General features: G+C 33.9%; 7 protein-coding genes across 12 annotated transcripts; 4 read left to right on the forward strand and 3 right to left on the reverse strand.

Annotated features, from left to right (window-relative positions):
* The first annotated feature begins 1285 nt into the window (after window positions 1-1285).
* On the forward strand, window positions 1286-3928 carry LOC111014923 (uncharacterized). 2 transcript variants are annotated; one of them, XM_022289795.2, is made up of 4 exons: window positions 1286-1441; window positions 2673-2790; window positions 2905-2970; window positions 3344-3928. In XM_022289795.2, the coding sequence occupies exons 1-4, from the start codon at window positions 1430-1432 to the stop codon at window positions 3667-3669; spliced, it is 522 nt and encodes a 173-aa protein (XP_022145487.1). In that variant the 5' UTR covers window positions 1286-1429; the 3' UTR covers window positions 3670-3928. The 2 variants fall into 2 exon arrangements, with proteins under 2 accessions (XP_022145487.1, XP_022145488.1); XM_022289796.2 differs by having other exon boundaries at window positions 3347-3928.
* Window positions 3929-6456: 2528 nt separating this feature from the next.
* LOC111014780 (uncharacterized) lies at window positions 6457-7233 on the forward strand. The gene has a single exon (XM_022289600.2). The coding sequence runs from the start codon at window positions 6492-6494 to the stop codon at window positions 6900-6902; it is 411 nt and encodes a 136-aa protein (XP_022145292.1). The 5' UTR covers window positions 6457-6491; the 3' UTR covers window positions 6903-7233.
* A 7216-nt stretch (window positions 7234-14449) lies between these two features.
* Window positions 14450-16534, forward strand: LOC111014892 (acyl-CoA-binding protein). The gene is made up of 4 exons (XM_022289757.2): window positions 14450-14608; window positions 15513-15630; window positions 15746-15808; window positions 16310-16534. Exons 1-4 carry the CDS (start codon window positions 14597-14599, stop codon window positions 16384-16386), a joined length of 270 nt encoding a protein of 89 aa, XP_022145449.1. The 5' UTR covers window positions 14450-14596; the 3' UTR covers window positions 16387-16534.
* A 522-nt stretch (window positions 16535-17056) lies between these two features.
* Window positions 17057-21582, reverse strand: DUR3 (urea-proton symporter DEGRADATION OF UREA 3 (DUR3)). Its single transcript, XM_022289732.2, has 9 exons — window positions 21214-21582; window positions 20643-20750; window positions 20442-20537; window positions 19437-19519; window positions 19109-19329; window positions 18685-18947; window positions 18342-18580; window positions 17622-18271; window positions 17057-17546 (listed from the first exon to the last, which is right to left on the reverse strand). Exons 1-9 carry the CDS (start codon window positions 21394-21396, stop codon window positions 17251-17253), a joined length of 2139 nt encoding a protein of 712 aa, XP_022145424.1. The 5' UTR covers window positions 21397-21582; the 3' UTR covers window positions 17057-17250.
* Window positions 21583-23160: 1578 nt separating this feature from the next.
* HGL1 (heteroglycan glucosidase 1) lies at window positions 23161-38377 on the forward strand. The gene is made up of 23 exons (XM_022289615.2): window positions 23161-23514; window positions 24014-24305; window positions 24971-25039; window positions 25114-25251; window positions 25343-25460; window positions 26620-26702; window positions 26869-26964; window positions 27324-27492; window positions 27565-27707; window positions 27802-27888; window positions 28104-28289; window positions 29205-29372; window positions 29600-29720; window positions 29811-29880; window positions 29999-30086; window positions 30172-30292; window positions 30591-30784; window positions 30868-30976; window positions 31964-32119; window positions 36465-36567; window positions 37372-37545; window positions 37713-37858; window positions 37995-38377. The coding sequence occupies exons 1-23, from the start codon at window positions 23357-23359 to the stop codon at window positions 38186-38188; spliced, it is 3183 nt and encodes a 1060-aa protein (XP_022145307.1). The 5' UTR covers window positions 23161-23356; the 3' UTR covers window positions 38189-38377.
* Window positions 38378-40843: 2466 nt separating this feature from the next.
* Window positions 40844-42601, reverse strand: KUF1 (KAR-UP F-box 1). Its single transcript, XM_088117232.1, has one exon. The coding sequence runs from the start codon at window positions 42364-42366 to the stop codon at window positions 41200-41202; it is 1167 nt and encodes a 388-aa protein (XP_087973358.1). The 5' UTR covers window positions 42367-42601; the 3' UTR covers window positions 40844-41199.
* Window positions 42602-48825: 6224 nt separating this feature from the next.
* Window positions 48826-50628, reverse strand: LOC111014858 (short-chain dehydrogenase TIC 32 A, chloroplastic). Of its 5 annotated transcripts, none has more exons than XM_088118907.1 (7): window positions 50381-50628; window positions 50043-50289; window positions 49863-49942; window positions 49673-49794; window positions 49504-49602; window positions 49331-49418; window positions 48826-49252 (listed from the first exon to the last, which is right to left on the reverse strand). In XM_088118907.1, exons 1-7 carry the CDS (start codon window positions 50502-50504, stop codon window positions 48978-48980), a joined length of 1035 nt encoding a protein of 344 aa, XP_087975033.1. In that variant the 5' UTR covers window positions 50505-50628; the 3' UTR covers window positions 48826-48977. The 5 variants fall into 5 exon arrangements, with proteins under 5 accessions (XP_087975033.1, XP_087975035.1, XP_022145404.1 ...); XM_022289712.2 differs by having other exon boundaries at window positions 48827-49252; window positions 49504-49588; window positions 49673-49769; XM_088118906.1 differs by having other exon boundaries at window positions 48827-49252; window positions 49504-49585; window positions 49673-49829.
* Window positions 50629-59515: the final 8887 nt, after the last annotated feature.

The raw sequence follows: 59515 nt of genomic DNA on the forward strand, positions 1-59515 counted from the left end.
AAATTGAGGTACTGAAGTATCATTTCTCAGCTTCCAGGTATGAGGAGTTATACCTTGATTCTCAATAATCTCTCTTCTCCTACTACGTGAAATGTTGTTTTATGTCGCCCACAATATGTAATTAAAATTTAAAGATACCGATAATTTCAAATGATTTTTGTTATTTGTTATCACATGAATAAAATGATTTGAGGTTATGTAATTTTAAATCATATTTTTACGTAAATAGTTTTCTTCAACAAAAAATTGATTTTTTTAGGATTTATTAGTATTTTAGCATGTGTTTGCACGTTGTATATAAAATTTTTCAATTTAAACAAATACATTCTTGTAATGATATATATATATATATATATATATATATATAATATATATATATATATATAATAAGCCATTACTAGTTTTTTTACGTGGGTGCGAGGGGTTGCTTTTTTCAAATAAAGTAAATTATTATATTTTTTTGTTATATTTTAACACTTTAATCATCAACAAAGGAAAACTAAAAACCTATATTAGTAAAATTTTTATTTTATTTTATTCCAACGAAAGTTAAAATAAAGAAATTCAGTTACATTCTTGATTAAAAAAAAAAATTCAGTTACATTCATTCAAATCTTTCTCATTCTAAAAAGATTAAAAAAAAAGGCTTATTACAAAAAAAAAATATATATATATATACCCATGAACTTCATTTGTTTTAAAAAATAACCCTATTATTTTAGGTTTTAACATTATCATTAACATTTTATAAGCATTTAAAAAATACCATAGGAATAAAGATTCGTAAAATATTTTGAACGCAAAAGTCTTATTTTTATCAAAAGAGTTTACTTCGTTGTCCATGCAATTTTTCATCATTCTCATTTTTATTCTAATTTTTTTAGTAGCTTTAGATTTTGCCACATCAACTATTGCTCCAAAATATTAAGAAATATTTGTTGATATTTTAAAAATATTTATAAAAGGTTAATGGTTGAGTATGGATATTTTTTAAATGATTGACAAACTTGAATTGATATAGTTTAAACAAAGATTCTAAATCGAAAACCATTTATTGAGCTCTTTTTATATTAAATTCGACTAGAACAAGATTTTATGGATGAAGTTTTCAGGGTGGAGACGACGTGACAGGTGGCAAGATCCTAAGATCAAACTTCGAAATTACAACGCTTAGGAGGAGTAGCCGAGTAGGGTACTACACGCTATATGGTTGACATAATAAATAAGTAATGGACCCTACGAACGGTCGCGGGACTATTTCGCGCCCGTAGCTAATCGCGAGTAATATGCCCACTCGGCGATCTTTTACCTTTTGGAAGATAATTACTCGGCGATTTCCCCTCTTCCACCCCCTATTTATATGCTCGATACCCGCCTTTCACAGCACAGGTAGCTTCGATTTCGAGCGTGGCAACAGAGCAGAGCGATTATGGGCTTGAAGGCATGTTCTCTCTCTCGTTCTTCTTCTCGAATCTTTAATTATAATATCTCGCTCTTTGGCCGTTCTCTTGTTCGATCGTTACTCGGATTCTGCGTTTATAGTCTGCAATTCGATGCTGAACGATAATGTTTTACGTTTTTCTTGGGGATGATCTTGACGTTGGATTCAGGAATTCCTCTAGATCGCTGCATATTTTGTTTACCGTCATAGTCACGCATCGTCTTGTCAGTATGTTAGATTTGGTTGGCCTTTTTGTGATGTTTTCTGTTTGATTTATCTCTTCGGATCTGTTTTTTGAGTCCATCTGAATTCTGATCATGTTCTACGGCCTGCTTCCTTCTCTCTCTGTTTTCTGTTCTTCGTTGTTTAAATTGCGTGGCGGTACTGTGACGACGGCCATAATCAGATCAGGTTGAAACTTAGATCGGAGGTGTGGTAATGGCATGGTCTTTGCCATCTACGCTCTTCATCATTTTTTTCCGGGAAAAAGTGAAATGTTATAGCAAAACTGGTGTTCCAACGAGAGTAATACTACTCAATCGCTTTCAGTAAATGGCGATTTAGATCAAGTATCGTGGAACACCGTATTAAAAGTAATTTCGCAGTTATTAGCTGGCGGACTCGATTTTTTTGGTTCTTTTTGCTGTTTCCAAATTAATTGCTTCAAGTTGCGCATGATCTATGGATTAGCTTTTATCGGGACTTTATATCCGAGGGAAATCGGTGCAGAGAATTTTAAGAGCATGATATTTTTGGGCTGTTCTTGTTGGAATTTCTCAAATAATCCATACAAATAGTTAATTTAATAAAACAACAGTAAATCAATGAGATAAGAATGGTCAGTAGTGCCTCCACTGCACTGAGTTATTTGGTTCTCTTAGGAATCTATGATTGCTCAAGATCAAATACTAAAGAACATACTCTTTTGATTTATAAAAACTGTTGTGGGAAACTAATTCACTGCACTAAGTTATTGGTTCTCTTAGGAATACCTGATTGCTTGTATGCTCGAGATCAAATACTAAATAACAGACTCTTTTGATTTATAAAAACTGTTGTGGGAAAAAAATTCTATGCTGCCCCTTTTATAAGGGAGTGGATTGAAATCTTAAAAGAGTAAAGTGAAATAACAAATAAAAGAATAAAAACAAAGTCCCTAAAATATCAAACAGTTCTATAGAACTAAAAGCATGTGTTCTGTGCCATAACTTGACGAGGCTGAGTTGTGCAGGAGGATTTTGAGGAGTATGCTGAGAAGGCAAAGACCTCGCCGGAGAATACAAGCAATGAAATCGAACGCGATGTCTATGGACTATACGAGCAAGCTACTGTAGGACCTGTGAACACCAGTAAGTTCTTTCTTTTGCTCGAATACAATTTCTAAAGAAAAACTGTGTATAGTTGGAATTATGATGTCAAATCCTCAAATTAAACCGTTTATTGCAATTATGACTGATTTGTAGGCCGACCTGCAATGTTCAACCAGAGAGACAAAATATTCAAATGGGATGCCTGGAAGCCTGTTGAAGGTAGTTTTTTTAGAATGTTTAAACATTAGCACAGAACATATTTCAACCTTCCCAATTTTCACAAAGATTAACATATGGCACAATTTAGTAAATATGGCAGAATTATATTAACATATTTCAACCTTGTTAGACATTGATAGTCTATAACTTGTAGACACTACTAGCGTGTCCTCCCTATAAACTTGTTATACTTGCAAAATCCTGTTTATTGATTATAATAGATACTATAGGAGTTGCAGAAACTTCCCTGAAATTAGATAGTTTGGTGGGAACGTTTTCAATGATTTTTCCTTGATAGATAAATTGAGGGCAGGCTCTTCCTTTCGCCTTTTCGCTTCCTTTCCATTTGAGAGTCTAAAACAGAGAAAAATAGCAGGGAAGAAATCGGCATTGGCGTTCCACCTGAAGAAGACATTGAGGAAATTCAATGCATTATTCCTCCTCAAGTTCATCCTCTCCCTCTGCCTCACCCGCCCCCAACCTCCCAGACGGCTGCAGTCATTCAGTCATAGCTATCGGCAACAGCCCTTCTTGGAAGATGAAGAAACTGTGAGAAGGCCTGAACATGCTTCCAGTTTAAGCAATGAAAATGTTGAAAATGATGTGGACGAGCGATCTGAGACTCCCGACGACCGCTCCAGTTGTCCAACGACGTTAGAAAGGCAAATTTCTTTGAACATGAGGTACTACTACAGATAGCAGCTCTGGAACAGATGATGAACAGGGATCGCAGATTCAGTGGAGTTTCTTTTTAGATTGAAATGAATCTCCTGTTGTTGGTGTAAATTTCATTAAGATTGATTTTTTGTTTTAGAGCTCTGTTTTTGCTTTTAGCAAACTGTCAGGGGTGTTTGGGGTTTAATTATTTTGGAGATACTGGATAAATATGTGGATAAATATGTCAATTACTGCTGTATGCTCGGTTTAAATGTGATGTTGTATAAAATGGATTTTTGTATATTGATTTTTTAGCTACAATTTTAGTGTACCTAGATTCCAATATATTTTTTTTCCAAATTTCAACTAAGGAAGGTTTATTCATATCAATTATAAATTTGAGATTTTTCGACAAGATAATTTTTGTTAATATTTCAAATGGGAAAATGCTTTTATTTAATATATTTTTGAAAGAAGAAAAACATAAATAAATCAAACAATTTAACTTTCTGGTTATATTTGATAAGTAATAACATGAGAACTTAATATGTATAACGAAAAACCTCAGACTCATGAGTGTCTTAACGTTACGAATTCAGCAGCATCACCAAGCATCTGCACGTTTTTTTTTTCTTTATGTTTATTTACAGCGTCTCAACGTTATGCCCTCGAGTCATCAACCTCTACAACGACTTGGGTTGTCGTGAGAGCTTCCAGTAGATTCTTGGTTATGGCAGTATTACAAATTATAAACTTCTATTCAATATCTTGGAAGTTCTCGCTCTAATCAAAGCATTAAAAGAGTTGGAGAGTAAAAATCACATACCAAATACAAGCTGAATCAGAACCAATAGTAACTAACATCGAAGACATGACAGAAATTGCAAACTTCATTAGAAAGATCAATATTTCGACCTAAGCTTCTCCCACACTGGAAGACAACATAACACCATCACTGACCACGTTGTGAGAACAACAGCAACCCGAAAAAATGATTTTAAATTCCGTGATTTGAAATTCGAGAAATGATTTTAAATTGTTTATCTTGTTTGGATCGAGAATGATTTGAAACGAATTAAATTAAATTTTTTTGTTTGGATATTCGCTGGAAATAAAAATAAAATAAAAATTTTATTGATTTGGGTTTTTAATTTAAATTTATTAATTAGAAATTAAATTATGACGAGGTTAAATAGGTGACTTACTTCGAAATTCTATGAAATCCTGCAAAATCCGACCAAATTTTCTCAAGTAAAAATAGGAGGTGAAATCTGAAAAATCATGTGGTACCAAACAGTGAAATTCATTTGAAATCGGTCACGATTTTGAATTCCTTCAAAATCCAAGGTAACAAACCGATCATAACTCAAGGTTTAATTAGCGAGAGTTAACTTTAATGCGTTAGTCAGATGTCTTTCACCATTTATTGTAAAAAAAAAAAGGTTAATATCTAACTACTATGATAATTAATCCAGCCCAAAATAACTTGAGATGATTAATGCATTAAAATTACAATACTAACATGAATGGTAAAAAATTACAATACTATGATAATTTAACGCGTTAGTAATTTAATTTAATGACGGTAAAAAAATTTCAAGTTACATAAATGATATGAATATTAAGGACTATATTATATATTTATATATATATATATTCCACAGTTGCCGTTGGCGCCGCTTAGTTTGTTCTTACTTACACAGCAAGTATTTGGATCTCTTCTAACGGAAGAAACACGTTTCTGTAAATAGAAAGCGCGGCTGTCACCTGCAATCGTCACAGCCCCGAAAGAATAGTTCATCTTAAATGTCACAGTGCCGTCATCCTAGCAAACGCTCAAGCATTTTGACCACCAGGAAACTGCAATGTAATTTGCTATGCAGGTTTCTCAACAGACAACAAGTGTGATTAAAAAATAGTTTCAATCCTATCTTTTTTGTTATTTTAATGTTTAGAATGTTTCGTAATTTAATTTTTGAATTATAAAATTATTATTATTTTGATGCCTATTTTAACCCTTAAAATTTCCGGTTGTGATAATTTTTGCGACCTAATTTTGCCCCCACAATAATTATTTTAATCAACTATTAATTATATGGGCACGTAATACACATATTTAAAATTACATTATCTATTATTATTACTTTAAAGTTCACAAATCATAATAGATAAATATTTTAAAACATTACAAGCTGAATAATCTTAAAAGTTTAAAAACTAAATAGGTTTTAAACCTAAAAATACTTATTTTTTATATATATTATAATAACATTAAATCGATAGTAAAATGATTAATTATTTTTTAAACAATATATTTTAATTATTTAAGTAGTTTTTATATTATTTCCATTTATTTATTTTTGATGCATGATGTAGAGTCCAACATCATTAAATATTGATTTAAAAATAAGAATTTAGAGTTTGAATGCCAGCATGAACTTAGTTTTAATTGATACTGTTTTTGATCAAAAATTATAATGTAAATGGAGTGAGTAAATACAGAAAGAATTAGCAAATTTTCTGAAATTAGATAGTTTGGTTAGAACATTTTCTGTCATTTTCCCCAGATAATTTAACCTATAGTTTTATTTTATTTGGAAACATTATGATTTAATCTAATTTTTATTTGTGACGAAAATACTTGTAAAAACAAAAAATAATAGGGGAATTTCTGCATGTCTTGTCTAAGAATTCTCCTACATCTTTTCCCTCCCTCAAAAACTCTCGACTCCATGTTCACATTTTGATTTAAGCATGACGTGTTCTAATTTGATTGGACAGAAATTTGGTGGATTTTTTAGTATAAATAGATGGAGCCTCGTCCATTCGCTCTTTGTAATTTTCGCCTCCAAACACAGAGAAAAATGGCAGAGAAGAAATCGCCATTGATGCCCCGATTGAAGAAGGCAGTGAGGAAAATCACTGCATTGCTCCGCCTCAACCTCAGCCTCTGCCTCGCTCGCCGGCGACCTTCCGGACGGCTGCGATCATTCAGTTTCAGCGATCGGACGGTAGGGCTGCGGAGTTTCTTGGAAGATGAAGAAATTGGGGAAAATTGTTCCATGAGAAGGCTTGAACGTGCTTCCAGTTTAAGATATGGAAATGCCGAAGATGATGTCGATAAGCGATCTCAGATTTTCATCGATAATTTCCTTCGTCGATTGAGGTTAGAGAGGCAAATTTCTTTGCAGTTGCGGTACTACAGAATAAACAGTTCTGGAACAGAGGACGAAGAGAGATCGCCGCCGCCGCCGCCGTGTTCGTCGATTCAGTGAACGAATTTCTTCTTAAATCGAAACGGATTCTCGTGTTGTTGAGTACAGCGATGGAGTGAGGATTTGTTCAGTTGAAGAGAAACCGGAGAATTCGGAAGAGACTGCAAATTTCTGTAAGTTTGATTTGTTGTATTTTGCCTGCTCGTGGGGCATGGAAGTTCTTCCCTATCATTCATCGCTCCAATCTTCCCTTTCTTTACCAAAGATCATAAGGCTGTTGTTTTCCAGCTCTGTTTTTGCTCTTAGCAAATTGTAACTGTGTACAATACACATTCAAATCTGAAAGTTAGGTCAAATTCGTAATGGATTAAATTGTTCTGTTTTATTTGGATCTGTTATTGTTAACAGTCTTAATTTCGCTTTCATCATGCCTATCATCTTTTTTCTGTAGCCCTATGTTTTTTTTCTTCTCTTGTTGATGAAATTTATTGTTTATTCCTTATTTTCAAATGGCAACCATTTGCATGAAGTATGAACTCGAAAAGAAAACTACTAAAATATAAATTGTCTGTCCATCCTTGATCTTTAACCTCGATCAAAACTCAAATCTTAATACTTAAATCTGTACCAAGATGAACAAGGTATCATTTCAGTCAAAACATTGAAGACCTTTTTTTTTTCCTAAATACAATTTTATTTTCAAATCTCTCTACTAACCTATGCAACTTCAACTTAATTGAACTCAAAATGGTTTAAACAAACTTATAATTGAACAGAACCAAACGATTTGAACGAATTTTTCGAACACCTGACCAGTTATCTATGGACCGGAGTTGGAGACGAAGGATTCGATGCCAAAATCGAAACTAAAAATTTCAGATCACCGATTCTGGACGCAGCGTGAAGTTGATCGTTCCGCCGGTAGCGCCGCTCCTTTTTCGTTGACCACCGCGCGTCGGAAAGTTGATTGAAACAGCGGTGGGCTCAGAGAGAAGAAGACCCACCAACTTGTGGGCTATGCCTTGGACTATAAAGCCCATCTCCATAATTTTTTATTTTTTTAATACTATTAAATTTGAAACTAATTTTCAAAATAATGCTACCTTTCAAACTATTTAAAAAATAATATTTCAAAAAATTATCTACCACTGGATAGTCTCTTAAGAGACAATCTAACATACATGTCGTAGCATTGTATAGCATGATCTCTTTTGACATGTTAAGAAATGATTCTGTCACGAATATTATAGGAAATGACATTTTCACCTCTTTATTCATTTATCAGTGCTGGTGGTATGCGGTAGTACCTCTTAAGCTATCCCTTGTTGTTGATCGGGGACCCTAACAGCACTGCACCTCTTAAAGGTACTCAAATGGTGGGAGAAGATTTTTTGAAGCATTCTTTTTTTAAATAGTTTGAAGGCAGCACTATTTTAAAAATTAGTTTCAATTCAACAATATTAAAAAAAATAAATCCATAACCATTTAAAATATACAGTTTTAATAAATAGCCCAATAACTTTCACTTTTGAAAAATATCAGAAAATCTCTTGTAACGTTTTTTTTTTTTTTTTTTTTATGAAATTACCCTTAACTGGAAACTATTTTATAATAGAATTTCAATTATGTAGATTGTAGCAGTATTGGATATTTAAGGATATCTAGTAAGCAATTAAAATTCATAGAACTTACTTTGATAATCTATCGGTTCAAACTTCTAGATTTTTGTATAAACAATCTAATTTCTCTTAGTATTAATTATTTTTTTGCGTGTTAAGTACTAGAATTTCGTAATCTCAATTAATTAATATTTTAATTATAACAAATATACCTAGTTTAATTATTTTTTATGTATTAGTACTAGTAATTTAAAGAATTAAATTATGAGCATAATTTCAAAATGTTCATTTTAATCATCATACTTTCAAACTTTAGTTCATTATATTCTATGTACATTTAAAATGTTTGTTTTGGTCGCTATAATTTGAAAAAGTGATCATTTTGGTCCCTTAATTTTACTTTTATTATCATTTTTCTTTTAGAATTTGAATACGATACTACATTCAATGTACTCCTTAAAATGTAATCATTAAATGTTTCATTATGTGTTAAAAGCTTACAAATATGGACTAATTAAAATAATTACATTTAAAAATAGAAGAATCAAAATGAACCATTTGAAAGTATAGAGACTTAAATGACCAAAGTTAAAAGGTATAGGGACAAAAATGAATTTTTTGAAAGTACTAATCAAGTTTGAAATTACAAGAACTAAAATAATATTTTAACCTAATTTTTATTAGCTTACACTTTTCAACGGTTCAGATCTAATCCATTTGAAATCGAGTGGTTGCGATTGATTATAGACAATTACTGGGTGTGATAAGTTTGGTATCTAAGGGTTGTGATTTGATAGAAAAATGATCAATGGTTGGTTTGAGGACACGGTGGCGATTACAGAAATTTCAGAAATAATTTAACCAAACATCTCCAACGGTTGGATTTTGCTCTCCAACGTTCTCCGCACGCATGCAACAATGTCAGCCGTCCGATCTCTCGGAGATGTCTTCCTCCACTGATGACGTGTCATAATTTGAATGGATGAAGTTGAATTTAAAATTAACAAAACGGAATAAATTAATATTAAGGATTCGATTTGTGTACAGTGTAGTATAAAAACGAGCGTCTTCGTTTCGCGCTTCAAAACGTTGGCTTCCGTTTTCATTTGATTTGAGAGTTCGAAACAGAGGAAAAATGGGAGAGAAGAAATTGGCAATGGCGTTCCGCCGGAAGTTGAAGAAGGCTTTGAGGAAACTCAAGGCGATGCTCCACTTCCACCTCATCCTCTGCTTCGCTCAGATCCAGAGCTCGTTATTGGAAGACGAGGGAATTATGGAGGATCCTTCCGTCTCCGTGACCGCGGTACCTGCTTCCACTTCAAGCTATGAATATGTTGATCCAGATGATGTCGATAATCGATCTCAAATCTTCATCGACGCTTTCCGCCGTCAATTGAGCTTGGAGAGGCAAATTTCTTTACAGTTGAGGTACTATTACAGAACTTATAGCTCTGGATCGGAGGATGATCGCATATCTCCTCCTCCGCCGCCGCCGCCGTCGATTCAGTGAACGGCCAAGCGGATCTACTGTAATTGTAAATGATGGTGAGAGGATTGTTCAGTTTAAGATTGATCTGTTGTTTTTGTGGTAACAGACTGTAAATTCCGTTGAGATTGATTTTTATTTTTCATCGCACCAAAAAAAGGAAAAAGAAAAAGAAAAAAAAGAGTGAGAGAGAGATTTGTTGTTTTTGAGCTCTGTTTTATCTGGATCTGTAGAATCGATTGAGTTGTTTCTGTTTTATCTGGATCTAAACTGCTGTTGGTAACAGTCTCTTAATTTCATTTTCATCATGCATGCCTAATGCTTTTTGAATTGGTAAATTTTATTTTTAATTCCTTTTTTTTTTTTTAAATGTCAAACATATGAATGTATGAACCTCAAAAATAAATTTGTCTGTAAACTATCTCGATATCCATCTTGAATCCTATCCTCGATCAGATTCCAGACTTCGATCAAAATTTTTAGGACTCTTTTTTAAACACAATTTTGTTATCAGATCTATCAGATTCCAGACTTGGATCAAAATTTTTAAGACTTTTTTTAAACACAATTTGTCTCAAGTCTCTATCAGATTCCAGACTTCGATCAAAATTGTTAAGACTTTTTTTAAATACAAGTTCTCAAATCTATATAACCTCAACTTAATGAACTGAAACTGGTTCAAACGAACTTATAATTGAACAGATCCCAACGCAACGATTTGAACGAATTTTCGAACACCTCTAGTAAAAAGTCAAAACCAGTTCAATACTGCAACGACAATGATAATGATAATTCAACAAAATTCGAAAAGATTTGACTAGCGAGAAAACGATTCAAAGGAGAAGAAAAGGAAGATGATGAAACTCGGATTCGATGCCAAAATTGAAATGAAAAAACTCAGATCACCGTTTCTTGAAGAGGAAGGAATTGCGAAGTTGATCGCTTCGTTTCGTTTCGCCGGTAGCGATTTAGCCATTTGCGTTGACCACGATCGTGTGTGACTCTGGCTATTTATAACCTTCACGGTGGGCCTTCAATAGCGCCAGTTAGTGGGCTTTATCCATGGGCCTTATGCTTCGACTATAAAGCCCATTTTCATAATCTACCTTTTTTTTTTTTAATTTAAGGATCAGTAGTAGATAGCCTATTTAAATATTATAATTACATAAAATGATTGGATGTAGAAAATTTTACACTTTTGTTATAAAATAGCCATGGTATCCATCAACAATTTACCTTTATATCCTTCTTTATTTACCTCTAAATATTAATAAATTTATGAAAATCAAAATGGTTTATTTGGTAGGTTAGATTTTAAATCTCTTATTTTATTTTATGCCCATTTAGACTTTCCAAAGATAAAAATACCCAAATAATCATACGGTTTATTTATTTACTCCTTAGGTTTCTCGTTATTCCGCCCGTTTCTTCTTCCATCGATTTCTCCTTTTTTCCCAAACATCATTCTTTCCGGTCGTTTTCTCCGTTTATTGTCCTGTAATAGTCTACAATAGGCTGTCGCGTAAAGCCATTCCGTTCTCGTTGTCGGTCGTTAACTTAGTTTATCCTGCAGCAAATCGTGCAGTTCGTAGAAGACCGGTTTCTCCATTGTCGTTGTTGGATGCCCGTCAAAGTGAAGGTTTGTTTAGTCTTCGATTTCGGTTACTCTATTAAAAAAGAATCTAGGATTTCATAAGGGTATATTTTCCATATCCATATATTGTCCATACCCAATATAAATAGTCCATTATTGAGAAAGATTCAAATATAATTTGAGTGGTGCGAAAATTAGGTGTGAATTCCTCTATATATATGCGGATATAACATATATCTAAAACTAGGTACCATTTTGGTAGTTATAAGAACTCAATAGTCGGATATATTTTATATTTAGCATATAGGTTTATCTTGTAATTATATTGGATTGGATTGCATTTGCTAGATTAATGTTAATAAGAGCAATTTATAATAATGAAGCATGTGTTAGGGTGTCTAAATTGATAGAATAGGTTAATGTTATATGCAGATATAATATATATCTACACTATGAAAGTTGATATGAGATTAAAACTTCAATAATTAAATATTATATCCGAATATATTTTATATCTATTATTAAATACCAAATTGCAAGATAAAAAAAAAACTAAAGGAATACTTCTATATTCTATCCAGATAACATCGAGCAGCAAAGAACTTATTCTCACCAAAAAAAAAAAAAAACTAAAAGGAATCCTTCTATATTCTACAATCACCAACCAAAGGAAAGCATGTGGATAACCTTCTTCTCACCAAAAAAAAATTAAAGTAGCAACCATATAGAATGTTTTGAGCCGCAGTAAACCGTGAAAAGAAGAAAAACGTGAGCAGAACAATATTTTTTTTAAAAGTGAGCAGATGCAAAACTTCGCTTTAGTATTATAAAACGTGGGAAAAATTGATGTTGGAAGATCGTGGGAAGAAATGAAAGGGACAGAAAATCATGGGTATATTTCCAACTATTTTGAATTTGAAATCATGGATAAATCTACCTCTTAATTAATTTAGAAATTGAAAGCATCATAATCTTTTTTAATTAATACAGTAGAATTAATACAGTAGAATGAGTGAATCAAGGGATCAAGTTAAAATTGATATAGGCCACAATAATTAAACAATTTAGGATTTAAATATTTTAGATTGCAACAAAAAAATTTAACAATAATAAATATAAAGGCAATAAACAACTATTATAAAAAAATCTTACAGTAAAGTATAAAATTAGAAAATTTTAGACATTAATGTAAATAAGTTTCTAAAACAGTCAGATATTATCTGTTTGATTTATATCTGAAATTTCCATTTCCTTACCCCTCATTTGTTTTTTTTTTGTTTGATTGATCAGACACCCTTCATTTGTTACATCATATTCAAAGATAAAACTAAAATGTCTCATTGTATTTTTAATATTGTTATATTATTACGCAAAAAGACATTATTATCTCTAATCAATATTATATATATATATATACACACACACACACACACAAAAATGGGGATATGGAATAAACGTAGCTTAGACAAACTTATCATTCATATTTTATTAAATATCATATGTGCCCTTTATTATTTGGCGTGGGTGCTTGCGGAAACTGAAACTCGTTAGTCTTTGTTTTGGATTTTTTTAACACTTGTATTGATACTATACATAATGAATAAATATATTTAATTCGTTTGTCTTTTAAAATTATATTTATTTTCACTTCATTTTAAAGTTTTGAATTTTCTTAATTTTTCTTTCAATCTTGTATGTGATTTTTTCTTTTGATTTTTGGTGTTTTTTTTTCAACATATTTATTGCATATTTAGCATAAATTATAATATAAATTACTTTATTATTATTTTCAACTTTTAAAGATTCAAACACATGACCTATTGGTTAGAGACAAACACTAATTACCACTGATCTAAGTTCACGCTGATTCTCAATTTTATTATCTTCGATATCTTATTATCCTATTTTTCTATTCACCAAAATCCATAAGAGTACAATTTTTTCTACAACATATCAATTAAAAAATATGTTGTCATAATTTTTTCCCTGCCATTTTTTAATTATTTTCCTTAATTTTCAATACATTTAATGTATATTTATCCTTAGTTTTAATTAAATTACTTTATTGATATTTTGTACTACATATAAGTTTCTATTTACTAAAAATTTAATATACAAATCATCCCTCAATCTTACTCTTTTTTATATATTATTGTGCTTACCTTTAATATACAATGTAATTAATCATACCTAAATCTTACTCTTTTTTATATATCATCGTACTTACCATTTTTTATTTACATTATCTCATATATTAGTTTATATACTTCGTATCTATTGGTTCTTTTAGTTATTGAGTAGTATCTAGCTTTGTTAGTTGTTTTATAGATTGTCAAAATTTTCTTACCCTTTTACTAACTTCATTTGTATGTACATTTTTTTAACAACAAACATTTGTAGATGGTCGGATCCTGTAAACTGTGTGATTTGTTTAAAAAGTATATCTTTTGTTTCAAAAGTTCCAATACTACTTTTACCATTAGAAAAAATATTATTTCAGCAAACATCAGTTAATATTTTGAACGAAAATCTAGAATATCCACGTAATTAATACGAAAGTTGATATATAAAAATATTAAGGCATATTTACTCCAAAGATATTTTATAAAATCGAAAATAACATTGAAATTTTTGAAAAGAAAATGAGTAGTTTTAAAATTATCTCTCACTATATTTTGTAATTGAACTGGAACATATTTTTGTAAGTTTCCAAGGTGGGGACCACATGACAGGTGGCGAGATCACAAGGTTGGATTTCAGAAATTCCAATGCTTAGAGATCATCGACATAATAAATAAATAATGGACCCCACGACACGAAGGGGTTGCGTGATTATTCCGCGCTTACTCGTAGCTAGTCGGGAGGATATGCCCACGCGGCGGGGCCCATTGCCCACTCGGCGATTTTTGGCCTTTCAGAAGATAATTACTCGGCGATTTTCCACCCTCTTCTCTCGCTCGAGTATTTATACGCTCCATACCCGTCGTTCTTCTTCTTCCCAGATAACACTTCGAAACTGTAAGAGCTTCGAGCGTAGCAACAGAGCAGAGCGATTATGGGTTTGAAGGTATGTTCTCTCTCTCATTCTTCTTCTCAAATCTCTAATTCTTTAGCTTACGAACTTCGAATCTCTCGCTCTCTGTCATTTTCTTGTTCGATCATTATTTGGATTCTTCGTTTATAGTCGGCGATTTGATGCTGAACGATACTGTTTTAGGTTTTTCTTTATGATGATCTTGACTTTGGATTCAGTAATTCCCCTAGATCGTTGCATATTTTCAGTTTAGCGTCATAGTCACGCATTGTCAGTATGTTAGATTTGGTTAGCCTTTTTGTGATGCTTTCTGTTTGATTTATCATTTCGGATCTGTTTTTTGAGTGGATCTGTGCAGTCCTCTCGAAAAACATCTGATCATTTCGAGATAGCTAGCCGTGAAAACCTATGGGGGCATGATTTTGCTCCTTGCAACTTATAAGGATAAATACTATACGGCTTCGTTCTCTTTGTGTTTCTTGTTCTTGGTTGTTTAATGTGCATGGCGGTTCTGTGACGGCGGCCTCAGTCAGGTCAGGTTGAAACTTGGAACTCAGATCGGAGGTGTGGTAATGGAATGGCATGGTCTTTGCCATCTCCGCCCTCTTCATGTAAATGACAAGTTAGATCAAGTGTTCAACGAGAGTAACACTACTCAATGACTTTAAGTAAATGGCGAGTTGGATCAAGTGTCATGAACACCGTATTAGAGTAATTCGCAGTTATTATCCTACTGACTCGATTTTTTTTCCTTCTTTTTGCTGTTTCCAAATTGATTGCTTGAAGTAGCGCATGATCTCTGGATTAGCTTACAACGGGACTTTAGATGCTAGGGAAATCAGTGCAGAGAATTTTAAGAACATGATATCCTTGTGCTGTTCTATGGAACTAAAAGCATGTAGTCTGTGTCACAACTTGACGAGGCTGAATTCTGCAGGAGGATTTTGAGGAGTATGCTGAGAAGGCAAAGACCTTGCCGGAGAATACAAGCAATGAAAACAAACTCATTCTCTATGGACTATACAAGCAAGCCACTGTTGGACCTGTTAACACCAGTAAGTTCTTGCTTCCGCTCGAATACAATTTCTAAAGAAAAAAACTGTGTATAGTTGGAATTATGATGTCAAATCCTCCAATTAAACCATTTATTGCAATTATGACTGATTGTAGGCCGGCCTGGATTGTTCAACCAAAGAGACAGAGCCAAATGGGATGCCTGGAAGGCCGTTGAAGGTAATTTTTAGAATGTTTAAACACTAGAACAGACATTTCTTGCTTGTTCTTCTATAGGGTGGTTGCACATGTAGCAATCTGCCTCAAAATAATTGGTAAAATATTAGTAAACATGACATAATTTTCAAAAAGACTCAACTCAACCACACATCTCAAATTTACTAGGCACTAATAAATGTCTATCACTCTACGAGGTGTCCGCCCTACAAAATTCCCTGTGCTGTATTTGTAAATATGACAAAACTATTTGCAACCCATTACAATTCTCGGTGTCCATTTTCTAGAGCACCTTTCACATCGGTGTTTCTACACTTTGGGAGCTTGGCATGTGATATTTTGAGTATAGGACATTAATGGATTCAGCTCTATGAAGTATGAAATGGATGTTTTTCTATTCTTGTGATGACATTTAAGATATGCTTTCTGCAGTGCAATTAATTCTATCGGATTAAAGATGTACCAGAATGACATTGATTGAAGAGAATTTAATATTTTTTGCAGCAAAATCCAAGGATGATGCTATGAACGACTATATCACCAAGGTGAAACAGTTGCAAGAGGCAGCTGCTAGTAGCTGATGAGCACATCTCGAATATCTGTATGGACAATCATGTTGAAATAATCTTTGTTTAAGTTTACTACTTTAATCATCGTATTTATCTATCTAAATTATGCCACAAGGAACTATGTGCAAGTACTATTAGTCTATTACTGTCACATTTTGCAGATTCCTCTCACGTTTTAACGAAATCCAGGTAGCTATCGTCCTGATAGAAAAATACTTATGTGCTTATCGATATAAATTTCTTAACCAGTAAGAGAGGAATGGAGGGTAAATATATATATATAATTTTTTTTTATTTTTCAAAAAATTAAAAAGCTAATTGGTGGTCAACTCAAAAATGGGTGTTGACGGATTAAGTACTTAAACATTGTTTGTGAGACAAAAGAACTAGTGAAATCAACTCGGTTTAAGTCTCATTTTTTACTTGGAAGTTCTATGATTTTATTTCAATCTTTTAACTCTATTTCATTTCATTTAAGTCCTTGAACTTTTAACATTTTATTTTCCTCATTGGTAGGTTCTAACTCTCAAAATGTCTATTTTAGCTATCGAACTTAAAAAAGTATTTGTCATTTTTAATAATGTTTCTAATAAATAGATAATGTACTTGAGGCTGAGTATGATTACTTTTTTGAAAAGTTAAAAGAACCAAAATCAATCAGGCAACAAAAAAAAAAAAAATCTTAAGAAGAATCTAGGTCGAATGTGATTTAAACCTTCTTGAAATGAGTCAGAAAAACCTTTGAAATTACAAGAGAGATTTTTTCGGATCATCATCTAAGGTCCCTAAATGACGGTTTAGTGACAAGGAAGGAAGGATGCAGAGACTGCCCAAAGATATCAAACTTTTCGAACAAATTTAGAGCTGTTTAGGTCCCTAAACATGATGAGCCTGTGTATCTGTATCTAACAAATCCTTTTTCCTAGCCTTCTCCTTCTCGAGCAAGTAAATTCTCTCTGCTTCAGGTAGAGCCAAGACTAAAGCATGCAACTTCAGGTTCATTTCTTCGACCTTCTCGACGAGTCGATCGTTTGTAAACATTCCAAGCAACACATTCTGTATGGTCTCCCAACTTTCTATCAATGGTAAGAAAATAATTACAGCAGAACCAATAGTTCCCCAAGCTATTGCTATTACTGCCCAAAGTGTGAAATATCCTTTACTAAACTCTCCTGCACAAAGAGGAGGAAGACAAGATCAAACACCAAAAGTATAACAAAAGTATGGACAAGGTAAAAGAAATTTACCTATTGGAAGAGACAGAAGAGGCCACAATATAACAATTACTACGGTAAATCCAACACCCCATTTCATTATCCAAACTTTTGCCCTGATCAATTTTTCCTCTTTGTATTCTTCGGATGGAAGTTCAGATTTGTCCTTTTCAACCATTGAAATCTCCCTAGTGCTCTCCCAGTCATAGTTTTGAGGCCACACCAGGCTAAATATGACGTGAATAGCGCCACCTGAGAGTATAGATACAAGATTTCCAGCAAGCATAGGTGCATTTCTACCCGTCGTATCCAAGTTAACGTTTCCATATTCGATCTTTGCGACCGAGACCCACGTAACGATTCCTAGAACACATCCAATGGTAGTTCCTAGAATTGCTCCGATCGAATTCGCTTTACTCCACAGGAGCATGAAAGCAATAGGAAGAACTGCTGAGCCAATCAGCACTCCCATGGCAAGGTACATCCATCCTAATGAAACTCCTGCCTTGTTTAGAAGTATGGCCAACAGTCCCATTAAACATCCAAACACTAGAATAACAGCTCTTGATACTCTCAGGATGCTTTTTCCGCTCGCGTCAGGGTTTACGTACGTTCGGTAGATATCGTACGTGCACAAGGATGATATGCTTATTAACTCGGATGAACCAGCAGAAGTTACAGCCCTGTTCATTAAGATTAAAGGAATCATATCCATCAATGTTAGTTCTAATTGAATATCTTCTTCTAACTTACATAAAAAGCATGATAAGGAGAAGAATAGATCCTCCTTTCCCCATCAACGCTATAGCCGTGGCAGGAGGCACGAGTCCCCGACTAGCCTCCTGTGCAGTAATCGGTAAATCAAGGGCGAGCGCTCCAAGACCGAGGGAAGTTGCTAAAGAGAATGGAACTGCAAACCAGACCAAGCCTCCCACCAAATATCCCTTGTGAGTTGATGAGGGTCTTGCAGCTATTGCACTCATCCAATATCCCTGAAATTTGCATCATATGGGAAACTTAGATCAAACAGAGAGCCATTTCCTAAGTCGGAATACATTCGAGATAATTAAACATTGTCGAACTTAAAGCTGCTCACATTGTCAACGAAAACAGTACCGAAGTTGCCTACGATATTAATAATCCCGAAAACGAGCCCTCCGGAACTCAACATTGTTGCATAAGAGCCTTTGTAGTTTCCAGCAACAGGGCCACAAGATTGGCCAATGTGGGAAATTGGTTCATGGCATATTCTGGATTTGCTTGCTACCTCCATCAAACGATTATACACAACACTGGGGCTCCCTAGCCGGCTGCTTGATGTATAAACTAGGAACACAAATATGACCAAAACCACATGAACTGCAGCCAAAACAACAGGCTGAGATTAATAGCTTTTTTAAAGTGTTTTTAGAGTTTTTAAACTCGTTTTTTACTATGGAACCGAATACCACGAAAACTTTGAAAAGTGCTTTTAACTGGTTAGAAGCACTTTTCAAGTTTTTCAGAAGTCCATAGAATACCTATCACAGAATGTATATAGCTGGCCAAGAAAGTGGCTTTTAATCCTCCAGCCAGTGTATAAACGATGACTCCGAGCGGTATCAGAAAGCTTGCAGCAAAAATGTTCACTCCGGTGAGCGCGTTAACCACGGCCGAACCGCCGAGGAGCAACATGGCTGTTACTATGATGTTGGTGAGGAAGCAGAAAACAAGGAAGACAATATGTGCAGCCGTTCCCCAACTGATAGATACCACAAAGAATTGTAGCTAAAATAAGAGGCATGGCCGCAGAAGCTGAATAAAAACTTGTAAAATAACATGGAAAGGAGATGGAGTTTCACAACTTACCGAGCCTTTACAATTTCACAAACGGTATGAGCATTTGGGGCCTTCCTTTTGATCTCTATAGCCATTATTCCAAATAGAAGAACCTGAATCATTTGTAAAGTAAGAAGCACGGATACGGATACGAGTCACGAATATGACACAACATGGATACATTCACACACGTAATTTTCTACAATTTTAGGACATGGACATAACAAATGCATGTTTATTAAAATATACAATTTTTTAAATATATATTGTTTTTATACCAGAATAAAATTGAAAGTCAATAAATTTATGCATTTTCATGCTTAGAAAAATGAGTTTGATGTGTTTTGCTTTCAAAATTTGTACTTTGTCCTATATTACTATTTATGTATATTTCTTATGTTTACAAGGGTTCAATGCCTCACAAGTTTCAGATCTATATTTACTTTGTACAATCAGTGTGTGACACACATTTATTGAACTAATATAAGTGTCGGAGTTCGACACAAATATGTTACCCAAATTGGAGTGTTCATGCTTCTTAGTCTGTAAATGTACTCGTTTCCTTTGTTATACATTGCACCATTAGTCCCTTTGAAACTTGAAGCTTGACTGGTAATTGTGTTTCCTTTTACAATTTTGATCATGGAAACTTAGAAATTGTTTTCTTGGAAGTGAAACCCAAAATGTAAAAATGGTTAAATCTTGACAGATATTTCTACCTAACCTCCCAACGTTAGAAAGTCTTAATTATGTCCACAAACTTTTGATTTTGATTCCATACACCATCCTTATTGTTATTTTTGTGACTTAAATGTTGAAATGACATACCAATTAGATTAACATATGATGGTTCAGTACGAAGTGACATGGAGAGTAAACCATCTAGATAAAATAGTTTAAATTGAACTTTTTGGCCAACAACCCTTATATAACATTTGAGTCATGATATTAACGATAGTGATAAAGTTCAAGGATGTAACTGAAATCTTGTTAAAGTTTAGAAATTAAATAGACATTCGGGAGAGGCGAACTTGCCTGAATGGTAGCCCCACTAGCATACCAGAATGGTCCACTAACTCCATACTCCCAAGCAACATTAGAACTCTGTAAGATGGTTGCAGCCCATGTCCACTTCACAACAAAAACACAAAAAAAAAAAAAAACCATTAATTCAGAAAACCCAACGGCTCTAAATTCAAATATGAAATCCAGAGAAAAAAAGAAATGGATATTTACCTGAGAGACTATGACACTGGCAATGAGGCCTGTCTTGACGCTCCTGCCCGCTGTGTTGAACCATTCAGACGTATGTCGACTCCCTATGTACTGATTCTCCAACCATACCTAAAGTTTAACCATCCATTAAAAAAAAAGGAGTAGATGTCATTTACAGCTGAATTATACTCATACTCACGTGGATAATGAAATATTATTTTAGTCTTGAATTGGATCTAACTACAAAGTTTGTATCTTAAAAATAGTATATTTATATTAAGATGTAGAACTGCGAGAGTTTTTTCGGAGAAGACTTGCTGGCCCTTGTCTGAAGCTCACAAAGGAAACGACTACTTTTCAGCTGATGTGTAACGGATCAAAGCAATTACTAGATGGATCAATACGTGATTGGTCAAGGTGACTAAGAGGACACAATACTTCCTCCATTTAGCTGAGAGCGAAGACTTAATCTTTATATGCTAAAATTTAGGAATTAAATTGTTGGAAATTTAAAACTAGGAAACTATATTGCATACTAAAATTCCAAGGACCGATCAGAGCTGAAAGGAGAAGACTCAGAGAGGAAGCTGACCAGAAAAGAAGTGAAGACGGCGAAAAAAGCACCAAAGCCAAGAATAACAGAGTATCCAACGCCCTGATCAAGAACAGCCCTGTCGTCGAAGAAGCTGCTCCGCCGCACGCAGCCGGCTGCCGCCGCGCTGTAGTATTCGCCGGCGAACTCGAACGGCGGGCACTTTGAGATCGGAGCAGCCATGGCTGATGAAACCACCGCAAAAGCTTCACAATCTCTGCTGCTGCTACACACCACAACTTTGAAGAACAAGAAGAAGAAGTGAGAAAAGTCTTTGGACAATGTATTATTGAGATTTTGAAATATCTTTCTTCGTTTATTCGGAAGTCCCTTTTTAAATGATCCAACTCAGAGCCGGCTCTTAGTTTAGTTTGAGATACGTGGTAATTATTACCGAGTCAGCGAGTCAAGTTTGATTTCACAATCTTAATGGCATATCTAATAAATCTTTAAAGTTTCAATTTTATTTGGATTGATAACTTATAGATCTCTATTAAATTCATAATTGAAATGTCATAAAATTTACCGATAAAACTTTGGTGTTTTTGGCTATAAGAAGTTAACCACTAATAAATACTTAAATTTTTACCAAAAAATTGTTAGATGCTTTGAAAGTTATTAGACACAACGTTGGAAGATTATGGACATTAAATTATTTTATAAAGTTTAGAAATTTATTTCAATTTTTCAAAGTTTAAAAGAGTAATTCATAATTTAGCTTAAACTAAATTTACACTACATCGACATAAATTTTTTTGACTCGAGCCATGATTGGATCTATCTCGAACTTCTGTGTGTTGTCATTTCTTCCCATTTCATAAGAGTTAAAATTTTTAGGTTTTGCGATAAAATTGATGCAGGATTCTGCAAGATGCAGCACAAAGTCAAACAAAAAAGGCACGAATCTTCCGCAAGTGGGGCGATGGGTATCTTTCCTTTGAATTTACAAGAAAAAAAGTTTTGTTTTTGATTCTTAACGAAGAATCTATTATTTTAGAACTTTTGGAGGCTATTTATTTAATAATATCAACAATGATTGGTTGGTAAGTCTTTTTCAACAGTTGACAACTCTTTTTTAAAAAAAAAAAAAATTAGAAAAGAAACCCTTCTTTTTTTCTTTTATGCATTTGATTTATGGAGGATTATGAATGAGATGACAAATCGATTTTTATCCAACGTAGAACCTTACTGTGGTATAGTACTAAAAAAACGTACACTTTAAAGTTAAGTTGGTACTTAAGTATGAGCTAATATCAAGCAGAACTTAGTTAAGTTGCATCAAGATTGCGTATACTTTTGTGAGGAATGAACTCCATGTTGGGAAAAAAAATAGCAAGAGCAATCCAACGTGATCTAACTAGTATTTTTTCCCTTTTCACAGTTATGAGCAAGTCATAGTTCTATCAATACAATATAGAAATTTAAGTAGTATTTAAACCTAATAAAAACCAAAAAAAGAAATTTTCTAGGCATGAAATTCTCGAGCTCTCTTGGACTCAAGATTTTAAATATTGATGTTAATGAAAATACCCGGGTCTCAATTTCATGAAAATATCGATAAAACGTCCGTGTCATAGAAATTTCTATAAAAGTGAGAGAAATTATAAATTCGTAAAAATATTTAAATTAACGGATAAATATTTTTTTTATTTTTAAATAAGTTAAAAATGATTAATATTAATACGAGGGATATATCACTGCTATTTTTTTTGTTTTCAATATTTTGTCGAATTTTTTTTCTTTTCACTGTAAAAAAATGACAGACATGTCCGGCCACGAATTGCACTTGGACCCGCTGCCACTCCAACACAATTCTAGAAGAAATTCCCGCCCCCACACCACATCCACCACTGATTCTCTTTCCTGATGTCTTGAAGTGAAAAAGAGAAATTAACCCATTTCATAGAACTACTGGAATTGAATTTGTTAATTAATCCTTATGAACGCAATGGTGAATCTCTGCCATTTCTCACTTCTTGGCCATTGCAGAAGCTGAAACAAACACAAGGGCAGCAGCAACATGTGACACTGAAAAGACGTAGATTCAGAGAAACTTCACTACTTATTTAATCTTCAAAAATTATGATGAGGGCTGTTCATACTTTTTGGAAAATAATATTAAAAGTTAAAGAGTTGGAAAACGATGGAAGAAGCATCAGTATCGAGTGGCCTAGTGGGTGGAGCATGGGGATATATTCCTCGCCTTAATCGGACTCCCAATTTTCTATCTAATTTTTCTGCTACAACAGTATCCGGTGTTCCTCCTCGGGATTTGAAGAAGCTTCATCTTCCTCTTCCCAGGTTTTTTTTTTCTTCTCTCTTTACTTTGGATTTCGATGGGTTTCTTTTTTCTATTCTGAGGATTTAATGGAGAAAAGGCTGTCTCAATTTGATTACATTTTTTGGGTACTTCGGAAACTTTTTGGATTGGAAGTTGCTATTTCAATGTAGTCTATTAGCTCTGAGGAAGGAGAAAGTTCTAACAGTCTGTGTGATTTCAGAAATAAGATTCTGCTATTTATAGACTCTGATCCTTGAAATTCAGTTTCTCATAGACATCCTTTTTTAGTTTTCTTTTTGTATGGTGTGGCAAATCTTGGTCTACAAAATTGAGCTGTTTCTTTCGATTTTTTAAGTTCTGTTAAAGATTCTGAATGTTATGCGGTTAACCATGAGCAAATTATTCTCAATTTTAATTACCATGGTGATATTGTGATTCCAAAGTGTGGGTACTTGATCAAGGAGGCTTAACTATCTGAATGTTTTTGTTCTTTTTTTTTTCCCTCTCTGTGGGATGCAGGAGAAAGAAGATCAATCAGAAGTTGATTTCTGGAAGTTTTACGTGTAAAATGGCGGACGGAAAAGAGAGAGGAATCACAACAGATACTATCTCAGGGAATATGATTTTTGAGCCTATTCTGGAGGATGGGGTTTTTCGATTTGATTGTTCTTCACATGATCGAGCTGCGGCTTACCCGAGTTTTTCTTTCTTAAGATCCGAGGACAGAGACACGCCAATTTCTAGCCAAAAGCTTCCTACATATGTTCCTGTTTTTGAGTGTCTTCTTGGCCAGCAGATTGTTAAACTGGAGGTCTGTTTTTGTATAAATATTATCATTTGTTCTTGGCTAAATTACAAAAAAAACCCTGAACTTTGCCCTATATTTGAAAAATACCCTTATCCTTTCAATAGTTTCAATACTTCATAAGCGTTTCAAAAATGGTAAACATCCGTTAATATTTTGAATGGAAAGTTGACATGACAGAATCTAGAACAAAGTGACAATTAACGCGGAAGCTTGCTAGGATTAAGTTTGAAAAGAGAAGAAATGTGGAAAGAACTGCCGTTTATAAAAGGGGGATAAGGGCAAAAATTGGGTAGACATTGGCGAAGCAACTCTCTTTACAAGGGGAGAAGATTTTTAGGGCAAAATTGAGATGTTAATTGTCACGTTGTTTCAGATTCTGGCACGTCGACTTCCGTTCAAAATAAATTAACGAATGTTTGCTCAAAAGATATTTTTGAAATGTTGAAAGGTCAAAGGGTAGTATTAAAACTTTTGAAATGACAGTGGTATCTTTGAAACAGAGGTTAATTTAGCCTCAAAAGTCCAGGGCGAAGTTCAGGGTATTTTTTGTAATTTAGCCTTTGTTTTTTGGTCTCTGGCAGTTATCGGAAAAGTCACTGTATCATTCTTATAGTGTTATGTTCATATCTTCTTCTAGTATACTAGTTTGACAAACTTGACTTCTACAGCTTCCTGCTGGCACCTCCTTTTATGGAACTGGGGAAGTTAGTGGACAGCTTGAGCGAACGGGGAAAAGGGTAAGTTAATAATTTGGTATGCTTGATATTAGTTGGTTAATGCTTCTTGATTTTAGCAGTTCCCTCCCTTGTAGATTTTCACTTGGAATACAGATGCATATGGTTATGGTGCTGGAACTACATCTTTGTACCAAGCACATCCATGGGTGCTAGCCATTCTTCCAAATGGGCAGGCACTAGGTGTCCTTGCTGACACATCCCTGCGTTGTGAGGTACTTCAACAATTCGTCCTTGAAGTTACGATCTTCAGATATCTCACCTGTGATTGCTATTATAACGGTTAAAAAATCTGTATTATTGCAGATTGATCTGAGGAAAGATTCAATAATACAATTTGTTGCCCCTTCGTCATATCCTGTCATTACGTTTGGTCCATTTTCATCACCAACTGCAGTTTTGAAGGCCTTCTCTAGTGCAGTTGGTAATTTTATATTCAATTTGAAGTTTTTTCTGTATTGTTGCCTTGCTAAAACTCATAATATTTCCATGTCTACTGAGATCCAACTCATGCTAAACCAAAATAGGATGTAAGAAATCGTTTACGAGTTGCACTCTCAATTTTTCTTTGATGCTTGATTTGTAGGGAGGAGTGATTTCATTAACTACAGGAATTAATCTGTTTTCTGTAACATTGTATTAGTCTAATTTTCTTTTCTTTTTTCCTTTTAGATTTTGTGGAATCATCTACTGTTACTAAATGACTACTCATTGATCTGATCTGATCACTTGATGAGAGCCTACTTTTCTTCAAAATGGAAACGTACTTTATGTTGAGTATGTGGGTAAAGGCATTTGGATTCAACCACATGGATTAAGTAACCCCTTGTAGTTGCAAAGTTCGTGATTATAAGTAATTGGAAGTGTTAAATTAAGCGTAACATAAAAATATAAACTCTTGCAATTTATGGTAATCTAACAAGTTCATACTTGTTGAGTCTGTACCATTTTTCTGCAAATGCTGCTAAGATGCACTACCCTTACTGTTTCTTATCTCTAAGAAACCAAGTTTTCATTGAGGAAAAATGAAAGAATATACAAGGGACATACAAAAATAAGTTCGCCAAAAGGGGACCAACAAATAAGAGGAGACCACAATCCAAAAAATGACACCTAACTGGTAATTGCAAAAAGCCTTAGAAACCGACACCCACGCATAAAGGTATTAAATCTAACTAGCTCCCAAAGTTTCCCCAAGACCTCTCCACTGCTAAAAATTCTACTATTTCCTATGTTTGTTCTACTAGCTCCCAAATCTAATCGACACCTTTGCTGTTAGAATCAATCATTGAGATGAGATCTGGATTCCATTTGTAGGACTCTTAGTCCCATGTCTGTTTCTAAGGTTAAAAAAAAAAATCTAAATAAAGCTAACGAGCTGATTCTCTTCCTTCTGACATCAAAAGAACCACCTAATTATCTTTAACTTTTGGTTAATGTAATTATTGCCCATAAATTTGATTGTGAAAATTGAGTCATCATTATCTATTACTGGGATTTTAAATTTTTAAGTGTGTGCGGGCATGTGTGTTTAAAAACCTGCTGCTTTTGCTTTAAGCTTTAACTGGTTATTTTCCCACTAGGAACTGTGTTTATGCCCCCAAAATGGGCCTTAGGCTACCACCAATGCCGTTGGAGCTATGATTCTGCTGATAGAGTACTTGAGGTAGTTAGTAATGCTGAATTTATCTTGCATTTTATATTCCTGATTATGCAAAATTCAATGTACTTACCATTTTTAGTTAGAATTTAGTCTATTCCAGGCCCTATAAGGAATAGTTCAATGGCTAATTGGCTTATTTTTCTAATTTATAAGCAAACTACTTTTGTAGGTTTCGAGAACATTCCGAGAGAAAGATATACCCTGTGATGTTATATGGATGGATATAGACTACATGGACGGTTTCCGTTGTTTCACTTTCGACCCCGTATGTCAGTCTCTAACTGATCTCCATCAAAGGCCACTCTCTTTTAGTCATCTTGAATGAGATCATATGTGTAAATGGTTCTTCACATGCATATCTCTCCCTTTTTGGGGTTTTAACTTAGCTATCATATCTTTCCTATACATTCTAATTGGGAAGCTTTTACGTATTTCTTTGGCATCGTTTTGTGCTTTTGTATTTCATTGATTCAATGAAATCATCTCTTATCCAAAAAATGAAAAAAAAAGACTTAATTATAACATCTTTAGTACTTATTATGTTCTAGTAAAATAAATAGTTTGAATCAAGGACATAAAATATTGCAGTGACATGGAGAATAAATAATAGTGATACTATCTCAGGAACGTTTTGCTGATCCAAAAACTTTGGTGAATGAGCTTCACCAAATTGGTTTTAAAGCTATTTGGATGCTTGATCCTGGAATCAAACATGAAAAGGGTTATTTTGTCTATGACAGTGGTTCTGAAAAAGATATCTGGGTCCAAAAAGCTGATGGAGATCATTACGTAGGTAAGTGTCATCTTGTTATTGGCACTTAAATTGTGGTATTTGGATGGTAAAACCAATTCTTAATTGTCTTAGGTGAGGTCTGGCCTGGGCCTTGCGTTTTTCCTGACTTTACACAAGCTAAAGCTCGATCTTGGTGGGCAAATTTAGTCAAGGATTTTGTTTCTAATGGTGTCGATGGTATATGGAATGACATGAATGAACCAGCTATTTTCAAGGTAATTTTACATGTATATTCTTTTTTTTTCCCTCCCAAATCAGTGCTTGCATTTTTGTTAGTAATTGCCAGTTAACCTTATCACTTTTCTTCAGGCTGTCACAAAAACGATGCCCGAGAGCAACATTCACAGAGGTGACGAAGAATTCGGTGGTTGCCAGAATCATTCTTACTATCACAATGTATAGTCCCTAGCATAACCTTGAACCAATATTTTCCATAGCATAACCTTGAACCAATATTTTCCATACACACTTCAAAACTATTTTCTCGTAAATATTTTGGCCAGAATATACCCAAAGCATTCCTAAATGTGGTTTGAAAACTCTGCTTCACGATGTACAACATGCCATCTAATGTTTATTTAGCCATAAATAACACTGGTTGCCTACTTCAGGTGTATGGAATGTTGATGGCTAAGTCAACATATGAAGGCATGAAATTGGCTAAGAGTGATAGGCGTCCTTTTGTTCTCACTAGGGCTGGTTTTATTGGTAGCCAAAGATATGCTGCCACATGGACAGGTGATAACCTTTCAAGCTGGGATCATCTTCACATGAGTATCTCCATGGTACTTCAGTTGGTAAGTAGCAATTGGAGTAGTATTTTGAATTGAGCCTACGATACAACACGTTGTACTTCATTATTAAATATTCATATTGGTTATATTCACTTAGAAGTGGATGTGAAAATATGTCAACCAAGAAGATGATATCCTAGATTATCAATCAATTTGTAGAATAAAACACTGTTACAAGTAGTTAGTATTTTTATCATCTATGCAAATTTTCCTCTTCTATTTGCATATGTCATAATAGTTTTTGCTAAAATAAGACCCTTTTTTTTTTCCTTTACTTCTTTTCCAATGGTTGCAATCTACCTAACCTTAGTTAATTGAGTAGCCAAAAGTAGTTTGCGTTGGTGGAAGAATCAGCTGGCATGGATGCATGTGACCATATTTTTGATAGGAATGCTTTTGGGTAATTAGGGATATTAATAGAATAATAAGGGTAAACCATCATCAGTGGCTCATTGGTTCAAATGGGCTATTTTTAATTGAGAGGGAATGAGTTCAAACCTCATGACGGTCACCTAACTTAGGAACTAGTAATTCCTATGTGTTTTCCGACACCAAATGTTGTAGGGTTAGAAGGAATTTGTTATAAATAAAGTGAGGGGAAAGGGATGAAGGTAGAATTGTTTAGTGAGGTTTAGGCTTGAGTAAGAATACTCAGTAGAGGAGGGGTCCTCCTAACTCGAATTACTTGATACTTATCCTTTTGTTTTTCTTTCCTTATCAATATATTTCTCTGGTTCCTATTTTCATTACGTGTTTCTAAGATAAAAGGGTTGATTATGGGTTTGATAGGAGAGAAATGGCTGACATGGTGTTCAAAGCATATCCAATAGGATTGAATATAATTTAACTACCTACATAATTTAATAGGTATTATTCATAATCTCATTTCCTTCACTAGCCTCACTCCCTGTTCTTCAGGGACTCAGTGGTCAGCCACTATCTGGACCTGATATTGGTGGCTTTGCTGGAAATGCAACACCTAAGCTTTTTGGAAGGTGGATGGGAATTGGTGCTCTGTTTCCTTTCTGCCGTGGGCATTCTGAAACCAGCACTGCTGACCATGAACCATGGTCATTTGGAGAAGAGGTTTGTAATATTTATGAGAAAGATCATTTTTGTCCAGAAGATTGGGTGTGTAATTACTTGGACCTCACTCCATAAAATGACTAAGTGTGATGAATACCTTTATTTTCATGGGTTATAGGTTGTAATATTGCTAATTGTTTAATTAGCTGGTAGGTTTCAATTTTTATATTATCGACTCTTTCTGATATACTCAAATGATTTGAATGTTAACTTTGATCCTTTGTTAGTGTGAAGAAGTCTGCCGCCTAGCATTGAAGAGACGCTACCGCCTATTACCACATATATACACTCTTTTCTATATGGCTCATACGACTGGTGTTCCTGTTGCAACTCCTGTTTTTTTCGCTGGTGGATTCTCATACTTATCTTTTTTTTATATGTTTTCTTGATCATCCTAGTTCTTTTTTTTTTTTTTACTTTGATTTTAACATTTTGCAGATTCAAGAGATCCCAAATTGAGGAAAATTGAAAATTCTTTTCTTCTCGGTTCAATTTTAATCTATTCAAGGTTCTTGTTTCTTTTATTAAATATTGGCTTCTGGGTAATTTTTGGACATCAATGGTTAAGTAGGGGGTTGGTGGAGTATCAATCCAATTATTTTGTGCTAACACTAGTTCTTGAACAGCACTTTGCCCAATCAAGGGATGCACAATTTAAATTTTACATTGCCCAAGGGAGTTTGGTTGAGATTTGATTTTGATGACTCGCATCCGGTAAGTTCTGCTTGCTGATCTAATTGCTTTGTTTCTATCTTTCTTTCCTTATCTTTTTGCATGTGTTTTGATTGGGCCATTTCAGGATCTACCAGCCTTATTTTTGCAAGGTGGATCAATTGTTCCTCTAGGTCCTCCTCATCAGCATACTGGAGAGGCAAATCCATCTGATGACATTTCTCTTCTCGTGGCTTTGGATGAAAATGGTGATGTTATTGTTCTTTGTCTGACGCGCAAATAGTTATATTCTTATCTGTGTAATGAGTTCCATTTTTCTTCACTTGAAAAGTGTAGACTGATTTAGTAATGAGGACCATTTATTACTTGAAGCCCACTCTAGGATAGTCTTCATTCTATGCCAGACTAAAAATATGAAAGTTTTTGTTTATAATTTAGAGAAATTGTAGAATATCTCTGGATTTGGGTGCTTTTACAAGGCAGAATCAGCATATCTTGGCATCTCTTTTCTGATGGAAGTTTAATAATTTTCAATCTTATTTACAGGAAAGGCTAAGGGTGTCCTATTTGAAGATGATGGTGATGGATACGGTTTCAGCTTAGGTGCATACCTATTGACACATTATGTTGCAGAACTAGAATCTTCGGTTGTTACTGTTCAAGTTTCGAGAACTGAAGGATCATGGACAAGGCCAAAACGGCATCTACATGTTCAAATATTACTTGGTGGAGGGGCCAAGGTATATTGTTTTTGTTAGTGGACATTAATTGAGGTCCCCTGGGCTCTATGTAAGATTCATATTCTAATTCTCTATACCTCCAGATTGAGGCTTGGGGCATAGATGGTGATGTTTTGCAAGTGACTTTACCCTCTGAACAACAAGTGGCTGACCTGGTAGCCATCAGCGAGAAGGAATATCATCATCGATTAGGTAGTAGTGCTGCTCCTGTCTTGTTCTCTTCTGGCTTATGTTTCAACATATAGTTTTTATATGGGAAAGAAAATTTCATAAATGAATGTGATATACAAAATGGAGAAAATGCCCCAAACACGACCAAGGAGTTACAAAACTTATCCAATTGGCCATGATGCAAGGAAAATCATAATTACAAAAGAATTAGACAGAACCCTTCAAAAGGAAGGGACAAGAACCACGAAATGCCAAATTTCTTGCCAAGGTCTATCTGAATCTTGAAAAAAAATTGGGCCAGACAAATTTCTCCTCCATCTTGATGTTTTACTTTTAACAGATCAATAGGCCTATATATGGGATCTAGCCATGTTCTACTATAGATTTGTTGTTTATTTTTTCACTTATATTCTTTAGTTTTGCCGACATATTATTAAACCACCATGAATAGGTCCAATGGTCAAAAGACTAATTATACACTCAGATAGTTTTAAGGTCATTGTTCCAACTACGTTTACCCCCTCCCTAGAATATATAATTTTGAATTTTTTGAAATTTTTTGATGCTGAATGTTGTAAGATCGAGTAGTTGTCCTATTGGATTAGCCAAAGTGCACAAGAGCTAGATTGAACACCTCAATTATCAAGGGAAAAATGGTCAACGATTTTACATGTACTATAAATTATGAGACATTTTCTCCTATATTCCTATTTCTGTGTTTAGGCTCAATACACTTAGTCTAAGCTTTAAAATTTGTTCTCGGACCTTTTCCTAGTGTCTTAACATTTATTTGGTTCTCTAACTGCAGCTTGCATTGCACTGAGAAAAGCTGTCTTCTTAATGTTAATTAATTCAAAAGAGTTTAAATTTTTAGGATCGTAGGATGTAGACAGTTCTTGTTGGGCAATGTTTCGGCTAACATAGTTGACAGTTAACAATTAATGCATTCTTGAGTTTCATTTATCTCCATTCTTACTTATGATTTATTATTCAATGACTGTCGTGTAGAAATTGCTAAGACTTTGCCAGATGTCGAAGATGTTCCTGAACACAAGGGAGTGGCACTTTCAAAGATTCCTGTTGAACTGAAAGGTGCCCATTGGTCTGTTAAAGTCATTCCCTGGATTGGGGGGAGAATAGTTTCCATGACACACCTTCCTTCAGGTAATAACTTTATCATTGTTCTAATATTTTTTTAAGTAATTCAGACAACGTAATCGATATTACTTTTCTTTTAATGTAATGGGGCATGTTATAGGTCTCAGATGACCTATCTCAGCAAATTCCACTAGTAAAACAGCCAAAAAAGTTCCCTAGCTCTTTGAGAGGCCAGGATCTCTCTTCCTCGGAACAAATTCTAAGTCCAGAAAATACCAAAATAATAGAATGCCTGTGCAGGGGCTCTTCCCTCACGTACTAATTCACACACCGACTGTGCCATAGCTCTATATTCTGATTCAGCACTCGATCGAATTCTTGATCTGCAGAACCAGTCGAGCATCATCCTGTAACCAAGCTTTCTTGCTCTCATCCTTAGGCGGATCCTCAGTTATGTGATCGTCCATATCAATACTTCGCAAAAAAAGACGAAAATTGATTTTCCATGAAGAATAGTTTGATCCATTCAACTTGTGTTCTGTGATTTTTTGATATCATTGGGATCACCTCAGAAGTTACGATTGATTTCTTCTCAGCCATAACAAACAAGCGAACTTATTTGAACAAAACGACAGAACCAAATCAAACCACTTGAACCAAACAAAACAGGCGGCGGTCGGCGGCGGCGGCGGTCGGCGGTGGTGGTGTTGGATAGCAATGAACAAAAAACCCTAAGGCACAAAACCCTAATGGGCACAAAACCCTAATGGCGCAAAACCCTAATGGGCGCAAAACCCTAATGGGCATCAAAACCCTAATGGGCACAAAACCCTAAGGAGCCAATGATTTCGAAAGAATTGAATGAAGGATGGAGAATGCTAGGTTAGTCGAAATATGGTTTTCGGTTCAAGGATGCAAAGGGGGACCAGTACAAAAAATGCACTCCCACTACCTGTCACACTTTGTCCCTTGTCATCCTTTGTCCTTCGTGTATAAATAAATTGTTGGCAAACTAAGTCTTAAGAATGAATAAACCACCACTCAACCCAAAAGCTTAAGCTGATGGGTTGGGTAAATTTAATTCATTTATATGGATTCTAACACTCCCCCTCACTTGTGGGCTTGGAAAACATCAAGACCCAACAAGTGGAAATAATAATAAATGGGGAAGAAACGATAATGTAGGGGTTCGAACATAGGACCTCCCGCTCTGATACCATCTTAAGAATGAATAAACCACCGCTCAACCCAAAAGCTTAAGCTGATGGGTTGGGTAAATTTAGTTCATTTATATGGATTCTAACACTAAGGAATGATGCTCTCGAAGTAAGGAACTAGAACCTGTTCTTTGAAGTCTCACCATAGTAATTGGTGAAGATAATAATTTTAGGCTGATAGCCATATTATTCACTTCACTTTCATTGTGGTTTCATTCTCTTCTAAAAAATTTATGTTCCATGTCCAATTGACATATCTCAAATTGGACTCGTTCTCTCAATTATAGGAGCATCTAGCTAATAACCTTACTCCTGATGATTCTCGGCAAGGTGCAGTCAGGATTTTCTGTTCTGTCTAAGACTCTATCATTCAGAATTTAAATTCTCTGCTTCTTTTCCATTATCTTTTTGTTTTCAGCCATTATGATACTGCAAGTACTTTTCTTTTCTAGGGAGTAAGGTAGAGAGAGAGATATTTTCTGAAGTAACATATGGAGGAAGGGTAATTCAGGGTAGGTATAGGGCTAGAATAGATGCTTGTGGCGTTTCAATTGCAATTACAAACAAACTCAACCTTGATAAATTATTGGTGGAGGCTACTATGCCGTGGCTGGTAGTTTATCTGTTGAATGTTTTTTTAATAAGAAACTATGCTTTCATTGAGAAGAATGAAAAAAGATACAAAAACAAGAAGGGCATAGAAAAAAATAGCCCTGCAAGAGGTAACCCCCTAAATAAAAGGCTCCAATCCAAAAGAATGATGCCTAACTGATAATTACAAAAAGCCTTAGTGATCGATCCCCATAAAGAAGTATTAAATCTAATGAGATCCCAAACATAATCCACAGTTTTTTCTACCCCTAAACAATCTACTGTTCTCTTCAGCAAAATACCCCATAAAGTAGCCAGAAAACACGTTTGCCACAAAAAACGACCCCTGTCATGAAAAGGGGGAATAACAGCACTTCCTCCATCATCACCCTATACACTCTAGAACGGACCCACACTATTCAAAACATCTGAAGAACCGAAGCCATAAATCCTGCGCGAAGTGACAGGTCCACAACAAATGCTCGAGGTCCTCCGAGGCACTCCTACAGATAACACACCACTGCGGACCTAGACAAAAGGAAGATATCCTCTTAATACGATCCATGTTATTGACTTTTCCAGGAAAGACTTGCCACCCAAAGAACTTAATCTTCTTTGGAATTTTAATCTTCCAAAGAAAGGTGAACCAAGGGGTTGATGGGGAAGAAGAAGAAGGAGAAGACGGGGAGTTCAGGATATGGAAGAAGGAGCTACAAGAAAAACCTTTCGAAGGGTTGGGGTCCACACCCTCACATCCTCCCTCCTAGAATAGAAGGAAACTTCGGACAACAGACGTGGAAACCTCTAAAGTTTCACGATCTATCAAGGAACGAGTAAGCCCCAAAGAAAAGGATGGAACCACCCCCCTTAGGACTCATAATCTCAGCCACTGAAAGAAGCTTCTTTTATGAAAGATAGTAAATCTGAGGGAACGCAAGGCACATAGGTTTATCTCCTACCCAAGTTTCCTCCCAGGAGTAAGTATTAAGACCCTCCCTCACAACATAACGTAAGGATTGAGAGAAAACAGGAAAACACAAAGCAATAGCCTTCCAAGGATTGTAGTTGCTCACTAGACCCACCTACCAGAATCTAATCAAACGGATGCAGCCCATACTTGCTCACGATAATCCTTCGCTACAAGGCATTAGATTCATGGAAGAAACGCCACAATCATTTAGCCAATAAAGCCTCGTTCCTAAGCCTCAAATTCCCAATGCCCAGGACACCCACTTCCAGTGGCTTAGACACCTCTTTCCAGTTAACGAGAATGTTTGAGAGAGAAATTACAAAATGTATTTCAAATCTTTATCTAATGGTTACTAGAGGTGTATAGATTTTAGATTTGCATCCATCATTAGAAGTAGCCACACTGCAGCGACCTCATTCAATAATTTTTTCTTAGCTTGACTCAAATAAGTTATAGGTTGGGTGAGATGAGAGAGAAAAATTGTTACATTGATAGATTTAGATGTAGGGAAAGATAAAGGTGTTTAATCATACGAGGTTGTGGTGTTGGACCTACTACTACAGAACGCAACTTGACCCAGAGAAGCTGGCGGGTTGCGTAAAGCTGGCAGACTGATGAGGTTGGGTCTGGTTTTGTAATTTTTCTGTTCAAATTTCAATGGATATAAATTCTTGAGGGCCCAGTTTTTGTTGATAATAATGTATAGAACTGTTGATTCACAGAGAAGAGAAACTATCAGTACTTGGGTATATGATAGAACCCACTTCCATTATTGATAATTTAGATATGGTAAATGTCGGGATAATTTGAGAGCTCCCTGATCTCTCCTAATACCTGACCCACCAAAATGCCAAAAGGATACCCTCCTCCTCGTGATGCTAGCGTATATAACGACATTCGCATGATTTATTTATAATTTCATATTTAGTATGGTCATGAATTCTGTAAATTTTTGTGTCTCAAAACTAGGAAGTTTTGATTGTGATTTAATGCACACTAATTGTCAGTCAATATAAAGTTCTCTTACGCTGTGTTATACTATACGCTCTAGTGGTGAAAATTAGAAGGATAGGATAGACAAATTGAAGATAGCTTAATGAAAATTGAAAACTACCCTCAAAGAGGCAGCATCGAGGAATCAGAAAGCCTCGAGATTTTTTACTCTCCCTCTAGCTAAGATTAGCTGGTTGTTTACTAAGAATCTAACCTACTTCCCACCTGCAGAGATGTATTTTTTTCCCTCCCCAAGCAACTCTAGTACTTTTCTCATGTCTTAAACTCCTATAACTAACTATTATTTTTCATTAATTCCATCTATCTTTAATTTACAAATTTCCTTAACTACCCTTGCATATCAGCTGATCACCATCCATTTCCCATGCCTAGAAATGGAATGCATAATCCCAAGTGGCGGAGTCTTAGTATGGTTGCAAACAATTACATGATTTCAAGGAAGACCACTGTGATGGTTATCTTTATATTATAGCTTTGCTTTGATCTAACAACATTTGTTCTAATAATTATGAGATTGTCATTTATATTTTAGACTAATCATTATTATAATGATGGTTTCTTTCGCTAAAAAATTATTATAATGATGGTGTTTCTTATATCTATTTCTGTGAGTGCTCAGGTATACAATGGCTCCAAAGCAAGATTGATATTAATGGTTATGAAGAGTTTAGTGGTACAGAGTACCTATCTGCTGGATGTACCGAGGAATATAGCATCATTGAGTAAATTCCCCAACCTATGCTTGAATAACTTCATTACGTCATTCTGTAACCGGTATCTACGTTTAGGAAGTTTCATTTTCTATACTAGTCATTTGACCTAAACTTTCAATTTCATCCAATTAACGCTAAGCTTGAGTAACTTATGCAATTAATACATCGTCAAAACTGAATTAGAAAATTGCTCTCGAGTCAACCAATAAATCACACAAAATCCAACCAATAAAATGCTCAAGATAAAGCTACATAAATATCCAAGTTGAAGTATAAAGATACTCTAACCTAACAACAAATTTAAGTAGGCAGAAAAATGCTGAAACTGAACGATAAAACGTTGGAACTAAGCTACCAGAATTATTAGTTCCCACAGAAATAGTTTTGGTGAACCGAAGTTTTCATAGCTAGCCACAGATTTTTATAGAAGATAAACTTTGACAAATTGAAGGTATTAATTGCTCTGCTTATTCAAGTTTACAGTTGAAACTAATAAATTGAGCCAGGTACATGAAACTTTCTCTTAAATTTTATTAAATAGCATTGGACTGCCAGTTTTTGAGACTCTAGTTATATCTGCTGCTTGGCTGGTGTCTGAAACTACATCACAAGTCAAGCTATTCAAGATTTCAGATGTACCATTATAATGCACATCCTACTCCTCACCTGAATGGAAATAGATCATTTAAAATGACAATGAGAAACTGCGGCATAGCCGTGGGTCAGAAATCAAAATTTTGAAATAACTAGTGCTTTCCCTTTCTTATTATTTGATATAAAACGGTTCGATTTATTGTACTACTGTTCTTTCAGTCGGAACTTCGAGCATGCAGGCGATGAGGAATCTCTTGAATTGGAAGGTGATATTGATGGAGGGTTAGCTCTAAGACGAAAAATATACATTCCAAAGGATTATGCTAGAGTACTTCAGATTAACTCCAGCATTATAGCTGTTAAAGTAGGTGCTGGTTCTGGTGGATTCTCAAGGTTTTCCCCCTCAAATATTACTATATGCTATACTTTATCCTCAACTTTGTGAGATATTTTCATCAACCATTGATAGAAAATTGGATGTTTGGAAGAGTACAAGTTTGAAAAGTTGAAGAGATCTATTTATTTGTCCAATTATATATATTTGGATATTTTTTTTGCAGGTTGGTTTGCTTAAGGGTCCACCCAATGTTTAACCTTTTACATCCCACGGAATCTTTTATCTCATTCACATCCATTAACGGATCTGTGCATGAAATCTGGCCAGAGTCTGGGGAACAGTTTTTTGAAGGAGATCTTTTACCTAATGGTAATCATTTTCTCTAACTTATCACAGAAAAGTAGCTCTGTTCAATATGATCTGAAAGAACTCTTATGTGTTCTTAACCTTAGAGTCTCTTTCTTGCTAAAGAAAAGTCAAATTCTCACTGTAATGAACATTCCAGGTGAGTGGAAGCTGGTTGATAAATGTCTGGGATTGGCATTAGTCAACAAATTTAACATTAAGGAGGTTTATAAGAGTTTCATCCACTGGGGAACTGGAACAGTCAACCTGGAGCTATGGTCGGAACAGAGACCCGTGTCTAAGCAAACACCGATTCGGATCTCGCACAGTTACGAGGTGATCCAAATCCCCTGATTCTTGCAATGTAGAAATGTTGACTTGTTAAGTTTCAAGCTTTAAAGCTTTTATCCCATGTCCTGTTCTTAATCAAAGTTCCCTTCCTGAATAAGTTGTGTTCTCCACAAATCATATTGCCATTACCTGAACAACTAAACAGGTCAAGTGAGAACAGTTTATCAAATAAATTTGGCATGATTTCATTTACCCTTCTCTCTTTTTGTTTGTTTGTGTTTGTTTTTTCTGGTTGGCTTTGTGTTTGAGTGCAAGTAGAAGTTAATTTACTTTTTTGAGTCTAACAAACAAATAGGCGGAGATTTAAATCTCCGACCTTTTTACTAGATTATTTTGATGTTTGATTCAATACCCATAAAAATAATTTTGAACTACTCCCCATTAAATATTTCGTCAAAATGTCCCTAAGAAGTCATGAGTTCAATTCCCACAACGTACTTAAATATTTGGTCAAATGTACTCTTCGCGTGCTTTCTCACACTACTTTGACTTTTTCCAAAAACACTTTAGATCAGTTGAAAATCATGATTATTGAGTGAAAAGTATTTTTTGTCGCGACAAAAGACTTTTTTATGCTAAAAATAACCTCCTCTTTATTTTATTTCTTTACCTACTCTACTTTGCTTGCTTCTTTTTGGGCGGTGGCAGAGCAGGTAAACTAATGTCTTCAACAATTTAATTAATTTACTTTACTCTAATATTTAAAGAAAAAGCAATGATGGATGAACTTTTATTTTAAAAAATGTGATACTTACAGATTTATTATAATAGACTTCTTTTTGAGTTTTGACGTAAAAGGGGTTTCTTGTTAGTCTTTTGTTGAAATTGTTTTATTTCACTTCCAAAAGTGTTAATTGGAAGTTTTAAATTTTCATTTTCTTGATATATGTATATTTATTAATTTCATGCTATTTTTATTGATATTATCATGCTTATCACAATTTTTAAAACTAAAATAATAATAAACTATTTCCCTTGGTACATATTTGACACTTAAAAAATGTTAAATATACATTTTTTTTTTGACAATATTTATTCCTGACAGTGGAAAGGTGTCGAATATACTTTATATATACATATACATATATATATATATATATATATATATATATTATTTATTTATTTATTTAGAGTTCCAACTTGTATAGAATTTTTATTTATTTGATGTTATTTTCCTTTAACTGACGATACACGAGGAAAATATTGATTTTATCTCTTGAACTTGACTAGATTAATCAAATCTTTTCCATAAATTTTTAATTTCCTCTGGTTAGAACTTTAGACTTAGATATGTTTTATACAACTTTCACTACATTCACTCACTAATTTTAACAAAAAGCTAATTTTAAAATTCACTAATTTCAGCACAAATAAACTATCATAAAAAAAAAATAAGCATGATCAATGCACAAGAATGGCCATTAAATCTTTCAAAGTCCATAAATTTCAACAACAAGCTTAGCTGGCTTCACTCTAAATCTCATCAATTTCATACTAAACCACTATTTTGTAATTTCATTAAATCTACGTTAGAATATAATTTGTCAGAAGTTAAAAAATTGCAACACTTATTCCTGTTTAGTTCGTCTCCCTCGACATTCCTCACTTCTCTACTCCTTCCTCTAATACCTCCATAGAACAAATTGACCATCTCAAAATGAATTGGGTCCTAAAGTAGTTTGCTTCTAGTCTTTTGAGATTTTGAATTCTACTAGCAATGAAGCGAAGATTGATTTGCCATATATGTCAATCTAACTCAAAAGCATCCATAGTTGACTTCAATTTTGTTTCTCATTTTCAATAAATCGAAAACTAGTTCAATCACGTCTTGTTTTCTTTTCATGTGAATTCAGAAAGTAAGCAAAGACCTAACCAATCAAAATTCAAACACGTAAACCAAAGGTCTCTTAAATATCCACCATCAACTTTGAAGAGATCATAAAGCAAGAACGAGTGAGTAAGTTAAGATTCATTTGGTAACATTTCAATTTTTTATTTTTTATCCTATTTCTCAAAAAAATGAGAAACAAACATGTTTGATAACCCATTCCGTTTTCTCGTTTCTAAATTTTGATAAACATTTTCAAAAAAAGGCTAAATTTTAGAAACTACAAAAAGTCATTTGTCAATTTCAGTTCAACTAATATGTGTTCGTATCGAACTCAACAAATGGAAGACGGTTGGCTGGTCGGAAATTTTCAAATACAAGCTAACTCAAGATTATCAAATTTTAGACAGTACAGCTGTTTCAATCTCCCACTTGGCCAATGTGATTCCTCCTATCCCCAATCAAAGAAAGTGACAAAAAAAAAAACAAAGGGAAAAAAAATCAAAGGAAGAGATGAAATGGAGACAATGGAAGCAAAGCTACAGAGCTTATGCGTTACGGGGAAGAGATGGCCAAAGAAGAACCAGAGTTATCAGGGGAAGGAACAACAACACAGGGAGCAAACAAACGTGATCCTCAAACTTCAAAAGAATGAGTAAATGTTCTAAGCTATGCTTATATCGACAACAAACTTACTTAAAAACTAAAATCATCTCGAACTCGTTTAAAACCTGTTAAAATCAAATTTTGACCATGTAGCCAAACCATAGAAGGAAAAAAAAAAGAAGAAAAATCATTCATCCAAGCAGCAAATAGCCAACAACCCAGCATAAGTATAACTTTGAATGATAAATTTGAATCTCATTTATGGTATTATAAACAAACAAACAAACAGTAAAATTTCTATTTCCCTTATAGCATTCAATTGTTTACCAATAAAATTGCTGCATTTCCCACCAAAACAATACAATAAACACCAAATTAAACATCTGCTCTCCTTTAAACCGACAAAATTTCACTTTTTTTCTCTGTTTTCCCCCTCCCCAAAACATCAATTAATTAAATCTCGGTATTATCTACTAAATATATATATTTTTTAATATACTAAACAGACACTATTAAAAAAAAAAAAGTCAAAAAAGAAAAATGAAAAACAATTTCGTGGTTGTAAGTAACGGACGGACCATTAAGACTCCGGCGCGGCCATTCTCGGCAGCACGTGGACGGCGACGACCTCCATCCCGGCCGGGGCCGGCTCGAACCAGAGCCTCGGCGGCGACGCGGCCACGTCCACCACCGCGATTTCCCCTCTACTTCCGCCGCCGCAGACGACGCACGCTCTCCCGCCGCCGGCCGCCATCTGCACCGCCCCTTTGAGCCTATTCGACTCCATCATCTCCTCCCACAAATCCCTCTCCGGATCGTACCTTCGAAAACTACCGCTCCCCTCCTCCACCACATACATGACCTCCTCATCCATGGCCGCCACCGGCCCTCTCCACCCTCCGATCATCCCCTCCGGCATCTCCTCCCACTCATCCTTCTCCAGATCGTACACCGCCCCTTCCTTCGCCGCATCCCCTTTCACATTCACCATACACAGCTTCCCCCTCCACCCCACAGCATCAATCGCGTCTCTGCTGAATCTCCCATCCTTCAACCCACTCACCTTCTCCCAAACCGACCGATCACCTCCGCCGCCGGGTTTCAACTCCCATCTCTCGACGGAGCGAGCGACGTCGGAGGAGAAGAATGACCCGATTCCGCTGGCGACGTAGACGGATCCGCGGAGGGCTCCGGCGGCGCACCACCGGCGGGGGCTGTCGAGGGGTGGGCCGAACTCCCAGGAGCCGGAGAGAGGGGAGAAGATGAGAGGGCGAGGGAGGGCTGGGGCGAAGTTGTCGGCGGTGGCGGCGAGGAGGACGAGCTTGCCGGCGACGGCGATGGACTGGACGGGGAGATTCCGGGAAATGAAGGAGGGGTGGCGGATCGCGAGATTCAACGGCGGGCGATTTGGGGGAAGAGGGAGGGGGTTCCATTTAGCAGAGATTGGATCGAAATTGAAGAATTGGAGGGAATTGGGAGAGGGGTTTGATGGAGGAGAGAGAGAGGAGGAGGAAACGACGGCGTATAGAGAGAGAAAAGGGGGAAACGAAGGGGAATAGATGAGGCGCCGCCATGAACGGCAGACGGAGAAGAGGAGGGAAGGTGGGAGATGGGAGAGGCAGAAGTGGGCGACGTCATCGGGAAGATCCGGGAGGAGGGGCGGAGAGGGGCGGTGGTGGAGAGCCAGTTTCCGGCGCTTGGAGGGGGAGTCAAAGGGGACGGCGGGGGAAGTGGCAGCGGTGACCATCAGAAGGGGGGCGGCGGAGGAGGAGAGGGAGATCGGAGAAAGCGGCGATTGAGAAAAAGAATCAGAGAGTTGCCGTTCTTCATCTCTGGTTTTGGATTTGGATCATTTTGATTCGACGGCGTAAAGTTATTATTCGTCAGAAAACCAAAAGAAAAGCCAACAGTCAGTTCCTCCTTTTGAATCGCCCAAATATTGCCTTATATTATATGCCCACACAATTCCTTCACAACACTTTTCTTCTTTCCCTATATAATATATAATATAAAATATATATGTGTGTGTGTGTGTGGTAAAATTACAAATTGGGTCTTTTTATCAAAAAAAAGTCAAACTATTTTTCTAGTTAAAGTAATTAGGAATAAAATTGAATTTTGTGTTTGATAAAATCCAACGTTAAAACATGTATAATTAAAAATACAGAAACTTATTAGATACTATTTAAAATTCAAAATCTATTAGAAAAAACTTATAGATCTATTAAAGATACATTACACATCATTTTATAATTTAATCTTTGTACATCTTATCTAATATTTAGATTTAGATTTTTCTTTTTATAAAAAAGAAAGAGCAAAAAGACTATTTTGTTTATTATTTTTTTTTTTTGAAGGTTTTTCCTCCATGTTTCAATATTTACATACTCTTATGGTCACCAATCGGTTACCAATCTCCTCTAAATCTTTTTTATTTAATCTAATCTCTTTAGACCAATGAATGATGGTTTATATTTCGACCTTACGTTTAGCAAAAAATGCTATCAAACATGAATTTACTTCAAAATGTACGATAATTATCCAAATATTCTTTTATTGGGAGGTAAAAGTAAAAAATTTGTACTTGAGCGTAATTCAATAAATTAGCCATATGCTATAAGAAAAATAAAATAAAGAAAAGAAGAAGGATTGAAATATAATTATTAGGTGCACATTAAGAAATATAGAGGCTAGTGGTTGAGAGGGAGATGTATGGGGTCAATGGGGGATAAAAATTATAAAGTAGAAAAGGGAATATTTATTAGGGTTTTGAAAATTTAGGCGCTGTGAGAATCCAAGTCCCTACTTTAGGTGAGAGAGATGAATATGAAAAGCAAGAGCAACCAAATGGGTTTAAAGTGTTGAATTCAAATAATGGTCTTACTCTCAGGGAAAATTTCTTCTTATGTTGTTGGTACTATAATTTTACCTTTATAAAGGTCAAAGCGGTTAGGTTATTGACATATACCTTCAATCAAGAGGTTAGAATTGATTTTCCAAAATCATCGTTCAACTGACATCTTAAAAATCAATTAAAAATTTTCTAGAGTTCGATCGAAATCAATTAACATAGGAAGAGAGAGAAAATAATAATGTGAAGAAACGTGATGTGTAAGAATAAATGAGAAAAGTTTTGGAGGGGGAGGATGGGTAGGGTTGCTTGTTTGTGAAATGTCTTCATTCATTAATGGGAGGGAGAGCGATGGATGAATAGAAGATATTGGGGGAAAGCAAAGGGCTTAGAGTTAGAGTTAGGGCATCGCATAAGATGTGGTTGTAAAAGTTGGCCTTTTCCCAACGCATTTCTTCTCCATCATTCAATTCAAATTACACCCACTTCCTCTCCTCCTATCACCATTTTTTTTTCTTGGGTCAAACCAACGCTTTCCTACTTTCTTAGGAACATTAATTTATCTTTAGTGGCTAATAAATATTATTAGTATGATCCATTTACCTATTAATAGAAATGAATCAAGGTAAAAATTAGGCCGTAGACGTGGAGAGTGCCTGAGGTGACACAAAGCAGCGAAGCTGGTAGGGATGTGCAAACGATTATATGAGAAGCCCTCCGGCGTGGTGCCTGCAGCGGAGCAGGGTGATAGGCGACTGAGACAATACTACACATCGAGAATGTCCCATAAGGCACAGATAGTGGGTACCAACCAACTCACCTACCAATGTACAACCAGGGATGTGCAAACGATTATGTGAGAGGCCTTACAGCGTGGTGCCAACTGAGACGATACCACACGTCGAGAATGTCCCCTAAAGCTCACCAGAGCACGTATGCAAATGGAACCATACGGTTGGTACCTCACGCTAGGCGTCCTCCCTAGTTGGCTCTGTCACCTAAAAGAGACAAGATTGCATAACTACAGGGTAAGGGTAGGTAAAAAATCTATCACTCAATACTCAAGTTGCTTTATGTTTTTCCTCCTCTCTCCCGGTTTACTAACTTGATCATACCTTAGGCGGGGTACCGCACTAGTATCGAGGTTTGTTGTTGTAAATTTATTTATCTGACGACTTCGATTGAAGGACATATGGACAAGTTGAATTTCGACATCAAATGACTACAAATAAAATATATTATAAAGTTAGTGTCACTCGCTTGCCTAAATTGCTACCTGATCCATTACCTTGGAATAAAATGGGAGAGTTTTATTTTTGATTTACTATGATGCGGAATTTTGACCCCTTTCTCTTTTATTATGTTGCAAAGATATCAGAGAGTGGATTATTCATGATGCTGCTAGCCATCATCTTCATCTTGTGAGATTTTTTTAGGTTTAGATGGTGCACGTAAAGTACCTTCATTGATCTTTTAGAGATGCAAGCTTATATGTGGTATATGATGGAGGATAGTATTATATTATTTCGGACTCTTGCAACCTCAAGATTATTCTCTATCTCAAGTGTTTGGACTGTCCTTCGTTCTAAGGGCTCTCGTGTTTCTTGGCATCATGTTACTTGGTTTGCTAGTTATGCATATCCTCGAACATTCTTTTTTTAAGTTGGTTGACTATTCGTGATCATCTATCGACTCGAGATCGTATACGTTCGTTCTTGGTGTTGTTCTACTCCAGTATCTTATGTCCTTTATTTTGATGGATTGAGACTGGGATCACCTCTTCTTTGAATGTATGTTTAACAAATTTTTTTGGGTGGTATGATTGCATCAACAAGTTCTTCGCGTCTTATTTGCCAATGAGATATAGAGCTAGCATGAAAAAAAATAGAGGTCGTTCACCTAGATGTAGAATATGAAGGATTGTTCGGGCCATAAGGGTGTCTCTCATCCGACTTCGTTTATTTTACATTTTGTGCGGAGTGATGCGTATGCTCGTACTACAACACGGAGAGATAGCTTTCATTCAAGATCCCAACCATGGATAGGTTTTGCTTGGGTTGTTTTTTTTTTTTCTTTGTTACGATGCATGTGGTATTTTCATGCTATTTATCTGCTCTAGTTATGTTGTTTTTTGGCCCGTCTTTTTGATCTGCTCTTTTTTTCCTTGCAATATACCTAAATTTTGGAGGGGATAAAAGAAAAGAAGGGTACCCATGAAGAATCTTTGGGTCTTGTGAATTTCACCCAAAACAAAAACAAAAAGTAAGAAAAGTGGGGACAAAGGAAGGGTAAAAAGAAAGAAAGCGAGGGCGGGCAGAATCAATAAATGATTGTAAACCACAACCACAAACCACAATCCACAAAAGAAGGAAACGCCACGCCAAACAGTGGCGTTGTCAAAACTAAAATAAATATCAAAAAGGCAATTTTGTCCTACAATGCCAAAACCAAAATCAAAGCCTTAATTTTGATGAGATTAGAAGAGGCCCAGCCCAGGCCCAGCCCACTTGTGTGGGCCCCCTCTATCTAATGCCAATTAATTCCCCCCCCCCCCCCCCCCCCCCCCAACTTTCGTTATTTATCACTCTCTTTAAAAATATGAATTCTTTTTCCATAGTCCAATAATAGCTCCATACTACTTTTATTATTTATTGTTACCTTTTTTAAATTTGTATGTACTGTAATACTATGTACTTGTACTTGATATGATATGTTGCCTTCCTAACTTGGCACTACCTTTATGCATTTATTTCCATGTTTTTATTACATAATAAAAACCATTATTACCTCTAATAATATGGAACTGATATTAAATCAATGCATCAAAATCAATCATCACCCTAACTTAAAGTTTTCCTTTTCCTTGGCAAATTCGTCGCTATAAAACCGTTGAGATAAGTTTTTACCGACAAAATTCAAATTTCGTTGACATAAGTGTTCTATAACGATGAAAATTAATCGCCAGTACAGCATACGATTTTTCTTCCTTGAAAAAGATTAAATTAAAACTCTCACTTTTTGCAAAATAAAAGTCGCAAGGCAAAAAGATTTTTGTCAATGAAATTTTAGTTTCTTTGTTAAACATAACTTTTACCAATGAAATTTATTTTCTATCGTCAATAGTGGGATGAAATTCAACTCTAATCAACAAGATTATTGCCGACAAAATGTGGAAATGGTAGGTGAAAACACTTTTTTTTTTTTGGGCAAATTATGATTTCATCACAAGAAATAGCGATGAAATTTAGATTTGTCGGTAGAAATCAAATTCTTAGAGTGCATAAAAATATCCGAGTCTGATTATCCAATTAAAACGTATGGTTTATGAATAAAAATAAATGTAATAAAGTTGAAGGTGTAGTAACTTAATAGTGTAAGATAATAATAATTTAAACACAAATACAATTTGGCATAATATCAGCATCATAAAAGGAAGAAAAATGAAAGCATCGCCAACTTGAAAGCATCCGTATAAAGGTGCTTGGAATTCGAATAATAATTCTTGAAATTGTTTACAAACAGTATTATTCTTGTTGACTTTAATATTGTATATTGTATAAACATTTTTAAAAATTCAGTTTTTCATTTTAAATAAAGTACTGGTTACTTTTGAATCGAGGCAGTAGTTATTATGGCATGTTTAATTATAATTAAATCCTTTACTTATACTTTTCTTTTCAGCATTATATAAATGATAATTGTTCAAAGAAAAAAGTTTACCGATAAAACTATACTGAAATGATTTTTTAAAAAAGTATATAATTAAGTATAGAAAAATAACTTGAATGATCCTGTCTTCTAACCAATGGGTTCAGAAAATAAAATAAAATTCAACTCATCTGCAGATCAGATGAGTTCAAAAAAAAAAAAATATATATATATATAATATAATCTTGATATTATGTTTGACCTTGTCCCAAAAAATCTTTTCAACATACAACTTTTAATTCCTTTTCGGAAAAAAAAAACAAAACTTTTAATTTGACCAAAATCTAATTCTCAAATTATTTTTTTTTCAATCTATCAAACAAAAATCATTATTATCATTTCTTTTTTTTTTCAAAATGTAATGTATGTTGCATTAATTATTGTGAATGTGACCCATAACTCATAAGATTGTGGTTCTTGGGAGGGGAGGAAGAGATTTTCCTTTAAAATCAACTTCAAAAAAAATATATATATATATATATATATTTTTTTAAATCTCCACTTAAGTTACATCAAGTCCTTTTGTGATGGAAAAGTTAGTGATTTTATTGAAGATGAAGCTTAGTTTTGGACCTATGTGACTATGTCTCATGATTCTTCTTTTATTTTTTTTATTTTTTGTTCTAGGAAGTACAATGTAATATCTTATGAACTGATTGAATTGTTTAATATCTAGATAATAATTCGCTACTTTTTGCTCAAGTGAGATTCTCACTTAATTCCCAACAATAATGTTTTTACATATAGAGTAATTTTTTCTTATTGTTTTGTTTTTATTATTAGTGGTCTTGTTTTAATTGGGCCTGACTCATTTAGATGGGCCGTGAGTGAAATCTGTTTTATGGGCCTAATAAAACTGGCCCATAAATTTATATAGTCAAAGGATTCGTCTTTTTCACTCTTCAGTCGGAATTATTAAATTCAAGATTTTACGCAAAGACTCTTTCCTATATGTTAAGTTCATTACTTGACAACTTAAATTAGTTCTAAAAAGAGGTTAAGTTCAATTATTGACAATTTAAATAGTTCTAAAAAGAGGGTTAAAAGACAACTTGAGTTTTTAATTTCTCAACCCTTCATTCAACTAAAAAAAAACTAAAAGATTTTTAATCTACTAATTAAAGATATAGCAAATGTGAATAGCTAGTTAAGTGTCAACTCTGAGTATCGTTCAACTTGTTAAAGAACTAACTAGTATCTTCTTTGAAAGTTAAAAGTTCGATATCTTTTTCCTTTTCTTTTAAGTAGAAAATATATGGAGATCGAGGGAATTTGAACCTCTAACATCAAAAAAATGAGTTATATGTCTTTATCATTCAACTATGTTCATGTTGGCTAAAAGTTCAAGTACGAAGTATCTACTCACGTTTAGCTGTTGTTCATTGGATTACGGAGGAACAATGGGAAATTACTTCTTACCGAGCCCTAGAAGGAATGGGTTTCAATTATTTAGTTGGGATGATATAAATATATCTAAATATTTTGGAGGATTGAAAGTTTTGATGCATGCACCTATATGCTATTGTGGCGCATGCAATGCAAGTAGGGACCTCCCATTTCCACACCACCAATAGTGACTTCTCACTTTCTCAAACTAATTCTAATTCATAAAAACCACTCGATAGGGATGTTTTTGGATTTGGGTTCGGTATCTTCGATATATTTTCAGACTCAAATTTGCCTAATTCAAATGATTTCTAAATAATGTATTCAATATAATCCTCCAACCATGAACGTAACCTTTTTGGTTTATTATTGATTTGAAAGTTCAAATCAATATGAAAGTTCGTAAACTAAATTCAATCCAATTGATTCATTGAATTGAGTTGATCAAGTCGTAGAATTACCTGTAAGAGTGGAGACGATGGTTCAGAGGCGGACCATAGGCGTGCAGCCAAGGGCGCGGATTTGGTACCTAATTTGGATTCGCAGCTTCCTTGTTCGTTGCAATCCGCGAAGTATTTTCCGTTCACATTCTCAACGTTCCGATTCGTGGCTACGTAACAACTCGTTGCTGCTCCTTGAGGAATCGTCTTCAACAACTTTGTTTTGGACGCCATGTAGAAAATCAAATCTGCATTTTCTTATTAATCAATCAATCGTACGTTTCAGATTGATTAATTTCTTAATCGTACGTTTCACAGGTACTGACCTGTGACGAAGCCTTCACGATCTCTGTTCAATTTGGTTCTCACAACGCCCGGATGAACACAGTTGACCGTAACATTTGCCTCTGTTTCCTGTTTAGATTTTGTCAAATTAAAAACCAACTCGTGAATTCATTAATTGATCTAAAGTAATACCAAATAAGATCCATGGAGGAACCTGGAGTCTGTGAGCAAGTTGGACGGTGTGCAAGACATTGGCGAGCTTCGAGAGCGCGTAAGCACGTGTCGCGTCGTATTCTCTGCTGTGAATGAAGATCTGACCACCATTAATACGTGAGCAAAGGAAATTTTATTGAGTACTGTTACTACCAGGGCCGGAATGACACCTGTTGCTCCTGCTTATCCGGCCGAGATACTCGAATATGTCGCCGGAAAACCAGCTGTGGATATTGGACGTCAAATTCACTATTCGGCCTTGGATTCCTGTCAATTTGGCCGTCTCTATCATCTTATTCAGCAAAAGCTTAGTCAACAGAAAATGACCTGAAAATAAAATTTGTTCTCCGATGTACTGACCTAGATAATTAGTAGTGAACGTCATCTCAATTCCGTCTTCTGAAATCGCATGTTCGTAACAGAATCTGCCTGCGTTGTTTCTGAAAAAGAACTATACATGATTTTAGTTTCTCAATTAACGAATGTCGTTTCTCTGTTCGATTCAACGGATGAATTGGCGAGAGATTTATGATGAATTACATGAGGAGATTAAGAGGCAAGTTTAAAGACTCGAATTTGGAGACGAAGTTCCTGACGGAATTCAGAGAGCTAAGATCGAGTTCCATAACCGTGATTCGTGAATGATCGGAACATTCCGATTCCGATTCCGATTTGATGCGCGCCTTTGCTTCCTCGGCGGCTTTGAGGTTGCGAGCCGGAAGGACGATCCTGGCGCCGCGCTTGGCTAAGACTCTCGCCGTCTCCTCTCCGATTCCCGACGTCGCTCCTGCTCCCAATTTGTTCGCGAGCGCATGATTTTGCATGTGATTGAGTGAGTAATGTTAATGGAACAGAATCAGAATTCAGAAGATCATCACCTGTGATTATGGCGGTGACGGAGCACAGATGAGGACAGGATTGAGTGACCTCTACGGCGGTGGATTTGGAGCCGTAGCCACTTGCTCCGGCTGAACCGACGAGGTACTTCAGGATTTCAAGCATGGAAATGGAAGGTAATTGCTAGTCCGTTAGGCCGACTTTGAGGAGGCTTTCATTTGATTTGGGGAAAATTATGTGGAAATTCAAGAGAGAAATTTCTTTCTTTTTTTTTTCCTTATTTCGAAAATTAAAGAGTGAATTATACATTAATATACCATGCAAAATAATTCGCAGTACTACTATATTATCTATCCTTCTATTCATATACTGACGTATTATTGAGTAATATATTATATTCATTTAATAGGTCGGTCAGACTATTCTAAATATTACTTTTATGGCTAACCATGAAGGAAAATACTATGAAAAATTTTTCATCCTATCATAGTATTGGATTTTTTCTCGAGGTTAAACTCATCTTACAAAATATAAGAAATAATTTTTTATACATTTTTCTCCTACTACTCGTCAAAAGTTGAATGATAGTTAGCAAAAGATAGATACTAACTCTGACCGTTAAAAACTCGTGTACTTTCAAATAAAAGTAAACAATCACGATTATTTTCAACATTATTATTTTCAACATTATTCTATATGTGTGCCTTATCTTTAGATTTTCTTCCTTATTGCTCTTTTTCCACATAAAAAATTCTTGCATCTCGAAAATTTGAGGATTTAGGATGAGATTAGTAGCTTAATCAGAAGATTAGAAGATTAGGGTGCATGGCTATAGTACTAAGGTTTAAATACCTTTTTAGTCATAAATTGAATAAAGTAAAATGGTGAATAATTATAATCGAAGGATTTTTATGAACAACTTAGAATGTACGGTCATTTATTTTAGATATATGATTTTAAATGTTGATATGATATTTTGACCAATATTTAATTTTTGACATATTTATTATACATTTCAAATCGAATATTTTTACCAATCACATACTCAAATTTAAGAATTTCCCCTTGCAAAAATGTAAAATATAAATATAATACATTATCCATGTTAAAAGAATATTCAATATATAATTGATATATATATAACATTAATTTTATAACTGAAACCAAATTTGTAATTTGGTACATAGTATCAAAGTATATATATCTACTTCATATATATGATTTATAATTCATATGTTTTATGGAAAAAATCAAAAAATAATTTGTAAACAAATTTGTGTATATGATTTGTAGTCCATAAAATTATTCATATCATTCTAATTGCCTATGTTACCACGGTAGAGATCGAAAAATGAAATCAATAAGATATATATTAGTTTTTTGTTAGTACAACATGTGGGGTGGAGGTTCGAATTCATAACCTTTTGGTTTGAGATATGCGTCGATTACCACTAAGCTATGCTCGTTTTGGCAATATATATAAGTTGTAATATAACATTAAGCAATTTGATATTGGGGATGAAAAAGGAAGTAATGAAGATATATTGCTATGTCGATAGTATATATTTCAATTTAGATATATATGACGATTTCAAGATAATACAACTCATGTTAAAGGAAATGAAATGCAGAATTGATGGGAAAAAAAGTGAAAGAATTAGTAAAAAAAAACGAAAAAAAGGTTTTTTTTTTTTTTTTGAAGGCCGTTACGAAACAATACAAAATGCAGAAATGAAATTGACGCAAAAATAGAAGATGAATTTGAAATTGCAAAACTAAAATAAAATTATCCAATTTGTCTTGACTCTTGATTAAGCATATATATATAGAAATAATTTTTAAAAATCTGATTGTTTCCATTGACTACTTTTAAATGAAATATAAAAAAATCGAAATAATGAATATGGAGAAGAAGAATTTAAGGGAGGATAATTCAACAATGAAAATAAACTTATTAAACCTGAAAATCTCTATCTAAAATTATTTTTAATAATAGATTTTTGTGAAACATATTTTTGGATGAGAGGTTGTCTTATTACTGGGTCATATCACATATCTCACAAATGTCAATTTTTTAAGATATTTACAAATATAGATTTCTTTGATTTAAATAAGTTTTTTTCCCCTCAAATTGCCATCAATAAATATCGTTATATTATATTTTAAAATGTATTCTTGAAAATTTTTTGTCACTTAAAGGTAAATATTTACATTAATGGTTAAATGATAATATTTTAATAAATAATTAAATAAATATAGTAACTAATCAATTCACTTAGAGATGCTTAATTTTTTGATAACTATTGTTTGAATTTTCATACGTATATTATTTTTTCAGGGTTTAGAATCTAAGATTTTATTTTTTTATTAACAATATATGATTATGGGTAACTTGGTAATTTTCCCATGGACCCTATAATTAACGGACCTCTATTACACTCATGTAATTAGGCCTCATTGAAAACTAACTACACTAGGCCCAACTTTTGGTTGATACATATGAAAGAAATACAAGGCCCAGCCCACAAGTTCTGAACTAAGCTCACTTACCTCAATAAATAACAGGTGTCATAAAAGTTACTATTTAAAAATTCATATGTTATGTATCTTTCAATATTTAGTTGCAAGGATTTAATTAAAAAATATTTGATAAGAGATGAAATAAAAATTTTAGGCGCGATATTGCATGAAAGTTAGGCCTAGTCTCAAAGGTGGGTTACGAAAGTATTTCAACGCATTTGAGAGACTTACAAAAGAAATCTAGCTCTGATGTGGAGCTTGATCGCACTACAACGTTCAAGTCGGTAAATTCCAATGTTATCTCAAGACAAGTTATCAATCACGTGTGTACTTAAGTATGAGACTAGTTGTCGTATTTATAGTGACAGTCACAAATTAGGGATGGGTCTACTATGGGGAGTGTCCTCTACTCCGACAAAAATTACAGCACATATTTCACCCTTGTAGGATGATGATTGACAAGGGGGTCGTCACTTCGATATTCGACAGACTTTGACAGTCACTGACATCATGTTGAAATTCGAGGTAGACCTCATCCTTTTCTTTTAGGGTTGGGTCTCACGTCTCTCACCACGTAGAAGATCGTCTTCTCCCATCTCAAACAAAATGATTAAAGACCACTTTAGAACAAGACAAAAATAATTATAATTTATAATCAGAAAGACAAAACCTTAAAAATGGAAAGGGCAATTTTAGAAATTTCTCTCTATATTGCACTCTTAGGCCCATACTTATAAAGCCCATCGATCACAGAATTAAAATAAATAAAATAAAATAAAACTGACAGTTTTTTTTTTTTTTTTTTGAGAAATAAAACTGACAGTTTAGAACACGCCGGATAGGTGGGGGAGAGAGGAAGAGAGGAAAAGGACAAAAAGAAGAGGTGATGACGTCAATTACAACATCATCATTCCTTAAAAAAGGAAAAAGAAAAAAAGAAACTGACAGCGCATCATTCCCCGCGTCTCTCATCTCACGGCAGTATTATTATAATTTTATAATTATAATAATATAATAATAATCATGATGGATGGCGTGGCAGTAGGACACCTATTGGGACCACATCTGGTCCCCTACGCCGCCCCACACTCGAACACTTCTCTGAACCCTGCCGCCTAAATCACCGGCATTTCTTCCCCTCAAAATTACCGCCCCCGCCTTTTTCTCTCCTTTTTTTTTTTAAGGTTAAATCATTTTTACCTATTACTACCTATTTTTTTACGTACCATTATTAAATTTTTGAGAAATAAATGTAGAAGAAGATATATATCTTTCTAGAACAGTCAATTTTTTATGCTAACGTATTTTTCTTTCGATTCTACCAAAGGTTAAAAATTGATTGAGGATAAGTTAATAATATACTATGATATTTGGTGAGTATCAAAATTTATGAAAAAAATTAAGTCACGAAAAAAGTAAAAAAAAAAAAAAAGAAAAGTGGGAGTTTTCTAAAACTTTTTAGAATGTTGGGTGAAGAATTAGGAAGTTTCATTATCATTTAATTTTTTTTAACATTTATCAATAAAAATGTTATAATTAAAAAATGTGTTAGAAACTGATGTATCTTAAAATAATAGTAATAATATAAACTAATTTGAAAAAAATATAAGAAAGAAGGGGGACTAAAACATATATTTTGCATTTTTAAAATTATATCTTTTTTTATTATCAAAATTTCCTATTTATTTTATTAATTTTACTAAAACATATGTTCGTCTAATATTACTTATCTCAACTAACATATGCAACTTTACTATAAGCTCGCGTCGTGATATTTTTTATAGTTTAAAGATTAAAAATAAAAAAGAATTATTTTATTTATTAAAAATGGGCATTTAAACAATGCAGAGAGTTGAAAGTTAAAAAAAATCAATATAAGATTTAAATATTTAAAAAGATTCAATATCATTTGGAGTTAAAGTGGTTTTTTTTTTTTTTTACGAAAGACAAAGGAGTTTGAATTAATTCGGATTTTAATGATGTTGACCAAAAAAATTGGACAAAAAAGAGTTCCCTTTTAATTTGAAATAATTGTTTTCTATTTCATAAAAAAAGTTGTTGTCCTAATAATTTCTTTTTTTGGTTATCCAATTGGATTCAATGTGTCTTATCAAATTCAAAAATCAATCATCCATTTACAAAAAATAATATAATTCAAATACTATATTTAAAAAATCTAATGAAAAAAAAAATTAATTGAAGAAAGATAAAAGAGATGCAAAAATGGAATCCAACTTTGTCTACATAGTTATTTATTATAATAGTGGAAAGAAAATTGGAAAATAATGATTGGATTGTTTAGAGAGCTATGGGATAATATCTTATCAAGGAAATATCATTGTCACATCTTGCCCCACAACTCCATATAGTTATCATTATTTTCTATTTTCTCTAAATAACCCTACAGATTTTAATATTATTATAAATATTACTTTTAAGAAAATATAATATTACAAATATCAGGTGTAGATTTAAGCCTTTATATCGAAAAAATGTTGTCAGTGTGATAATTCGTTGAACTATAAGTATGTTTGACATGCCTTTTAAAATGTTTATGGAGAATTAAAAATATTTATTTACAAATTTATATTGTTCGGTTAAAATTTTAAAGAGGGGTAATATCTACTTCTTTTTTAACTCACTTTTAAAAATTTCACTAATCAGAGGTAGTTTGAGAAATTTCTTAACATATATTTAAAAGAAAATTTTAAAGTACTTTTAGATCAAGTAGTATTTAATTAGTTTTATCTTAAAAATGCGTACAAAAATTACTTCGTTTTAAAATAATGCGTATTAAACTATCCATATTTTTAAATAAATATAAATATTAATTAACTACTGTATTTGTTACGGGTGAAATTATTCTATTAAATTCACTTGAAGTGAGGTCAAATAAACGATGTGCGCCAAATCGCTTGAGTAAAGACGACTCGACCCACTCAGTTGATACGGTTAGGTTAAACTATCGATCCAAACTCGATCGATATAATCAAGCCAACCCTAGGAGATTCAAGAGAAAAGGCCTAAGGTGTGAGGTATATTTTACACCTTTCGTTATCATAGTGTGTTGGACTTCATCGATGTGCAAATCTCTAGTGCGTACAAGTGTTAGTCCGAGTCCATATCCAAACCTCCTTGGATCAACAATATTGATTCATTTATATTTTCAATTTTTTGTATAACAAAGAGTGAGATAAACAAGAGAGTGATTTTGGGGGGGAAAATGTCAAAGATACATGAAAGAGAATGGTCCAAAAGTGAGAGTTTATGGGAGGAATATATAGAATATAGTAGCGAGGAGGGGCACTTTTGGTAATTAAAGGTGTTAGGGAGGGCCACAATGGTTTTTTGTTAGTTTGGATTTATGTGGTGTGTGGAGAAAAATGGTGGCCCTCCTACAAACCCTAGACACCAAGGAATGAGACCACATCATCTTCCTTTCCACAAACCCTAAAAAATATTACAACAAACTTTTCAACTTTATGATAGGACAAAATTGAAAGAGTGTAATATAAACAAAGGCTATGTTTGAAAATCTATGCTTTTCCTTTGTTCTAGCCAAAAATACTTTCAAACAAGTGCTTTTGGGAGGGGGTATTTTAATTGTAAATAGCTTAAAAGTAAATTATTTTAGTGTCTGATTCGATATCTACTACATGAAATAAGGTTCTTCTTGAAGTTTTGATGGTTGAGAGTGACTTTTTTCCACGAAAAAAATGCATTGGGAAAAAAATCGAACAAGGAGGCATATCTTTCTCGACTATTTTAAGTCCCGACTATTTTTTATCTTTGGCCAACGACTTTTATTGCGTTGAGAAAAAGAACGTCAGAAAAACTTATAATTCTTGCAGTAATATAATCCTACCGTATTTTTTTTGGTTTTTTTTAATTACTTTCAAATCACGTACTTACTTTTTTTAGGAGTATGTAATTTTATGTTACTCTCAAATATTATGATTGAAAATATTTTTGGCAATATGACATGTTTTATTAACCACGTCATAGTACCTACTAGCAAAGTTTAAAGTGTTATGTGAAGAAACAATGAGCACTTACCAAAGTGCTTAATAAAAACATATACTTTAATGACATCAAACTCAAAGTGCATTAACTACAAACTTTCGTATTTATATTTTATTTTTTTGTTAAGAGCATTTCAAAGTAAACATTATAAAAAAATAAAAATAAATAATAAATAAACATTTTTCCGAGAAATTACACCAAGTAGCAAAAATCTTTTATGTATTTCAAAATATATCACCTGTTTTTTTTAATTTTTAAATCTAGTAAATTTTTTTCATTTATATCAATAGTATATCAGACACTCATATCAAGTAGTATATTAGAGGTATATCGTATACATATTGCTCAGACACTTATATTAGTAGTATATTACATATATATTGCAAGTATATCAAATACTCATATCAATTGTATATTAAATGTATATCACATGCATATATCAGTAGTTAGATATATATTACAGATATATTATATCATTTGAGTAAAATTGTCATTTTAAAATTGGACCTCCATTTAAAAAAAATGCTATATTTGAAAAAATTAAATGTGGTTGTTATTTTTGCTAACTTTATTAAATATTTTTGACATATTTGTAACTGTGCCTTTCTTGTTTTATTCAACAAACATATAAGGATGAGATCAAACTTTAATTTCAACAAAGTTAATTAATAATGACCCTATGGATATGTAATCTGAATTAGGTTATTCTTGATATTCGAAAACAAATTATGTGATCCAAAACCTAAATAGTGCAATATCAACATCTTTTATGTTTTCATCATTTAAATTTAAAATTTTAAAATCCATAGTGATAAAACTTTAATAAATATAATTCTTCATGCTCTCTTAAACATAAAATATATATCCATAATATATTATAAATTATACAATATTATCAAAATAGTAATTATACAAACTTTGTCAAAGCAAGCATAATTCAGTGGTAATTTACATATATCTTCAATCAAGAGGTTGTAAGTTCGATCCTCCATCCCCACATATTGTACTAAAAAAATAATACAAACTTTAAAACATATATATTAATAAATAATTAATAATATTTTATATTTAATTAAATGTTTAGTTAGTAACCACCACTAGCTATCAAGAGGTTGTGTTTGATCAATTTTCAAATTTGCTATCAAACACATATTTGAAAACATAAAATACAACTCTATTTTCATCGAATCTATTATTTTTAGATTTCTATTTTTCAGATCTCTAGCCAAACGCACTCTAAATGTCTTGTCCACTAACTAGGCCATGTTCGGGTCGACAACTAGCGATGGACTTCAATGCATCATAAAAGGACTTTTTTTAGGAGATGCATGTGGTTTTGGTGAGAAATTGTGTAGAAATAGAGCCTAGTCCCTTGCTTTAGACCACCTTATGCTTCTCCTTCAATGGAAAAAGGTGTATATATATAATATATATATACATATAAATAAATGAGTTTGAATATGAAGCGAAGAGCCGAAGCAAGAATTATTCTTGTATTTTTGTTGTCAGCTTTTCGTTACATTAAAGACATTAGATTCCTTTTGCAATTATTTTTTTCTGCTATATCCTACTCTATTCTACTCTCTCTCTCTCTCTCTCTCTCTCTCTCTCTCTACAAACACATACAAATATTTCTTCAACTTCAAGATACCCCATATGCCATTCCCAATTATTTATTTCCCAAAACTATTATAAAATCGCGTTTTAGATATCGAGAGAAACGTGGAGGTCTCAATTTTATATAGAAATATTGATGAAATCTATCTTTGTAGATGGCTATTTTCTAAAACAAATATTTCACGACAAATATTGAAAATAACACAGAATTGTTTCACTATTTTTAAATAAGTTATCATTTATTGATATTAATATTATGTCTATATTTTGTTGATTTTTTTTTAATATTTGTCGATTTTTTTGCGATATGATTTGGTATGTGTGTTAGTTAAGAAATCTTTTTTATACTACACTGCAGTATGGAATAGATATTTAAAGTGTGCTTAGGAGTGATACAGAATTACTATTTTTGAAAAAATAGATTTAAGTGTAATTATTATCCAAAATTACCATCCAACTAATACCTTAAAATCAATCTAAAGTGATTTTAAACTTTCCTAAAGTTAATTTTTTAGCAAAAATGATCTTGGCATATTTATTATCAATGGCTTTCATTATTATCCATGCTTTCTTTTCTTATTTAAAAATACTTGGTAAAAATTTGAACCAATTAAATTATAATCAGCTTCTATTTACCAATCTATATTTATGTTTACAAATAAAATAAAAATTATTATCAGATTGGTTTTATTGTGCAAAATGAGAGGGTGTGGTTATTTCAAAGACAATAGTACATGACAAGACAGAGTTGCAACAAAAGCCACCACCCAAGAAAGACAAGTATTATTTTATGATTGGTGTGGGTGAGGCTCTAGTCTTATTTTTTTTCCCTCTCTATTATTATGGTTGAAAAGTTTTTAGAAGAAAAAATATATATCTTTCTAGTTTCTATGATTGATTTTTTATTTTTTATTTTTGGTTATTGTAGTTTAAAATATAATAGTTCAATTATGAAGGTATGTAAAAGTGGTCATAGATATATAGTTAATTTCGATTTACGACAATGATACTAATGT

The sequence above is a fragment of the Momordica charantia genome, assembly GCF_013281855.1.
Source record: "Momordica charantia cultivar OHB3-1 chromosome 10 unlocalized genomic scaffold, Mcharantia_2.0 BLBB01000010.1, whole genome shotgun sequence".
NCBI lineage: Eukaryota > Viridiplantae > Streptophyta > Magnoliopsida > Cucurbitales > Cucurbitaceae > Momordica > Momordica charantia.

Coding starts and splice junctions, on each gene's coding strand:
- LOC111014892 (XM_022289757.2), top strand. Junction 15,631..15,745: donor TGTTGGACCTGTTAACACCA/GTAAGTTCTTGC, acceptor GACTGATTGTAG/GCCGGCCTGGATTGTTCAAC. Junction 15,809..16,309: donor TGCCTGGAAGGCCGTTGAAG/GTAATTTTTAGA, acceptor TATTTTTTGCAG/CAAAATCCAAGGATGATGCT.
- LOC111014923 (XM_022289795.2), top strand. Junction 2,791..2,904: donor TGTAGGACCTGTGAACACCA/GTAAGTTCTTTC, acceptor ACTGATTTGTAG/GCCGACCTGCAATGTTCAAC. Junction 2,971..3,343: donor TGCCTGGAAGCCTGTTGAAG/GTAGTTTTTTTA, acceptor AGAGAAAAATAG/CAGGGAAGAAATCGGCATTG.
- LOC111014858 (XM_088118906.1), bottom strand. CDS start 50,504: ATGCTTGAAATCCTGAAGTACCTCGTCGGTTCAGCCGGAGCAAGTGGC. Junction 49,943..50,042: donor TTGCCTCTTAATCTCCTCAT/GTAATTCATCAT, acceptor GTTCTTTTTCAG/AAACAACGCAGGCAGATTCT. Junction 49,253..49,330: donor TCGTGAAGGCTTCGTCACAG/GTCAGTACCTGT, acceptor AAGAAAATGCAG/ATTTGATTTTCTACATGGCG.
- LOC111014780 (XM_022289600.2), top strand. CDS start 6,492: ATGGCAGAGAAGAAATCGCCATTGATGCCCCGATTGAAGAAGGCAGTG.
- HGL1 (XM_022289615.2), top strand. CDS start 23,357: ATGGAAGAAGCATCAGTATCGAGTGGCCTAGTGGGTGGAGCATGGGGA. Junction 32,120..36,464: donor CATGACACACCTTCCTTCAG/GTAATAACTTTA, acceptor GTGAGTGCTCAG/GTATACAATGGCTCCAAAGC. Junction 36,568..37,371: donor GAGGAATATAGCATCATTGA/GTAAATTCCCCA, acceptor CTGTTCTTTCAG/TCGGAACTTCGAGCATGCAG.
- KUF1 (XM_088117232.1), bottom strand. CDS start 42,366: ATGGTCACCGCTGCCACTTCCCCCGCCGTCCCCTTTGACTCCCCCTCC.
- DUR3 (XM_022289732.2), bottom strand. CDS start 21,396: ATGGCTGCTCCGATCTCAAAGTGCCCGCCGTTCGAGTTCGCCGGCGAA. Junction 19,520..20,441: donor CTAGTGGGGCTACCATTCAG/GCAAGTTCGCCT, acceptor CAAATGATTCAG/GTTCTTCTATTTGGAATAAT. Junction 19,330..19,436: donor TGTGAAATTGTAAAGGCTCG/GTAAGTTGTGAA, acceptor GGTATCTATCAG/TTGGGGAACGGCTGCACATA.